A 72,089-nucleotide genomic window follows, 5' to 3' on the forward strand; every position below is an offset into this window, starting at 1 on the left:
ATAAAACAATACAAAAATCCCCTTCCATTGTCATTGTCAGTCAGACCTCTCATCTTATCCATGACAAATAAATAAATACAAACAATCATACCTTGTCTCCTATTACTGTAACTTTTATGTACTGTACTGTAATTTTGTGCCTAAAAAATCCACCCCTTTGGGATCAGGGTAATCCTGCCTTTTTGGATGAAATGTATCCCAATCCAACTCAAAAGTTTTGAACAACACAAAGTGAAGGTTTTATCCAGATCAAAACTATGATTAGATTATGTGATCCAATTCGACTTCAGTATCCTTTTTTCCCTTTGATCAACCCATTTTCAAGATTTGGTCCAATCCTACAGTTGGAATCCATTCAGATTACTTTGGAACAACTAACCCCAGGTGTGATCACCTCTCTCTAGTTTGTGATTTTGTTAGCAGCCAAATTGCATTATATTTCTCAATTTATTTCCAAATAGAGACATCAAAAATGAAAATGTTTGAAATATATTTAGTATTTTTTCACTGGGCAGTTTGATAAACTGTAATAGACCTCTGAAGCTAGCATACAAAAAAGCGGCCATCTTTGAGATCCGGTATCTTGTGATTTTTCCTATGGGAAAATAACATGGGGTTTTTAAATTATCGCACCTGTTAAACTCTCGCAGGGACTAAGAAGTATGAAATGCAGACATTTTGCTCAACACACTTTTGTCCTCTGCCTTCGTGTGGCTCCTGTGATCTACGGTTGACGATGTACGGTATGTTAAGACGGCAAACTTAGATTTTTGCTACCCCAGAGCTAACTTGCAATGCAACTTGCCATAGGTAGTTAGGTAGCTTCAATTAAGACCCTGATCTCCGTATATGGGCAAAGATGGCAGCTTTGGTTCTTTTTTGTAGGCGAACTTCAGAGGTCTGTGTCCTTTGGCAGCATTTGATAGGTAATGTTTTATGGACTTACCCAGAGACAGGACACCTGATGGAAAGGCAATGACACAACTGCCTTTTCTTATCAATGAGACACTGATTGTTCTAGGGGTTTTAATTTGACAAACATCAACAGCAGCTCTAGACATGCCCAGCCTGACCATGATCATTCACTTTTATTACTTAAAAAAAAAAACACAGACAATTTCTCTGCCATGTTCATAAATTTGGAAAAACATCAAGGAGTATAGAAGTTATAGAGTTAGTCTGTAATCCTGACTTGCAAAAGAACAGCATTTGAAATATTTTTAGAATAACAATTGGTTCACCCAACAGTTTTTCCCCACTAAAAATACTGAATAGAAAAGTTACACATAGCTGCAACTCTTTTCAACTTTCATTTTTATTCACATCAATATATATTTACCCTTTCTTGCAATATTTTTCTTTTCTCATGTGAATATATATATTATTTTTTCAATCAAATTGTAGACAGTTCATAACAGTAGTGTCTAGGAGAGGAGAGTGAGTTGTATGTAACTAATCTCAGGTATTCAGGCATATATTCCAATGTCAATCCTTCGCCTGTGTTTAATGAAACCCAACACTGAATTCCACTCCATCCAGGATAGAAATGCACAGAACTGAATGACTTTCTCCCCTTTCTGGTAACATTCCGAAGAAAGCCACAAGACTGACAGTGCTTGCTCACATCAGTACTCAATGGCTCCTCATTTTTCATTCCCTTTCACATCCATTCTTCTCATTCTGTCTCTTCCCTCAGTTTCTTCTGTAGCGGTTTTTCGGCTTTTCCCCACACCCTGTGGCCTCGCAGGAAGGAGGGAATATGGGGTTTTTGCCAGAGGTGATGCTGCTTAGGAGGCCCGGAAGGTCACCTGTGATGGCCCTCTCAATCTTTTCCAGCAGGCAGCCACCCATGTAGGAACATTGCGCTGTGAGTGGCTTGAAACTAGTCACTGGGTTGATGCCAAAGAAATCACGGTAGGCATCGCGGTTGGGCAAATCAAACTTGCTAACATTTGTTTTGGCCAGGATGGACTTAAAGATATAGAATTTGTCAGGGTCATCTACAATCTCTTTGAAAACAAGTTCAGGATCACTGAAAAAGCTCATCTTGTCTTTGAAGGTCTGGACATAGCGGTCTACTAGCAGGCCATGAATGCGCACACGGATACCATGCTGACGGATGAAGGCTATCTTGTTTTCTAGACGGTTCTCAATCACCTGGTTAAGGTCCTCCAGGAGAGATATCTCCTCACGCTTGAACAGTTCTCTACTTGTGTCAGGGGCATAGTCATAAGGCCAGAAAGAGCTGACGTAGACACGTGGTGGTTCAGTTACATTGATAAGGGGGGCTAAGCTCCAGAACAGGGCACCATAGACACGCATTAGGTCCTGGGTAGCCAAGTTGTCAGCTTTGTTAAGGATGATGCGTATTTGGGATTCACGCCCCTTCAGTTGGCGGAAGAGCATTTCCAGCTCCAGACCCACATCCAGCTTAGTTGGGTCGAATACCACGAAGATCAAGTCAGCACGGTCAATGAACCACTGGCACACATCATTGAAGGGGTAGCCTGTGGAGAGGTGAGACAAGGCAATAACATTACACACCAGTCAAATGATATGATATGATATATAACAGTAAATTTGATGTTTCTAACTTCTATATCATAGGAATAAATACTGTATTGCATAGTTCTAGAAAATACTACTGTTGTGATTCCTGTCCTGACCAAGGCCCACTTTTAGGTGTAATTCTAAAATGTTTTACTCATGTCAACAGGAAAACATTAAGATTAAACATATTTCTTGGAACCTTGTGTATTCCTGCTATGTGTTGAGCTTTTCTTTGGGTCTGATTTTAAGGAAAATATTCTACAATACAATCACCTCTCTCCTGCTGCTTGCGGTTTTCAATAATGCCAGGTGTGTCGACAAAGGTGACCCTCTCAAGTAGCTTGTGGGGCATCTCAATACCAATAAGTTTCTCCAGGAAGTTCTGTCCAAACTTCTCCAGGGGTGAGAAAGAGCGTGAACTGTCAGCAGCCATAACAATGCCCTCAACAGAGCGTATCTTCTCTCCATGCATTATCACTGTAAATTCTGAGGTAGTGGGTTCAGCACCTAAGATATAATACAAAGACAGAAAAAATACAAGATAAAGGAATGTATCATGTATCAGCACAAACTCTGATAAAACACTTGGCATCACACAAATGGCAACTATTTTTCAGTAAGATAATAATTTAAATTTTTATTAAATGCACAACACCCATCCCACTGCATCTTAGTATTCCTAATTTATCACCTACTACCAGCCCCAAAAATCTGCTAGTAGCCCGCTCTTGAAAGAAATGTTGACCAACGCATATTCTAAACTTTCAGGAGGAATCTGTAAAATGCATTCTCATGATTTGCCAAGAACATATTGCTGAGCTTTGAGAAAGAGGACAGTGTATGGAGTTAAATCAATGCCATTAATACTTTAAGCTTGTGGAAAGATATTTACGTGAATAATTCACTTTTGCAGCTCTGTAAAATACTTTGTACATGTGTGAAAAAGGAATATGCACAGACATAATTTATAGATTTGGCCTATAGGACACTGACTGGATCTGCTCCCTGCTATCTTAATTCAATGATCAAGATGTACATCCCCAACCGCTCACTGCGGTCTTTTGATGAGCGTCTGTTGTGTCAACCAACCATAAAAATTAGGTCAAATTCAAGACTCTTTTCCTCAGTGGTTCCATGTTGGTGAAATGAGTTGCCCAGTGCTCTCCGTTCCTGTGATAGTTTTGGGTCTTTCAAGAGGGGTCTAAAGGCATATCTGTTCAACATGCACTTAGTTTATTAAGTGTTTCTTATGTGTTATGGTTTGTATATTATAGTATTTGTTTATTTTCATTAGGCTATTGATTAAGTTGACCTTATTGTTTATTATTGCTATTCTCAACTTCCAAATTCTGAATACTGAAGTTACAAGCTTGCAAGGCCCTAGTCATGATGGAGGGGGGGGGGGGGGGTACCAAAACTATGGTGGACCCCCAAACAGATTTTCAATACATTTCCTGCCATGCAACATCATTACTAAAAACCACAAGTCATTAGTTAAGTTAGTCAATTAGGGTATTTCAAACTTTTGACAGACATAGGCATGGATGGATTAAGAACCCCTGGGCACAGATGCAAAAAGTCCCCCCAGGTAACATGTAATGGGGTCCGGGGGCATGAAAAAAAATTATAACTTCTGGTGAGTTTTGTGGAAAGAGAAGAGAAGGGTGGAGAAGAAGCAACTTCACACAGAGGCTTGGGCTTCAGGGCGCCCGGAGTTAAGTAAGTATAAGTATATATACTCTTTTGATCCCGTAAGGGAAATTTGGTCTCTACATTTATCCCAATCCGTGAATTAGTGAAACACACTCAGCACACAGTGAACACACAGTGAGGTGAAGCACACACTAATCCCGCTGCCTGCTACAGCAGCGCTCGGGGAGCAGTGAGGGGTTAGGTGCCTTGCTCAAGAGCACCAGCTGTTGCTACTGGTCAGGGTTCGAACAGGCAACCCTCCGGTTACAAGTCCGAAGTGCTAACCAGTAGGCCACGGCTGCCCCCTGAGTTCTTGGGCCCAGTAGGCCCATTCAGTAATCCATCCCTGGACATACTGTAGACCTGTGGTATGACTCCATTTGTCTCCAAAATGTATATTTTAAAATAAACTACAATCTTTGTTCACCTCTTTATTACACATAATGCAATGGCTCTTTGACTAATTACTTACTTTTTTTAAACTAAGGCTTAGACTCATAGGTTTGGACCTGTAGCCTGTAAGATTTGTATTTGTTTTTGATTTTATTGTGCTGGCGGCTAATCACACAATTTTAACGTAGTTTGAAAGGGACAGGATTCAGGAATAGGACAGGCCCCTCTTCTGTCTGACTCACCTCACGTTACCCCAGAAATTACGTTTTGTGGCAACATGTAGAAACACTACTACAACCTTTATTATGACCGCCGCGCAGCGAAGCGGCGGTCATATAGGCGGCGGTCATATAGGTTTAGTCAGATTTTTTTCTTTTTTTTTTTTCTTTTCTTTTTCGCATGCCCAAATTTCCGTCAATGAGTCCCGGGACACTGAAAGACCGGGGTACACGAAACTTGGTGGGCATGTAACCCCACATGGATAGCATGGAACCATCATTTTTCGTTTTGATCTGTGGCCCTCCCGCTGGACTGGACCCCCCGAAAGGAGGGTAGGGCAGACACAGTTTTCTGTGAATATCTCGAAAACCGTAGGGTTTAGGAGGACCATTTTTTTTGTATGTTGATCTCAAGGGGCCATGTCAACCCATTCCATAACCACTCATTTCATGCATAGCGCCACCTAGTTAAACACAAAAAAGTAAAAATGAGGTGTTGTAATTGAAGGTATCTGTGACCTAACATAGTCAAAACTGCACGAAATTGGAAGTGTAGGATCATTATGACACCATCTGTATGCACGCCTAGTTTTGTGGAATTCCGTTCATGGGGGGCCACACAATAAATTAATTTATGTTACTATACACCAACTGGCCTGTAGGTGGCCGGAGACAGTTTTCTGTGAATATCTCGAGAACCGTAGGGCCTAGGAGGTCCACCTTTTTTATGTATGTTGGTCTTAAGGGGGCATGTCAACCCATCCCATTACCACTTATTTCATGTATAGCGCCACCTAGTTAAAAATTAAAAAGCAAAAAATTTGGTGTTTTCATCACAATATCTCTGGCTGACAAGGTCAAAATTGCACGAAATTAAAAGTGTAGGATCATTATGACACCCTCCGAATGCATGCCAAGTTTTGTGTACTTTCGTTCATGGGGGGCCTTACAATAAAATAATTTATGTGTTCATTTAGTGACGTACACCAACAAGGATTCCCGGGACACTGAAAGACCGGGGTACACAAAACTTGGTGGGCATGTACCCCCACATGGATAGCATGGAACCGTCATTTTTCGTTTTGATCTGTAGCCCCCCCGCTGGACTGGACCCCCCGAAAGGAGGGTAGGGCAGACACAGTTCTCTGTGAATATCTTGAGAACTGTAGGGCCTAGGATGACCATTTTTTTCCGTATGTTTGCCTCCAGGGGTCATGTTAACCCATTTCATGTGCACACATGTGCACAAACAGATACACACACACACACACATACATTCACAGTAATCATACGTATGACACATACTCACACAGTAGACATATGTACGCTTGCATGCACAGGCACATACGCAGGCACACACACAAGCACGCACACACACACACACACACCCACACACACACACACACACACTCACACACACACACACCCACACACATAACATAAACATAACACAAACAATCAAGAATTTCTCAGAATTATGAACAGGCAAGATGGAGGTGGGGTTGTATAAAATTAATTTTACATGTGAAATCTATGAACTAATCATGTTTTGGTACTTGTTGTCTAGCAGATACCAAGAATTGAGTGTGGATAATGCAATTTAGTGAGACAGTTAGAATCATATAGGCCTTTCAGCGTGATTTCTTTTTGTGGAAAAAATGTGCTGGACTGGGCGGCAGTCATATTTTGTACCGCTCTGCGGTACATCTAGTTTGGTTATTGTCCACTATTCAAATTAAATGTAGGCTATCACCGCCAGTGCATTGTGAACGTTTTTTCCCCAAGTTGTGTGCCGTCGCCACATTTGAGTCCTACATTTTGCCTGCATGGATGCGTGATTGAGTGCACATCTAAATGTAACATGCAAGATGCAACAACCATTTCTCAGAGGCCTATAAACAGGTTAATTTCTGACATTATTACTAACATACGAATACATTATTTATGTTGTAAGACATGTGAAAGAAATGAATGACACATGCATACACAAATACATCATTTAAACTAAAAGGGCACAAAGTTTCACTTTCGCTATCATTCCAAGAATAGGCTACAATATGGAAAATACTTCAAAGTTCCCTTTGAGTCTGACCGGCTCCAAAAATTAATGGGGTTTCCTTAGCCTGTGCTATACCTTTCCAACAAGTTTTGTGAGAATTGTACCAGTAGCTTTTGCGATATTGTTGACAAGCCTACCGCACCGCAGTAGGCCTAGGTGCAGATGGAAGCTTTTGATAGCGCATGCCACTAACAAAAAATGCAAAACCACCAGGACAAACCCCTCAGGGGTGTACTCTCTGGCTACTAATTTGTGCATTATTTACATTTGATTACATTTCAGATGGTGGTGTTCACTGTTAGTCCTCTCAGTCACTGACAGGAATCTGAACATTCTTATAGTTATCCCTCACTGCAGCCTGGTCACAGGGGAAGTGTCACAATGATACCAGATACAGCCAGCCTATTCAGTGAATGAACTAGCCATGGTCACTTCTTTGAGATGACCTAGCAGTCTCTGGAAATGCAATTAAACCATGTCAGACTAGCTGGCTTACATGTTGAGACCCTGCAGATGGTGTTACTACAGTGTGGAGCTGAAATTCAAAGTGTAAATATGCTTCAGATGCATTGGCATAACAACCACAATTTGCATAGAAATGCATTGCAATGAATGAACTAGCCATGGTCACTACTTTTAGATGACCTGGCAATCTCTGGAAATGCATTTAAACCATGACTAGTGTTAAGACCCTGGAGATGTTATCACTACAGTGTGGAGTCAAAATTCTAATTGCAAATATGCTAATATGTTTTAGATGCATTAACATATCAACATATAAAAGTGATTTTGCAGACATGCATTGTAAATGAAGTTAGCAGTTAGCACTAGCCTTCAAAACTGGTGACACGACCTTGGGGCAATGATAATTATAAAGTTATCAATCTATGTTTAAATGTTGATATCCTCCAATGCAGTGGAAACAGAACAGTTAAATGGGCTGATTAGGTGACCACTCCTCCTGTTACGCTCTGATGTTAGAGCGAGATGGCCTTTGCTGAATAGGTCGATGTAAGCAATGTGCTGATTGGCTCTTCAAAAAGGGTGTAAAAACGGACCAAAATGCATAGAACTTGAGCCTTGAATCTTCAGTGTTGCAAGTTTATAACTTCTATTATATATACTATAGCGTCACACAGAAAAGTAAGAAAGGGATTAAATTGGCATGCATTTGCAAATTATATTGACATGAACAAAACTTTTTCACACATTTATTTCTACAGCTATAAAACTTATTTACACATGGGTAAGTCTGTGCACATTTTATTTTCACATATGCAAATATTTCTTTATTACACACATTATTTAGAACATCTTTCCACTAGCTCAAAAGATTAATGGCCTTGATTTAACTCCATACTAGTGGAAAACAAGGAAGAGAGTAGTACCTGTATAGAGCTGGTAAGGAAGGTCCTGTAGGCCCAGCAGGTAGTTGATCATAGAGGATTTGCCTACACTCCACGGACCCAGAAACAGCACCATGGGTTTGGAAGTGATTTCTCCATCTGTGGAAATAGGACATAAACTAAGTAATTATTATGTATCTGTCACTCTTGTAAATACAAATGCACAATGTTGGACTACTGAATGAGTCCTCTTCTGAAAAGCGTAATGTGTATTACTGTACAGTGCTTTGTCATCTATGTGTTCCTTCAAACCAATTATGCGACAACACATAAAGCTTTACATCCACATTATGTCTGTACGTTTTCTTAGATGATGCCAGGTAGGAAGACAATTCAAAGTATAGGTGTCATTCATTGAGATGTAATCATTAAAATAAATATATACTGACATATAAGAATACATCACTGCACATTTATTGCATGCACACAGTATAATTTTAAATGGATCTTGGTACTTTTACTGGTACAACTACATTTTACTTAACAAATTGCACCACCTTGCACTGATTTTTTCATAAAGCACATAACACAAGGCAACTCATAGCAACCACATATAGGCACAAGTACAGACACACTCAAACAAACACCAGGCATAGCTCAAATAATGGCAAAGGATTAGTAGCAGAGAAACAAGTTATAGATTATCTTCTCTTGTGATACATCTTTAAAGATAGGTCTGGCAAAGACAAACTCTGAAGAATGTCCCCCATATGTGTGCCAGAGCATCTCACACATGAACATTAATTTAAAGTAATGTGGAATTTTCTTGAAACGGCCATCAATTCTTCAACATTTAGGTTTTACTTTTAGTGTTTGAGGCCATGTAGTATACTGTAGTTCGCTTTATAAAGGGCTAGAAGAAGAAGATGTCAAGTTCTTTATTCCTGTAGTTGGCAAAACCAGCACAGATCTAACCACGGAGTAGATGCAAGTATGTTCTGCTAACTGTTCATAAATCAATATTTGCTGTCCCTTTGCACTAATGTATGTCATCATATTTTTTCTCTATTCTCATCACACACCACACACACATACACAGTAATAAAACAACACAACAAAAAACAACATAAACATAGTCACACACATACTGTACACCCTGCACATTTATTTGAACCCTGGTGAAGTTTTCATGATAAACACTTCTGAGTGTATAGTTTTGAGGAAAAGAGAAACGTTTTAGGGCTGTAATAAACTGCTGGAGTCTGACTTTATATATACTATAAATACTATACATACTTTATAAAGCCTCTCTTTGCCAATAAAACAGTTAGTCTTCTCCTATGACATTCCATAACGTTGGAGAATACAAAGCAAGGGATTTCAGAGCACTCTTTACATAATTTCTCCAGATCATACAGATTCCATGGTCCTTTGATATTGTCCTATAGCTCACCCCCCTGGATGTCTATGGAGTTCAAAACAGGGGACTGAGATTACCATGCAAAAACCTGATTTTGTGTTCAATAAACCATTTTTGTGTTGATCTGGACATATGTATTGCCTCAATGATCTCTTGGCAGAGACAGGCAGATTTCTATTTAAAATGCTCAGGTATTTCATGGAGTTCATGATACCATGCACCCCAGCAAGGTTCCCAGGGCCTTTGAAAAAACAACAACCCCACAACATCACAGCCTCTTCACCCTACTTATCGGTAGGCATGGAGTTCTTTTCAGTATAGTCATTCTTCTATGTACGTCCGACCCACTTCAGTGTTCCCCTTGGGGATCAATAAAGTATCTATCTATCTATCTATCTATCTATCTATCTATCTATCTATCTATTTGTTGCCAAAAAGCTCCATTTCATCTTACCATAAAGCACAATAGCATTTAGCATGATAGCATTTAGCAACCCTAGCCACTTACATTTGTAATTAAATGACAAAAAAGTTTTTTTACCAACACAGTTTTAAAATAACATTTCAGCATGAAGGTCACTTGCAGAGTTTTTCGAGACCTGGTAACCCCAAGATGCTACTTTTCTCTGGTGCTCTCCAAAAGATTTTTAGCCTCTCTTACCATCCTCCTCACTGTGCATGGGTGCATAGGCCCTTGTCCAGGTGTGTTTGTCACAGTTCCAGTTGATTGGAACTTCTTAAGTATTGTTTTTACTGTACATATTGGCATTTCCGGGCAAAAATAATTGGCAAAGATTGACATTCCATGATTTACAGAGGTCAGCACATGTTCCCTTTAATTGAATTGTGTATTCTTCTGTCTTTCCTATGTTGAAGAATGAGTAGAGCATTTGAAGGGAAAATGGTGCCAGGGGAGCCAAAATTATAGGGGTGCCAATTATTGTAACTGTGGCATTATGATTTTGTTAAATGAGGTATTTTTCACCCTGAAAATATATTTGCATCCCTTCAAGTTTCCTTGCCAAAAGATGTTTTTCATACCTCTTTTACTCAACTTTACAGGTGCCGATAAATGTACAAGGTAGTGTATACAAAGTTCCTCAGTAAAGAAATCATGTTTTTTAATCATTGAATAAGCACATGGATATGTGTTTGCTTTGTGTCTTCTCTTCTTATATTTGAATATAGTATTTAAACCATTTGCTAGCAGTAAACTAAACCAAAATGATGCACAAGTACAGGATAAGTGCTATATTGTGATTTTTGTTGTCACATATTTAAAGGATGAGAATGACACTAGGATAAAAGCGACTCCCAAATCAGACCAAAAGAACATCGAAAGGCTACATTTTCCCGAAATATTGATAGCTGTGTGTGAGATGGATAGTTGGAAGATGTTTTGGAAGGGTAGGAGGGTCCACAGACTCAGTGGGCAATGCCATGCAGTTGGCGCAGACCTTGGTGACAGATAGTGATTATTTTCCTTCGCTTTTAACTTTCCTGTGCTTGATACAGAGGAGTGGACAGCATGGAAAGGTCCCAGGACGGTTATGTCCAATCAAATATTTGAAAGGAAATAAATACTATCTGAAGCCAGGTTTGCATGCAATAGCCCTTTTATACCCACCTGTGCATGAGTCCCCTAGTGTTCGTCCGGGGTAGGCTGTTAGGGTTGGAGGGGAGATGTGAGGGAAGCAGATGAAGAGGATAACACAGAGAGAGTCAGATAACAAAGAAAGAGAATGATGATAGAATTAGAAGAATGAAAGGAAGAAAGATGAAAGAAAGAATGAAAGAACAGTTCTGTAAAGGACAAGAGGGTTGTCAGGAATTTGAATTATGAGATTGGAGTGTAGGAAAGCAGAGGATGAAGTAATGTGTCTTTCATGACCACCCATCTTATGATCATGCCATTATGCTACCAAACTCCCCTTCAAAAGTCAGAAATGCCAACAAATGTTGTAGATACTGAAAACTGCCTAATTTAAACAAATTGCTTAGTGAAATCATTTTATGAATATAGCTGAATGCTTACAAGATTTAAATAATCACAATGTTGTGAAGTAGTGTGTTTCAGTTGGATATATTTGATATAAGGGTTTTTTTTAGCCATAGAAGGGTAAAAGGGCCAGCCACAGGCCTGTGTATCAAGGTCAATTATCAGTTCTCCTTAAGCACGCGCACACACACACACACACATACACACACACACACACACACACACACACACACACACAAACACACAAACACACAGACAACATTACCAATAAGCAGAATAAGGGCAGGACATTTGAGAAATACTAAGGTTATGACTAATTCTTATGGCATGACACATATACTGTATACCTGCATACATACACATACACAAATCCATATACCTATACTTATATGGTTCTTAAAAACTGTGCCCCACTCTGCCTCTATAAAGAAAGACTCGCCTCCGCCTGCATCCTAAACACACAAACAGATATGTCCTTTGCCGAGGGCTCCTCTGTCACAATCATGTCCTTCTGCCTCACAAGAGATGATGTGGATGGTCACATTCGTAAACCTTTGTCCAACTACTTGTAATGCACATGAGTAAAAAAGTAGTATAATAAATAAAGGGGCACTCGTTTAGGGCTTGATGCCTACCTAAACTTTTGGTGGGAGTGTGCAGGTTTGGGGCTACGCATTGCAGTTTGCCAGCCTCCTTTTCAGATATTCTACCTACAAAACGATTTAGCCAGACCATCACATTCCTGTGCCAGGGAAAAGGTGAAGTAATACTCAAAGCACTGGCTATGAAAATCTACTCTGCATGCAGGTCCTTAAAACTGACAAACTGAAAGGGTTGTACAGCAGATATTTTATTGTGCAAAAAAAGGATGGAGATCTCAGACCTCAGGTCTCTGAAGGATCTTTAATTTAAAATGAAGTAGATTATCTGCACTGTACAGAGCAACAATTGCTGGTTGCAATTCAATGATTCAATTTAATTGTTTAATTCAATGAGCCTGATTCAACTGCGCACTCTGTGTTTCTCCCAATAATTATCATGCCGTCTTGAAATATAAATCAACTTAGATGATGAGGGGATAAAAAAAATCGCCATGTTTTGTTTGGTAGTGAAGATTCATGCTGTGTCCATAATGCAATGTAAAAAAGACATTGTGTTTCACTGTATGATGTGCATGAGAACATGGCAGAATAAAAAAAGATCATAATCTCATTAAATTGCATCTTGTTCAACTACTATTTAGAAACAAAAACAGTGAAAAGAATGTAATGAAATCGTCGGACAGCATTCAAGAGAAGAAATAGTGCTTGAATAGGTCACCCATATTAAAGTAGGCAATATCAGCTATAGAGAACATTCACAAAATGTGTGGAAGCAACGTTAACCCCTCTTCATCAGATGGGCATCTTTGAATTTTAATGTAGACAGTAGGATGTTCATCGAGAACTCAGCAGCGTTACTAGAGCACCTCACAGTGTTCACCCTAACTCAGAGGTTACGTTAGACTTTTTTTGACCGTACAAAATGTCTATAATATTGCAGAATACCCGAAATACAGCTACCGTATCGTACCATATCTACCGGACATATGTTTTTAAATAGCCATATAATTGCCTATACATTTAAACGGCAATTATTCACAAACTATATATTTCATCAATGCAGTTTATTATGCACAGTCAGCACCAGTAGTTTGTTTTGGATCAGCTTTGCACAAGCAGCGGAGTAGGCTACTTTCATTCTATGAAGTCGCACACTCTGTGTGCTGCACAAACATTGCAAACTGACATAGGCTGTAGCCAACATAATGCTACACACTAGCCTAGAAATCTAGATGCACCCTAGCGGCAGCAAATGTAATTTGCTGCCCGGGCTAGTCTAGCAACTCTCCATTGGCTTGCGAGCTGGAAAAAAATTAAACTTAGATAGGGCCAATCACATCGTGTATAGAGACGTTAGGCGGGCTTAACATAATGATTGATGGCAGAGTTGCAACGGTTTGGCTTGAATTCCCTGCTACTTGAAAACAAAGAAGATGGATGTTGCTGTTGGCGAAAAGCGTGACACGAGTTAAGCTTTTTTTAAGTTGGCAAAAGTTTGAACTAGCCAACTTGCTCAGGTGGGAAAACGCATGGGACTCATAACGCTGTCCTATTGCGTGCAGAGGGAATTTGAAAGACAACCGATTACCCCCCCCCCCCCCCTCGGACTGAGCACAGTGAGTGCCCAGACCCTACATTTTAATGTGGGTCTGGCTCGTCAGGCTAGGTCATTGGATTTTACTGTGTCTATCTCTCAATACTTTTTACAAAATCTAAGCAAGTAAAGGCCAAACAAATAAGATGAATATTTCAGCACGGCAGTCTATGAGGTTCACCATTCTGACTACCTTTTCTGTGGTGTTCGACACAGACACTGGCAACAAAGAACTTCGAAAGGTTCACACCTGCATCGAGGCAACAGCGTAGTCATTGCGTGGAGTCGACGCAGAAGCATAAATGAGCCTTAAGATGCTCTTAAAGGAGAATTCCGGTGTGATTTTGACCTAAAGTGTGTTGAAACATGATACCGAGTGTGAACGTATGTCTCATAGCTCACCTCGGCTTGTCCCCTGCACTCAGAAATCTGGCGCTAGTTAGCCAATGCTACCAACAGGTATGATAAGGGATCAGATTTCAAAAATAATTCTGTGGAAATGCATGGATTCCAGTTGCTGCTACTGGAAGCAACTGAATCCATGCATTTCCACTGAATTATTTTTGGAATCTGATCCCTTATCATACCTGTTCGTTCGTACTCGTCGCTCGACTTATCGTGACTAAATTCAAGATGGCGTCGAGCGGTAAAATTCCTTAAGGTAGTGTCTGTATAAATTGTCTTGTAAATAAACTACCAGTGCTTTTTCAAAGTTATTCTTACTTGTAATTTCACTGTATGTTCTGCTGGTGACCTCAATGAGAAGTAGCCTACCTGTTACGACGCTCTAGTCTAGCCATTAACGAATACTCTGGATCACTCGTAGATCTATGAGTGTTTTCACGACGTTCTTAAGCAACGATGGTCAGGACGGGCCCATGTCAGGACGAATGAAACAGCATGAGGGTCGAATGAAACAGGCCTACAGTTTCACCCAATTTTTGTTTGCCACATTTGACCACAGTCAGCTTACATTTTGAATCATACTTCTTTCTCTTTGCCGCCATAGTGGTAGGCTATCGAAAGAAGCCCATTTAGAAAAAAGAAGAACGTTTGTAAACTTTTATATGTGAACGATGTAGGAGATAGCATAGGCCTAGTCCATATAAAAAAAATCCAACAAATTTGGAAATCTGGCTTTTAGTGCCGCAGTCTTTATTAATGCATCTAATCAGAACTTTAACGTGCGCAATCTGCACCAGGCTGTGTTGATGATGTTTCACGATTGATTATGTTTCTTTGACAGATGTAAAACTTAACCATGATACTTTGAAGGCCTACTAAATGGTTTGGGCAACTGTAGCAAGATAACACGGTAGCCAGATACCATGATAAGCCGTGTTAACTTGCTACAATCATAATACCATATAGTAGCTGACTTGTTTTAATAGTAGGCCTATAAAAGTCAAGTAAATTTCACTGCACGCCGTCAGTTGGTTTGTGGCGCAAGCAGGTAGATGGTTATCATGCAATCAGTTTAATTTAGTAGGCCTAGTGGTTCGATACCCACATGGAGTTCATATTAGGGTATTTAGGTATTTATTTTTTTGGTGACATAGTCATGGTCCAGTGTATGTAGCAATTTTGACATTTAAATAAACATCATCAATCGTGAAACGTCATTAACGCAGCCAGTTAACATGGGAGGCAATTGACATGTAACATCCAAGGGGGTAAGCGAACGTCCGGAAAGCGTAGGCTACCACTTATGGGAGATTCTGAGGCTAACAAGCCATCACCTACTACTGCTAGCATTCCATTGAACCCCATTCATTTTGACGTCACTTTGACAGCGAATAACTTTACATCTGAAGCGTTTAAAGACTCTATTTGTCCATTGTTTATTTCTAAAGAAACACAACAATGTATGAATGACTCCATTACCTTGTATCTCACCTTATCTCAGGGCAGCCGTGGACCACTGGTTAGCACTCTGGACTTGTAACCGGAGGGTTGCCGGTTCGAGCCCCGACCAGTGGGCCGCGGCTGAAGTGCCCTTGAGCAAGGCACCTAACCCCTCACTGCTCCCCGAGCGCCGCCGTTGAAGCAGGCAGCTCACTGCGCCGGGATTAGTGTGTGCTTCACCTCACTGTGTGTTCACTGTGTGCTGTTTGTGTTTCACTAATTCACCGATTGGGTGAAATGCAGAGACCAAATTTCCCTCACGGGATCAAAAAAGTGTATATATTTATATACTTACTTATGGCCCCGTAGCAGCCGTTTTTGTAAAAATAGGCTAACAATGATGTCATGACCACAACACTTTCTGTCGCGCAGTAGGCTATAGAAATTACCATACATTTAGGAGAAGCTCGCAGGCAATCGTGGGTGGACGTGGAGGCGAACAATCAAGGGAGAAGCCCAAAGAGTGTCCATGAAAGCATCAGAACACAATATTTTAGCAACGTTTTGATGGATTGGCAGTAGCCTACTTCGGCACGTTCTGACAACAGATGCCTTACTTTATGGCAGGAGGGGCATTTACAAAGGCAATGTAGTGAGCAGTGTGTGGACAGGTACGCAGAGATGTCTCCACCTCACTGCACTGGAACTGCTTACAGTGTTTTTCACTTCTGAGTGGCTCGCACATTCAAGTAAGGATCTATAATATGGCCATGGTGACTTATTTCAACCATTAAAGGGGGCTGCACTTAGTCCATATGTGTTATCTGGCTTGGAGACTTTTGTGTGCTCAAAGCACACTTGCTTTTGTTACAGATGGGTCATCTGCCTGATAGAATTGGAGCGCTGATCTATCTCTCCAGGGGGCGCCCATTAGCCACAAACTGGTTGCTTACATCAGGAGGTGGTGGGACAGTTATGTAGCCTGTTTAAGACAGTACAGGTAGACATGCTTGCACAGAGAGAGCATGGACGTGCTGGTCCATGAATGGCTCACACTCCTCCAAATGATACTGGACAGAGTGCACCAGGAGAGGCTCTCAATGATTTCCTTGGGCCAAGCACAGGGGATGATATGGCATCTGACTCCTGAGCAGTGGCAGCAGACAGTCTAGCCCCTAAACAGGAACGTTTGTTGAGTGATAGTCTATCTATGTCAGTGATGGAGACTATTCAGAGTGCAAAAGTGCCAACGACCTGGCCACTCTACTCTTTGAAGTGGCAAGTATTCACTAACTGGTACGCTTTGCAATTGAGACCCACCTACATGCTACATTGAGTCTATCTTGATGTTGCAATACTCATTTTAGAAAGGACACTGCATCTATGCTGAAAGTATACCTGGTGGCTTCAAATACCTAGAGGGGATCACCCTGAAATTACTGTTGTTGAAAATGGCTAACCTCAATTTACTTGGTGATTCAAGGTGATTCAACTCCTTTGTCCAGCCCACTTGTGTGCACTTTGTAGTTTTGGCATTGTGAGCGCACCAGAGATACACTTATCCCATAATGTCTTGTGTTCGCCTTCGAGAAAACTGAGGATACATTCTTACACACCGGCTCAACCTTCATTCTAACCTATTTTATAATTTGGTGGTTCCATTACGGATTTGCACAGTATAGTAAAGGTTCCAGCATTCCCATTCCAACTTAACCTTACTTTGTGATGCAATAGTGTGAAAAAGACTGAGGGCTGGTAAATAGATTATCAGTTCAGAAAAAAAACATGCTCAACTATGACACTATAGCTATAGCTAGCAACTTTGAATCCTATAGACCATATTTCATTTCCTAAATTAGCCTATGTATGTGTGCTCCTGTGAGGATATTTATTTGTTAGGCATGGTACATGATTGTGCTGAATCATTTAGAAATTCTGCAGCAATCAATCGGCATGAATGAACATGGATGGGGATGGGGTTGGAGGGAACCATTCAGCACCAAAGATAAACCAAATTGCACGTGCATTTCACCCAATTAGATCATAGTGTACGACCAGGCAGCTCCCCTACCTGAAATTTCATGTTGTCTTAATTCATTGTACTTGTAGGCTTGCTCCATTGGCTTTATGGAGGAGTGATAGATCTTCCTCAGTTTCTGCAGAGCAGCTGAGAGAAGTAGACAAAGAGGGTAAGAGGTCAATTTCTGATATACATGAGTACAGTGAGATTTAAAATATATGTGTGTGTGTGTGTGTGTGTGTGTGTGGTGTGTGTGTGTGTGTGTGGTGTGTGTGTGTGTGTGTGTTGCAAATTGCTGTTGCTGCAAATTGGTCAATGAGCATGGGTATATATAAGTTGTAAGTGAGTGTAAGTGTATAGCCTACCTGCATAATCTCCAGAGTTTTCCTCAGAGGCCAGTCTCAGAGTCTCTTCAATGTGGGAGCGATCCCTCAGAATAGACGAGAGGACGTCCTCTTCTTCCTCTACAGAAAAGTTAACATGTCTGATAAACAATATATCTTTCTACTTCGGATATGAATAGGGGTCATAAACATATAGGTCTACATATGTGTATATTCTGCTATTACAACTAAATATAATTACAATATATATACATATACAGTACCCTCCAGAATTATTGGCACCTCTGCTAAAGTTAACTAAAAACCGGTATAAAAAATAATCTGTTGGTGATTTATTGTAATCTCACAATGGAAAAAAATAGGAAAAATCCAACCTTGAAGGAAAGCAAATTTATTTTGAGAAAAAGGAAAAATAAATATTTTTAACAAAAACACTTCACTCACAATTATTGGCACCCCTGCTTGTAATACCTTATTAAGCCTCCCTTTGCCAATAAAACAGCTTGTAATATCCTATCCTTGTAATTTATCCTATGCCACCCCAAAAGGTTGGAGAATACAAAGCAAGGGATTTAAGACTGTTCGTCTTTACAAAATCTCCCCAGATCGTCTAGATTCCTAGGTCCACACTTGTGCATTCTCCTCTTTGACTCACCCCACTGTTTTCAGTGAGGTCACTTTTGAAGATTTGGTAACACTTTACTTGACAGTATCCACATAAGAGTGACATGACACTGTCATGAACATATGACACTGTCATGATTTATTAACTCTAACCCTAATCCTAACCTCTAATCCTAACCCTAATCCTAAACCTAATCCTAACCCTAACAAAACCCTATGACAAAAACTGAATGTCACTTAATAACAGAAGCGTTATGTCATAAACGTTTATGACTTGTTTATGACACATACATGACAGTGTCATGTCACTCTTATGTCGTAAAGTGTAACCGAAGATTTTTTGGAGGACTTGGTGACCTCAAGATGATACCTTTGTCTGTAACTCCCCAACAGTGGTTCTTATGTAATTTTTGCCTATCTTACCATCCTCCATATTGTACATGGAGGCAAGATAACTATGGGTCTTTGTCTAAGCATGTTTGTCACATTTCCAGTTGATTAGAACCTGTTAATCATTGTTTTAACTGTAAATATAGGCGTTTTCAACATTCCCTGACTTACAAATACCAACACACTTTTTTAAAATTTAAATTTAGTGTATTCTCTTGTCTTTCCAATGTTGATAAATGACTAGGGGATTTAGCCTCTGTGTCACTTTATCTTCATACCTTAGTGAAAAAGAACTACTTCTGAAAGTTCACAGACACTCTGATTAACTTAAATAAGTTGAAATTAGATAGGGAAATGCTAGGGGTGCCAATAATTGTGAGCGTGTTGTTTCGTTAAAAATATTTATTTCTTTATGAGATTTTCCTTTTTCTCAGAATAAATGTGCTTCCTTTAAGGGTGGATTTTCCCCTCATTGTCTTCATTGTGAGAGTACAATAAATCACCAAAAGATTATTTTTTATACCTGTTTTTAGTCAACTTTACCAAAGGTGTAATTCTGGAGGGTACTGTATATATATTGCGCGCAGACATACACGTGCGCACACACACACACACACATACAGTACACACACACACACACACACACACACACACACACACACACACACACACACACACACATACACACACACACAGACACACTCCTATATTGCTGTTAAGGAATAGGAGTACAGTAAAGCCTCATCTTGTTCCTAGCCAGCACGTGTTTGCTTACCCTTTGTGACTGTATATTTAGCTCTGATGCTATGTCTAGCTAAGTTTAACAGCCCTGCTCCAATCCCCCAGACTGGCTGTAATCATCTACTCTTGGCATACATGAAGGGAAAGGGAACTCGGCTTGTTGGATACTGAGGTATATATCTGAGCCACTATTCATTACATTTCCCAACACTGAGAACAACAGTGTTGATGTACACACTTCATATGATCTTTTTAAAGACAGAGAGAAAAGAATGAGGGTTTACAAATGAGCTGAAAATATTTGACCTTAAGGCAGTGCTTACTGGTTCCTGCCCTGATTAATTTTATTTTAGTCATCTCCTATAAATAGGTAACCAAAGGGGGCTTCTGAAGATGCCATGGTTTTACAACACTGAGAATTGAATGAGTGTAGGGGGACTCCCCAGTTTCATAACAACCCTTGCAGAATCTCTACCCTCACCCACAACTACCACCAACACCCCCAAGCCTTAAGCCATCTAAATTTAGTCACTGATGAAGCTTATTGAGCCGCTCGGACTGTCCTTGTAGGCCAAAGAACAGGCATTACTTTAGGACCACCACAGAGATACAGAGCTCAGGTTGCACCATAGGGCTGGCCCTTCATCTAAAATTAGGCACAGCTGGGTGATTGCAATGGCTCACACTTTCAGACTAAGTGGACTACACAGCTCTTGTGGCACCGCAAAATCCATTGTGGCCTTTGTGCACTACTGTTGTGTATTTGCCAACTATAGTGCATTCAGAGAGTATTCTGTCACCTTTTCCACATTTCTTTATGCTGCAGCAGCCTTAAGCTGAAATCATTTCATTTAAGTCTTCCTTCATTAGTCTACTCTTAATACCCCAAAATCACAAAGTGAAACACAATTTTAGCAATATCAGCAAATGTATTGAAAAGGAAAAACTGAAATATCACTTCAGACTCTTTACTCAGTCCTGAGTGCACTATAGCTGTGTGATGTCTGGCTCAATGGAAATATATATTATACAGACATCAAACTTTACAGATATGATTTGGGCAGATCTTTGGCTAAGGCATGACACACTGTGCTGGTGACTACATACACTCAGAAAGCTAACTCTTAATAGCAAGACAAGGCATAGTTTGCTGTCTTCTACTACTTAATAAAATGTAGGTGCATACAGAATGCACATCAAAGCCGAAACACCGTGACACTGAACTTTAGTGAGTAGTTGGATAATGATTGTGCCACAACAAACATTTATCACAAACAAATGCACTTCAGTCTTCTATCTGACTATTCACAAAGCAGTATTTGTTGTAAAAAAGCAAGGACAAGGCCTTGAAGAAGTCAGAAGGGGAAGTTAGTGTGTAATATAGGATGCACCTTTTGGTGCTCTGAAGTCTTAAATGCTCAAAGCAAGATGTAATTAAATAGATGCATGGTGGCACTACTTCACTGCAGAGGCATACCGGTAGGCTATATTAGCTCTGCCTTCTAGAAAGGCGGGGAAAGAATAAAGGCCACTCCATTTGCCAGTACCCTGGAATGCAATGCAACACCCTCACCCCAGCTCACCCATACCTCAACTTCCCTTCCCCCACCTCCCACTGTTAACTGGGGTGGGGGAGCCTGGTGACCTCTGTCTGTTGAGGGGAAATCTACCTAAGAGCATTGCACAGTTGGTGTTTCCGGGTGGAAGAATATATAGAGGTTTCTGAATGTGCACATTGGAGACTGTCAATATCTTCTCCAGAAGGTACACCTTACTGTACCTCATTGTACAGCATTACAGCAAGGTTATTAAGATTTTGATTTATGCACCACTTCTTATGAGCGCTATCTCAAAAGTGCTAACAAGCCTAAATCTCTTAATTATTGTCCTGTGTAAGTTATTTGTCTGATTATTTGTATGATATGTTTCTGTAAACAAAGATTAGATTCTTTGTTTACAGAAACACATGAAATAGAAAAATGCTTTTAAGTTTTCATTTCTGTTTAGGTTTGAACTCTGTGGCAGTTAACTCCACTCTGCACTCCTTGGGATCCAGTAACACAGTGTACTGTTTACAGTATTATAGGCTGTTTTGTGGGAAACTTTTTGTTTAGTTTTTTACAGTCTCATGGTAATAATCTGCAGCATGATTACTGATATCATTGTAGGCAACCGCTGGCTACTGCTAGTTGATCCAAGGGTCCACTAGCAGTGGACAGCAGTCAGTTACATATAATGAATGAATCAGTCGCATCAAATGGAACAACATCTGAAGAAAAAATGTAGGTAACACTAAAATTGAGAATCTAAAAATGTTTGAAGGTGATCAATTCACATTATGATGATCTGAAACCAACAAAATCCTCCCAAGTCTACCTCAAGGTACATATATATTGCACCCTCCAACACATCCATTACTGACAGTTGAAAGACATCATATTATTTTGGATGAATACCCAGTGGAGCATGATATAAAAGCTCTAACATGGCCAAATACTGAAACTGTCTATCTAAAAATGTATGCACTAACTGCTTCAGACTACTTGCTTGCTATCACACCTTCAATCACTTGAATTTGTTTCTCTATTTGGATTGCACCTGGTGTTGTCAGTCAACTTGGTATCCTGAAATGAGAGATCATAGTAGGCCTATCTATTCTTTGGCATGCACAAGATTCAAAACAGGAATGGCCTGACAAAGCCAGGAGAACTAAAAAATTTATCAGGAAAGCTGCCTAGAGTAACTTAAACAAAAAAGAGAATTGTCTCTCACATTGTAAGAATCCTGTATTCATTTACCCTAAACGTTACACATGAAATGACAGTAGACTTTAGGGGAAAGATCTTCATATGCACTAAAGACCGGGCAATGTAATTACTTCTGTGATTTTATCATTTCATTTAACAACTGGTAGGCTATTATTATACTGTAGCTTGACTGACTTGCATAACCTTGCCTACTTGTTTCACTTTGAAGACTCATTGTCACCGTTAAAAACTCTCACCTTACTCTGAATCATCTGCAGTGGTCTGACTCTTTACTCAGTCCTGAGTGCACTATAGCTGTGTGATTACCCATGCAGATAGGGATATTAAAATTGCATTGCAATAGTTTAGACAGTTGAGCATCATCCATATAATAGTGATAGAGGAACCCATGGATGCCTAAGGAAGTGATATAAATTACAGGTAAAGTACAGATCCCTAAGGTACACCAAAGGAAATGTCATGAGATATTGACACTTCTCCCTGACAATACATGCTGAATGAATGTCCCTTGAGGTACAAACTGAGTGATGTACCCAAAATTCGTCTTCAAACACTGTAGGAAGGAGGATGTCATGGTCTATTGTGTCAGAGGCTGTTGATAAGTCTAAAAAATCAAAACTGAACAGAGATGTTTGCTTCTCTTAATGCTTCACAGATAATAAAGAAGTTTCAGTTGAATGAGCGGTGTACCCAGACTGCTTGTCTAGCAACTAATGGCAGCAATGTTATTGGCATGTCTGGATTTATGCCATTTTCTCCCAGCAAAGTTCCTATTATACTTTTTTTAGTATTATTAATTATTAGTAAGTCAATTAATAATATTAATTATCAGTAAGTCTAGGGCAACAGGGTTTTGAACTGTAAGTACTGTAGGTCTTGTGGATATAGTAAGCAAGATGTAAGTTATCCAGACAAGATTCAGTTCTCTCAAATTTATTATTTCATTGTAAAGCAAAAAGTGTCAGTAGCATTACTAAAATCACCCAGGATAAAAATCTGTTCTTTGTGGGGAATCTTAGTCTGAGAGGGGAATGGACAAAGGGCATAAGCACTGTTATGGCCGATAGGCCTTGATGAGGTCTGCATGTAATGGGTTGAGTGAGTGTTGAATACACATCTACTTGAGGGATGGCAAGGCTGTAAACAATCCCAACCTTTGAAATGTGATGCATATGTATTTGGGCTTAACAGCACAAAACAGGCAAAAGGCCTAAGGTAACGTGATAATGTAAAATCTTGCTAGGACAGTATGGAAGGATGGGAGTTCATGCTTTGTTTTATGGTATCCCATTGCATTCCAACCTACCATTCCATGACTGGAAGCTTTGTGGATTTAAATATTGTCATAATGTGCTGTCTCTGCTATTGCTGCTTTTGATCAGTCAAATTTAAAATCTCCCAGTGGTGGGTTGGACATAAGTAGGCATCAAAAACGCCCACCCAGCTTCCCCCATTCGCCTTGATGCTTTTACACTCATGACGGAGAGAAATGTTTCGACTCTGTGACTACCCTCCTTGTTGGTAAAATTGGTGGGCCACGTCGACCCCCTCCCCACCCCACCCCACCTGTTCTGCTTGGGTGTATCTAAAATCGACAGGCATTCCACAATAAAGGCCGGAATAAAGGAGTTACAGTACTACTATATCTGTCAATACTAGTACGGATAGGAGTGCTTACATATTAAGTACAAAGTATGGTAGGATAAGTGGTAGAAGAGGAGGTAGAGGAGAAAAGAGGGGGAAGTGGAGAGGAAAGAGGTAGAGGAGGGAAGAGCGTGGTAAGTGCGTATTAGTTGTGTGAGGTTGTCAGAAGCGCTAGGATAGGAGGATTTCTTGGAAGAGTTGTGTCTTTAAGACTTTTTTAAAGATAGACAGTGACACCCCTGCTCTCATGGGACTTGACATATTGTTCCACCATTGGGAGGGGGGGGGGGCACAGATGAAAAAATATATAATAAATAGAATTTCATTTATTTGATTAATATCTGTTTTAGCTGTTTAAGTGAGTTAGCTGACTGGAATCAGATCCGTGTCCAGAGTGGATAACCCTGGCCTAAACCAACCCCCACACAGATTATTCAGTTACTTAGACAAATCAATTTTGAAAGCTAGCTGTATTAAGCCATCTGTCATGTATTGTAATGCTGTGTGATATAGAATTTGATTTCCAAGAATGTGATGGGTCTTGTCATTCATTGATTATTACTTTATTTTCACCCATCATATCAGGCTCAGGCAATGTTCTTCTGGAACTTAATACATAATTGCAAACGTGTTTAACATCACAATTATAATACCCTGTTTCTCACACACAGACACATGTCTGCTCGGGTCATTCTTGCATTCCCACCACTAAATCATGGTCAGTGTCTAGTTACCATTAGCTCAATTGAGTTTACAACATGAACAATCAAGCCTCTCGTTTACAATATGTTAACAGTTGCACTTATAAACTAGTTGCCTGTATTCCATGTGTGTCTTTCACTAAAGTTACAATTCTTGTGTTTGTGTCTGAACTGACATGGAATTCCATTTTTTACCCAGATGTTTTGTTGGCTTTGTGACATTATACATCAAGTGTAATCTTATCTTTAACATACCCTAAAACTGGTTCAGTTTAAATTATGTTTTTTGTTACTATGGCAATCTGTCTATGTCTATCATTACTGAGAACAGAGCAGAAGTTGAGAGCTAGAATTGACAACTCTACATAGCAGTGTCACAGCACCCAGCAGAATGTTGTGTAGGCTGGAGTTGTAGCCCCGCAGGAGATAATGCATGGCCCTATAAGGCCAGCAATGGGGAATGGAGACCAATTGTGACAGTGCAGAGAGACAGCAGCTGTGGTGTGTGACTAAGGGGTGGGGTGTGGGGCACAGAGAGGAAGGGGATCTATAGAAGTTTGGTGTTTGGTTACATGACGCCTTCTAATCTTAGGCACCTGATGGCCACCTGGGCCAACATGGAAAAGGCTGTACAAGGACAAACAAGGGTAAAACCATCATTTGCTGTACCATGCTGGTCAGTAACTAACAGTAAAGTGAGCTTAAATGCCAGGGCTCAGGGTTCTTTGATATGTCAGCGTAGCTATGACATGAGTGATGAGTAAACATACATACTCAACAAACAAGATGGTATAATATTAATAATGACTACAATAATGAACACACTATTATTGATCAGGTAACTACAAAAGAGGCAGTGGGAGATGAGATGAGAGAAAGTGAGAGGGATTAAGAAGGAAAGAAAGCAAAGAACACAGGTACACAGTCCCTCTCTTCTCTATGAGCCATGAGTTTCCATCAGCTGGTGCCATGCTTCAGAACAGCTGACACACTGTCACAGCCAAAAGTACACACATCCATACAAGCCAGTGGATAACTCTACTGCTTGGTGTAAATGAAAATATGACCACGTACTGACAAACAATACAGGAAGTTCTGAATGTACTCCTTTGAAATATATGCCAGGAGAAAACAAAAAGATAAGTATGAGATACTGTCATGCGCCGAGAGTTGTCTTATTTTAAACTCATTTTTAAATAGACATGTCTGGAACTATGAAAGAAGACTCTATATCCTGCGCTGGATAGTATGACAGTTTAAAACAGTGTGTCACCACAGCCAGCCATACAAACTTACAGCTGTCAGTCAAAATGTCACTGTACATACAGGATTTAGGCGCTGTTACAGACATAAAAATTAAGAGCATGTTTTCCATTCAGCAATCAGTAGGCTACTTCCAGAGTTTTCCACAGCATGTTGCAGCATGAACATATGATACGTTGACCTTAACAGTGATCTCCCTGTTTAGCTGTTTGTATGTCTTCATTTTTTTCCCCCAATGTATTTCTAAAGGCACATATCAAATATTTCAGCTGATAGCAAGCACACATGGTGATAATGTTTTATACATTTACAATGCTATCTACTTCCCCATCCCTGGCCCAAACAAGAGCATCAAAAAAAAAACTAGAAGAAAGCATGATTTTACCTGCTGTGATGAGGAGCAGCAGAGAGAGCATGCAGCAGATGGAGACTGTGGGCTTCATGGTGGCTGCCAGGAGAATGCTCAAAGCATTTTGCTCTTTATATACTGTTGGAAAAGGTGAGAGGTATCAACAAGAAGGGGGCAGGGCTGAGCTGCAAGTAGGCGGGCAAGGTCTGTCACAAGGGCGTGTACCTCTGTTAGAATGTTTTGGAAACAAATAACTGCACAGAGGAAAATGTGTTTGTGAACGAATATCAAAGTGGATATCTGAGTAAGTATGTACAGTGGAGGAAGTATTGAACGGGTCAACATTTTTTCAGTAAGTATATTACCCATGAGGCTATTCACATACTGGGTCTGTGACTGTCTACACGTACGTGCCTCTGTGAGAAAGTTTTTGGAAACAAATAACTGCACAGAGGAAAATGTGTTTGTCAACGAATATCAAAGTGGATATCTGAGTAAGTAGTGGAGGAAGTATTGAACGGGTCAACATTTTTTTCAGTAAGTATATTACCAATGAGGCTATTCACATGGAATTTGCACCAGATATTAGTATTAACTCAGGAAATCCACACATATAAAGAAATACAAACATTAAAGTCCATAAGTAAAGTTATGTGTAAGAAAGGGAAATGAGACAGGAGAAAAAGTAATGAACACGCTAAGAAAAAGCAGTATGTCAAGGCTAGGAAATGCAAGAAAACAGCTGACATCTGTAAGTAGTTAGAAAGTAATTATACCTCCTATCTGTGCAAATAATGGGCTTAGTACATATTGAGGGGGGGGGGCAAATGGTGGGGTTTTCCCAAACAGAATTTCAATACATACAGAAATATTATTAAAAATCACAAACAAGTTATTAGTTAAGTTAGTCAATTAGGGTATTCCAAACTGTTGATGGACATAGGCATGGATGCATCCAATTCATATAGGGGAGTCCGGGGGCATGTTACCCCGGAAGATTTTTAAATAAATGACCCCTTAAATGATGGTTTTGGTGAGTTTTGTGGGAAGAGAAGAGAAGAGAAGGAGAAGAAGCATCTTCACACAGAGGATTGGGCTTCAGGGCCCCCTGAAGCCCCTGGCCCAGTAGGCCCATTCAGTAATCCATCCCTGGACATAGACTTGTGGTATGACTCCATTTGTCTCCCAAATTTATATTTTAAAATAAATTGCAATAAAAACTAGAGTAGCCTATCTTTGTTAACTTCTATATTACACAGAATACAATGGCTCTTTGATTATTACTTACACCTGAAGATTAGATTTTTTGGACCTAAAGCCTAATAAGATTTTTTGTTTTGATTTTGATATATTATGCTGGCGACTAATCACACAATTTTAACATAGTTTAAAAGGGACAGAATTCAGGAATAGGCTACTAAGACAGGCCCCTCTTCTGTCTGACTCACTTCACGTTACCCTAGCCTGTGCTACACTTTTCCAACAAGATTTGTGAGAATTGAACCGTTGATTGTTATCAATAGCTTTTTTTACCATGTGTTCCTATAGGTGTCTAGTAACACCTCCCAATTTATCCATGGCCAAATCCTCGGGGAAACACCTGGAGAGCCCATCAAGTTTGGGGTGCCCAGAGGGACTGGGCGAAAATAATGAAAACATTTTGTTGACCAATATTAGCTTTTGAGATGTCTAACTAGGGGTTTTTAGGGGTGCTGAATCTATCAGTCTATTAGTTTTGAGTAAAAATGACTCCAAGTCCATAAAAAATCCATAACAAGTGGATTTATTGAACAATTACAAAACAAAACTTTCTTAATCAGTTTAAAATTTAACAAACCTCATCCCTCAACTCCCCTGCACTTCCTCACTCCTGTTATCTTCTGGCTGGTTGATGTTCTGGCAAGAGTTACCATGACAGTTCCAACAAGCAGAAATACACTTGACTCCTTGCTTTTTACAGCAGCACCTGAGAGTGTCACAGACGCCTGCACAGTTGCAGCTGACAAACTTCAGAAGGTAGTCTGGTGCAGTGGGATCTGGTGTGACTGGTGCATAATCATGTTCTCCTTGTTTCTATCCACACTCAAGGACATCTAGTGATTTTGTAGCAGTAGCCAATCTCTGGTCTGGAGATATGCCCGCAGAGAGTGCTATGCTGCACCTCCTGTAGTCGGAGGTAGTTTCTAAGGCTTGACACTAGTTATGTTGTCCTCATGTTTTTAACAAATGAGTGCAGTGTGGTTATGATTCTAACCAGATTTTACACAATTTAGTACAACCAGGAAAATCATTGTGTGGTGGTCAATGTTGATATTGTGGTGGGCCGCCACAAATAAGTCAATGTATGGGAAACCCTGGACTCTCTCACAAACACATTCACACACACACACATCTATGCACATTGACTCTCTCACAAACACATTCACAACGACCCACCCACACAAACACATATGCACACACTTACAAATAAAGTTCACACCTTCACTGATACTGTCTCTCTCTGTCTCTGTCTCTCTCTCTCTCTCACACACACACACGCACAAATACACACACATGCAAAATGTCCTTTCTCACACACACCATGTTGAGACAAAACTGTCTGTGATTATAGTACCAGTGTGTTACACGCAAAGTGTGTGAGTGTGTGTGTGTGAGAGAGAGAGAGGGAGAGAGAGAGAGTCCAATGCGGAGAGTGGATGGTGATCAACAAAATGTAAAACTCATGAGGATTAACTGAGTTAATATTTTTGTAAATATGTTATATCTTTTCATGGGACAAAACTAAAGAGATGACGCTTTGCTAGAATGTAAAGTAGTCAGTGTACAGCTTGTATAACAGTGTAAATTTACTGTCCCCTCAAAATAACACAACAAGCAGCCATTAATGTCTAAACCGCTTGTGAGTACACCCCTGAAGTGAAAGTGAATTCCAAATTGGGCCCAATTAGCCATTTTCCCTACCCGGTGTCATGTGACTCGTTAGTGTTACAAGGTCTCAGGTGTGAATGGGGAGCAGGTGTGTTAAATGAGGTATTATCGCTCTAACACTCTCATACTGGTCACTGGAAATTCAACATGGCACCTCATGGCAAAGAACTCTCTGAGGTTCTGAAAAAAATAATTGTTGCTCTACATAAAGATGGCTAGGATATAAGAAGATTGCCAACACCCTGAAACTGAGCTGCAGCACGGTGGCCAAGACCATACAGCGGTTTAACAGGACAGGTTCCACTCAGAACAGGCCTTGCCATGGCCGACCAAAGAAGTTGAGTGCATATGCTCAGGGTGCTGAATTCAAATATTTTGTTTACCAAGCTCAATTTTGAGTTTTTAGCTTGATAATTAGCATAATTCACAAACTTTTTGGTTTTGCCATCAGATATCATAGGAATTGCAAAAAATAAGGCATTAATATACTCTTTATGTATCAGATATGTTGTAGGACAGGACAGGAATTACCCCAATGACCCTCAAGTAGTAAATTAGAATAAGCTAAAATTAAAATATAAATTGAAACTAGACTGCATTTCCGGCGGGAACTGCGAAAGTGTGCTTGCCCTGGTCCGGTCACCAACGTGAGCAGACAGTGACATACGCTATGCTGAACCTGGCTTGATCCAAGCATTCTAACAGTGCCTTTCAGTGTTGGAGCAGTGGCAATACCTCAAAAGCTCTATTCAACTATTGCCTTGCGGGGTGAATGCGGTTTGTTGGCTTTTACCTGTGGCCTGCCTTCAAATTTAGCTTCTATGACTAAAATCAAATCAATAAAATAAAACAACAGCAGTGATTGGCTGCAAAAATAAATAATGTCACGCGTCTTGCACCTCTCAAACTGGGCTATCAGGTAACCTAGAGAAAAATTTGAAATTATGAAATATGACTAAGGCATTAAAATGCTGCTTGTTTGTCAGGATACTTTTTCACTGATTTATTTTAGAAATATGAGCTATGAGTGTGAATGTTATATATTCCATCCCTTAATTCTGTTTTACTGGTTTATTTGACAAATAATCTATATGGATTTGCTCTATAAAGACCTTATGTCTGTTTGGGATTGTTTTGAGAGCCTATTGATGTATCTCAGAATAAAGGAATGTCCACAACATTAGTGATGGGGGTTTTTTTGTGTGTGAATGTATTTTACTTAACTCATTGAATGTAGCTGGATACTCATGAACGCATGTCTCTAATAGCCACAATAGGAGTAATTTTAGCAACACCTTATTTTGTGTGGCCCATAACGACCCAGTGGATCATGAAAATGTGCCAAAATTCACATTCCTTGCTTGTTGTTGGTACATTAATCCCATTCAGATTGCCACTTATCTGAGATGTAAGAGTTCAGTATAGGTTTAAAGGAGAATTCCGGTGTGATTTTGACCTAAAGTGTTTTGAAACATGATACCGAGTGTGAACGTATGTCTCATAGCCCATCTCGGCTTGTCCCCTGCACTCCGAAATCTGGCGCTAGTTAGCCGATGCTACCAACAAGGCGGTCAATGGTGGTGCCTCGGCATCGGCATAGCCATGCAAATAAATCACTGTTTTACACCATTTACGAGGCTCAATGTATCTCCACACTTCATTGGTAGACTTCCGAGGGCCCTGACATTTAAAACGAGACATTGAGAACTTTGAAAAAGCACTGGTAGTTTACTTACAAGACGATTTATACAGACAGTACCTTCACGAAGTTTAGCGTTTGCAGCCATCTTGAATTTAGTCAAGATAAGTTGAGCGACGAGTAAGAATGAACAGGTATGATAAGGGATCAGATTCCAAAAATAATTCTGTGGAAATGCATGGATTACAGTTTCTTCCAGTAGCAGCAACTGGAATCGGAATTATTTTTGGAATTTAATTGAATGCAATTTACTTTTACGATTAAATAAAATTAATTTATCCCTCTCACCCATAGTTTTCTATTTATTTACAAATGTACATAGGCCTACTGTAATTACATTTATACATAGTTATTCTACTGATCTTTATACTATTCATCCTGCACATAAACTTATTCTTACTACTCTTATAATGTTGTTTCTGCACTACAATGACACTGTTTCCACACTGCACATAGCTGTATGTTATGTACATATCTGTTATATATTTGTGATATTGAATATCCATATTTATTCTGTTTTATTATATTCTGTTAATACACTGCATATATCTATATTATTATTTCTACTATTATAATGTTACTGCTAAATCTACATACATTATTCTACTTATTGTATGAGATAACTGCTAATACACTGTACATATTTATATTTAATTCATATTACTCTAAACCACGTTCTGTAAATCAACTGTACTGTCTACACTGCACTATATTTCTTGACCTGTCTCTGTATGTTTCATCACCTTTCTATACTTTGCCTCACATTGCAACACAGTTCAGATCTTTGGTTGCTATGAAGGCCAGTCGTTCTAAATGGATGGTTGCTATGGCCAAAGGCCAGTTCTATCTCTGCCGTTGTCAAGCGGGCATATCGTAGAATTCTGATTAACCTTATCTTATTTAAAACATCTCTATTTTACTTAGCCCACTTCCATACAGTGGGTCCCATTAAGAAGTGGCCACTTCATTCACGCTTACCGTGATTCACACAGCAGCATTATTAAATTAATGTCACCTACGCCTATGCCTACGTTTGCAAAGAAAACATTTTAATTTGATTCACATGAAACGTTACATTTCATGTACATGTTGACAATGAGTAGGGTAGTTTTGGTTGCTGGTGGTGTTATTGCATCCCTTAGTTATGCCTACAATGCAAGTTCCCTCGCGATTGGAAGCTCCTGTAGACAATAGTAGACGCATTTCAAAACATCGCGTTAGGAGTCCTTGCCACTTCTTTTAAGCCAGGGGTCTCAAACTCAAATGAGCTGGGGGCCAATTCTGCCAACGTCATCTGATTGGAGGGCCGGCTATTTCTGAAAATGCAATGTTCTTTTTTTCAAATACCACACAAAACTGCAAACAGAAAGTGCAAGTGTTTTTATCTAGTTTTAGACACCTGTGCTAGCAACCTTAGCTTATAAATAAAAATATTTTAACATTTTTAAACCTGGCAAACTATAAGAAAGCAACACCATTGGATTTTTATATCAACATTTCAAAAGGCCATGGCTTGAAAGTGGTCAGAGATAAAGTCCTACTGTAAATGTAAAAATCTTTGAGTAAAACAAAAGTTTATGAAGGGGGTAAATTTACCCATCTAATTTGCCACTGGATGGCAAGCACCTCAAATTATGCACCTTTCAGTAAATACTGGATGAACATATTTGAGCAGGTTTACTTTCCTTTTTTCATATTACCCACATAACAAATTAACAGGAAAACATCTAAGATGTATACCAACACCTAAGATGTATATGGTTTCTAAACCACAAGGCCTACAATAAAGTATTCTGGTCAAATCAGTTCCTATCGCGGGTAATCTGAGTACCCAGAAGTTCGCATCATATTGCGGGTGACTTTGTAGTTTAGAGCCCTATTTCTACTAGCTACTACCACGTCTATTACGGACACTATCATCACGATTACCACTGCAACCTCCAAGCTATGTTGGGCAGAGGGTCGAAATAAGCATGGTAGGCTACACGCAGACGCACCTCCATTCAATAGACGATGGATCATAATCTCCAAAAGGATATTCTTCTTCAGATTTAGAATAGGTGAATAACATAGCTTACCTAAGACTTCATCACACGTAAAAGTTTTTCAACATTTGGTGTAGGCCTATTTCTGCTTAATTTCTGCTTCAATTTATGCAACACTATGACCTGCATCGCTTCCACGTCATTACAAATAGACAAGTTCTCAGCCATGGCAATAGACCAGTGTCATGAACAGAACCATGCTCTCATCAAAAGATCTGGTGGAGCAGGACTAACAGAGAATCCTGGGGCACTGCGATGCTGGATGGTGGCTGGCCCTGAAATTGCCAGAATAATTACTGAATTTGAAAATGTAATGTCACCACAATCTGAAAACCATCACCATTAGCAGCATTGAGCAGCACAGGAAGCATGTTAGGTCCCTGATAACAGTGAATCGATTGAGGAGATGGGGAACCCATTTCTTGAAGAGCCAAGATCTGCTAGTGCTTGATACCAAAGACATCAAACTGCATGGGAGACATGGAAATCTTTCACAGAAGCTTTCAATCAGCTCATGGAATTGAAGAATGATCAGAGTGAACTATCCATGTCACTGCTGGAGCGCTTTGTAGTACTAATGTATGATAGGACAAGTGACATCATGGAGGTGAATGAGGCCAGAAAACCTGATCACACAGAAATGTAGAGCTTTAGAGAACATCCCACCCACAAAGGCTGCACTTGAGCAACATATTAAGCGGGTCACTTATCAAGCCAGCTTCTGGTACCAAGCTTTAGTGCTTGATCCTGAGCAAAACCCTTCTGATTGGGGCTGGGTTATGGTTATGGTATTTAGCAGACGCTTTTGTCCAAAGCGACATACACATAACAACAATGCAAAGTAACAGTAAACAATTTAAGACTACATTAAGGGGAATAGCAATAATAAACAACAATGTCAATTCAATCAATAGCCTAATAAAAATAAATAAATACTATAATATACAAACCATAATGCATAAGAAAGCTTTAATAAATTAAGTGCATGTTGAACAGATATTATCTTTAGATCCCTCTTGAAAGACCCAAAACCATCACAGGAACGGAGAGCACTCATTCCACCAATGAGGAACCACTGAGGAAAAGAGTCTTGAATTTGACCTAGCATTTATGGCTGGTCGACACAACAGACGCTCATCAGAAGACCACATGCACTGTAAAAAATAATATGCCCATTTACCTTAAAAAGGTGTGTTACCCTGCGTTACGTTTTTGAGTTAATTTGACAATAACATTTATTTTAAATTAACTTCCCTTACTTAGTCAAGTCAACAAAAGTTTACCTAAAGTCTTGTCAAAAAAGGTATGAAAGTTAACTTGATTAATTTACATGTTGTTTCAAAATATGATCGTTAGTTGAAATAAATTTGTTGACTTGAACCAATTACCGGAATGTTGTTCCCAGAATGCCACAGCCCGAGTCTTAAAGAGATCACATATCAATCCTTAAATTTAATCTTAAAATAAAATACATAACTAAGAGATGTTAAAGGCTATACTGCTGTTGTTATGTTGTCGTGTAATTATTTGTTGGTGCCACAAACCATCAAGTAGATGACCATCCACAACAGCTTAATCCTGTGCATAGGGCATAAAGTACTGATTGTGCTAGTCAGGAACATAAATTTAATTGTGCAGTGTTGACATCATGAATATAAACTTTTTTCACATATCAATCCAGTTGCTACAGCTTTCATATCCATTACAAGCATAGTAAACAAGGTCCAAGAACCACCACCATATAAGATGAATATCAAATCCATCCCAGGAGGAAGTACACAGACACATAATGCAAGTAAGCATTGAGGCCAAAGTATGGGTGAAGGATGAGACAGGATGGCAGCATTCTAGACCACTCTTCTAGAGGCCTCCCATGGCTGTTATGAACTGATCCATTGTGGCTGCAAAAAAGGGTGTACTATGTGTTGCAGGTGCAAACAGGCTGCCCTCAAGTGCACTGATCTTTGCTCTTGCTCAGGAGACTGTTAGCCTGGACATACAGTACACAGCCAATAGGGACATGACATTAAAAAAGGAAAACATTGTTGAGAAAAATACTACTACAAATTCTTTTGAAAGGGGTTCCTTATTAAATTGCTCTTTATCATATTATTTACTATCTACCATTCCACTATGTATTTATCTATCTATAGGCATAGCAGTAATAGGCCTAAAGGTGAAAACAGAAATCACATTTGTATGTGATTAGAATGTTGTCAGTTAAAGGTTCCATTTCAAACTGTCATAATGAACTCAATCAACCAGTTTGAATGGCAGTTAATGTAAGTTCTAGATCTTCACAGTAGAATTCTGGAATGACTTGTAAAAATATTTTACTCCTCAAAGATGTGTATATTGTACAGCAAATATCTAGCCCCAGAGGTCAGATCTGAAGTGGCTCCACGTCTGAAATTAAACCTTAGGGGAGGAAGATTATATGGTGAAACATTCATGCTTTAGTCATAAAATGCACAATTGTTATGCTTATCAGCCTAACTACATGGCAGAGCAAGGATTTCATGATTGGGCAAGGTTGCCCGGAGATATTGTGGCTGCTCAGAGACATTGAGGATACTTGGAAGGCATTGTGATAGAAGGTGAATGGTGCAAAGGTGAATGGTGAGAGTTACCAAATACCTGTGGGTGGTTTGCCAAATGATGGAAACTTTTGGAATATGTCTTTTTTTTAGCTTATGCACCCTCATAGATATATACACTAGATGTCGCCTTCTGCTTCTCAGCATGCGTCAACACCGCCGCCATCTTTGTACAGGGATCTGAATCGCTAAACTAGTTCTCCTGTATTGTCAGCGTTACCTATTTAGCGACGTTTGGCCATCCCCAGCGATAGAAAACCTTTTTAGCGATTAGCGACAAATTTGGGAACTTCTCACAATGATGGCAGATCGGCTTCTTTGTTGTTGAAACGTAAGAAAATCACCTTTCTCATGGCTTTGTCATTTATGAATTCAGCTACATCTCGTTTGCCCATGGCACTGACCCATGATTATAAAAGTAACGACTGGCGTAGCCTATGTAGTAGCAGAGGTAAATGTTCTACAGATCTACAGCAACTTCTGGTGAGATTACAATTTACATGAGTAAACGAGACGAGGGGTATGTGGCCTCAACCAGAGCCTGTCTACGAAGAGCCTGTTTACTTTCATTGTATCGAACCTGGTTGCAGTTTACTCATTGTTCCTCTAGGGGCCGCCGCTAGCTAGTGCAGAATGAATGGGAGTCTATGGGGCTAGACGGGTAAAATGTATCTTTATTATCGTCTTAAGCTTAGTTTTCTGTAGACTCAACCATAAATACATGCCTGTCAGTTGGAACAACCCAAAAAATTAGATAATTGCTTGAGATTTTGACGATTTATAGTGATTTTATTTTCGCTAGATCTTTGCCCAGATTGACGCTAATGCATTATAGAGGAGTGGATCACTGAAGCAAGATGGCGTCTCGATTGACGCATTCGTTCCAATGAACAGCAGTAGTCAAGGCGACATCTAGTGTATATATCTATGATGCACCCTCACACTGGAGTCCCCAGTTCATATACAAAATTTGGTATCGATATGTGACAGTGTTCCTGAGATATGCACGACTTCCTGTTTCGGAGCTTCGCTGCCGATTTCGTTTGGCTGTGACGGGCAAACGCTTTCGAAAATCAAAAATCCTTCCGGTAACTTTTGTGAGGCTTGGTCCAAGGATAATGTACGTCAAGTTTCGTGGCGTTCGGACCAAATTTGTGACCTGTGAAAATTTAGTTTCGCTTTCTGTTCAATCCAATATGGCGGACGAACGACATGCCCACCTGACGTCATCTTCGCGACCAACTTACACCGGTACTGACCGGACGTTTTCAAGTTGGAACGGTGTCTCTGTCTCAAAGGGCCTAGGCGCTAGAGCTGACAAAAAATTAGGGAGACGGGAATAATAAAACTTAAGAAGAACTGCTTTCAGCAAGCACACTTAATAATAGCTAAAATTCAGTATGATGTTTAGAAGCAAAATAGATTCCTTGATAATAAATTGATAGAATAGTAGGTGACTGCTAATTTTTCTGTAAAAAGTACTTTGTCACTAACTATTATGAACAGTTGTCAGTCTTTACAGAGGATTTACACTGTATTTTTTTGTACTGTAAAGGCGACTGTGCTTGCCTAGGTAAAACATCTCACTGGTGCTCTTTCCTATCATTCAAATTCCAGCCATGCAAAATAATGGTGTGCATATTTGAGGGTTGCTGAAGAGTGCTATGGAGATTGCATTATTTGCCAAAAAATAGACAAGATATCCTTTATAGTGCAACAAAAAGAAACATTCTCCAGTACATCATTACTGCATATGATGCAGAAAGGGAAGTGGACCTAGGACAAATCCTCAGCTATGAACTGATTAATGTCCCTGTACTGTAGCTATTGCAGATAGCGATGGTTATTTGTGAAGTGGAAATAAGTCTATCCTCACTCAGGTGCTGTCTAGCAATGTGGAATGTCCAGTAGTGATCACTGCAAAAACTGCTCATTCAACACTGGTAATAGATGCTCATAATCTAGTTATGTCTTTAGGACACCCATCTGACTGCAGCACATTTAAGAAGTATGCAGGAAAGTTTGTAAGAAACTTTTGTATTGTTATTTGGTATTTGTTATGTGGTAGCAAATGATGTTGACTATCAAAGAAATAGACCTAATGTAGGAATGCACACAGATATTGCAACAAATACGCTCAGGCCAATCCAAACTTTTCTCATCTGTTGTTCCTCGTTGGTGGAACACACTGCCAGTTCCTACAAGGGCAGGGTCATCCCTCTCCATTTTCAAAAAACTCCAGCAGAAGACCCAGCTCTTTAGAGAACATCTCCTCTCATAGCACCACTTACAACAAGTCTTGCTGATCCTAGCACTTACCACCCGTCTTGAACTGACACTCAACTGTTTAAAAACAGCACTCACTGATGCACTTATTCTTACTATACTCTACCGTTTTTAAATTGTCCTAAAATTTTTGAGAGAATTGCTTTAAAACTTAACTGTTACCATGTTGTTAGTCGCTTTGGTTAAAAATGCGTCAGCCAAATGTAATGTAATGTAATGTAATAATGGTGTAGGCCTATCTGATTAAGACCCAAAGAGTGGTTGAAACGTACTTATTAAATTACACTGGGAGCAAAGAAGACTATCTTCACTTTTTTCCCTTTGCAACTGTCAAAGAAATCCCATAAACACAGGAAGGCCTAGGGTAGCCTACATCAGATGGCCTAAAGATTAGGCTCTTCTGCATAGCATTAAGTGATTTGCATGCAGTAATTTGAACACTGACCTTGATCTAGCCTACTTTGGCTATTTAAAGGTAATTTATTGCCAAAACATCACAATATAAATGAGCTAACAAAGAATAAAGGACTTAATCACACACAATTATGTAGGAAGTTTAGAAGTTTAAAACCCAGAATTGACCAAAAGTGCACCAAATTCAACACAAATGAGTCAATACACTTGGAGGAGGCCTGCGTCCTTTCTTTTCCAGATATTTTAGGATTTGGATATCGTTTCAGTATCGAGTATCAAGATATTTATGGCGGGTATTGTATCAAAGTCATAATTTTGGTATCGTGACAACACTATGCCAGAGCCACTCTGTTTTCTAGATGTCGAGGATCGGAGGCTCTACCACCAACAAGTGATGCTGCTCAATGGCATATTAGAAGAGCACATTATCAAGCTCTAGTATGGAGGCAAGCACACATACCAAATCCAGTGTTACTAGAAGTAAAATGTTTTTTACTTGTCGGTTGTTGCTGACGGTAGATGCAGTACTGCATTAGGCTTATTCCCGCTATTTAAATTCATATGTACTGTAGGATATATTCTGAGTTGAAGGTTATCTGTGCAATTTGTTATTGTGATGAAATGCATTAAACACCACGAGTGACTCACTATGTTAGCAATAAAAATATGGTTGTGTTTTGATTAGAATTTCCGAGTTTATTACATGTTCCCATTAAATACGTTAATAAACTATAGTATGCCTTCTTTAATGCTCAAACATGTATTTAGACTTTTATTTGGTTTAATAACCAATAGTGAAAATAAGCAAAAATAATCGCTATTTTATGTTACAATGCTGATTATGCAGCTTAGAACTCAGAATTGAGCTTGGTAAACAAAATATTCAGAATCAGCACCCTCAAATTAGGTAAGAAGGGTGGTTTACCAACTTTTCCTCAAATTGGCCGTCAGAAGTTCTCTTCTGTGAAGCTGCTCTCCCTCTATCAGGAAGGATAAGGACACCACCGAAGAGGAGAACGACTCGCCTAAATAGTCCCCCCATTTTTTGTGATTATATTGGAATTGCTGATACCAATGTTTCGTCAACAGACTGCCACAAAACCTTTTTGTTTTCGAGTTAGCTTACCGAGGGACCCCACCTAGTGGCCGCCCCCTCCCCTTTGCTAAAGGTGATATGTCACCTTTTTTGTTGGAAGCTCTGTTCAATGACTTGTATTATAGTTCCTAGTTTCCTCTTTTCTTTTTCTTCTTGTCTGAGGTCTTGGAGTGTACAATCACAGGATACCAATGGTAAAGTTAATGCATTATCAATACTATAATATATTGTCATGGAATGTAAATGGCCTTAACAACCCTATAAAACGCAGTAAGATGATAGCCAAGGTTAAAAGGGATATGATAAATATAGTGTTTTTGCAGGACATGTCAGGAGATGAACATGAAAAATTAAACAAGCTGGGTTTTAGAAATACTTTTTTCTCATCATACAAAAACAGCAGAAAAAGGGGGGTAGGAATACTCATTTCAAACTCAACTCCATTTGAATTTATATCTGAAATAAGGGATAAAGAGGGTAGGTTCGTTCTTGTTAAGGGCAAAATAGACTAGAGAGAGGCGACTCCATTTAACATCTATGCCCCCCCAGGTCCTGGACATGATTGGAGAGAAGTGTAACACTTTCATATATACCCATTTGTTTAGACCTCGCAAAATTAATACATGTATTTGAGGAATCCAAACTGAACCTACAATTAACAACAACAGACTGTAAAAAAACAAAGTACAAACTTTATTATTATGTCTTTACAAAGGCACACGCCTCTTTCCCCAGTTAAAAAGAGAATAATCAAAACAAAAAGTAAAACACATATTTTGACGTCAATGAAAGATACTGTCCAACAAATGGTAAGAAAAGGTAACAGGAAAAATGAGTGAGAGTGGGTGATTGAGAGATGAGAAGAAGATATGAGATGTCTCGCACCTCCCACAGAGACATACAGGTGTGACATGTAAGACAGAAGAGACAGTGCCGCAGGTCAGTGGTCTCTGTTCAGAATAAAATAAGTTTTGAAGGTATATCTCTAAAAAGGCAAGACTCTTCTCTGTAGGCTTCAGTAAGTGCTTCATGATTCCTCTCCGAACAGACATTTACACATCTGATATGTCCTCTGGGTTCATAACAGATTTAGAACAGAGGCCACAAATATAGATCATAAGAAATTGTTAGCGCTTCTTATTCAACGCTGTATGTGGAAACAGTCTAAAGAGATAAAAAGTTCACCAATTGAAGCTTTAAAGATGCTCGCAATAAAAGCTGTGAAATGCAAGCTTAATCGCCCAATATTAATTTTAAATCATAATATTTCATCTTTGACATCGTAAGATTGAACTGCAGGTTCTGGTTTTTCCACATCACAAACAGGCAGGGCCTACAAAACTTCTTTGTAAACTTCCTGTGGGTCTCAAGGCCACTGATGACATCAGAGGGCTCAGGGACCACAGAGAGCATGATCAGGAGGTCCAATTCCTCCAACTGCTTACAGCTAGACACATGCAGATCAGTTGCAAGCCAAACTCAATACATACACACCAATGTAAAAGGAGGAGATGCTGAAATTCCAATAGTTATGTGGAATGTTGGATATGGGTAGGAATGTCCCTTGCCCACCATTTGTAAAAATGCACTGAATTTAATCAAGGTCTGAGTCAGTCTGAAATCATCTGAGTATCACAACAGGACATTCCATCAGGAACTCTTCAGTGTCCCCAACTTGATGAAAGGAATAATCTGAAAGTTGCTGCGATTCATCACATAGATTGACTAAGTGCCCAACTGAAGTTAAAAATGAAACCTCAGAGTTCATCAACAAAGGCATCTCCCTTTCCCAATGACACCCACTCCAGGGCTGTACCAACACCTCAGCACCTTCACCCACACTCACACACACATAATGTCTGCTAGTGTCTTCCCACCAGGGGCTGGTTCTGCTGCAGTAGGCATGATTTCAGTCGGGTCACCACTGACAACCTCTCAGGGCACAGACTAGCCCTCATGTCATAACACACTGATCTTGAGGGAGTCATGTGCAAAAGAATGGACTCAAGGAACATTAACACTGAGAAACATTCATACAAGAGAGCAGAACATAGAGTGCATAGAGCGAAGTGCGCTGGTATAATGCTGCTCTACCCTCTTTAGCACGTGTAAACAATACTACAGAGGACACAGGTAGTCCTCCTTCAGACAGAATGCACACATACACAAAATATAAATCAAATCATAACATATGCCCAAGAGAAAAATCAAAAAAGTATATAAAGGGCAACTGATGGCCTAGAATTCACATACAGTAATGTGAAAGCAAAAGTAGTGCTAACCTAAACTTTTACAGATCCATGGTAGCTTGTGTCTCTATAGTTGTGTATGCATGAGTGAGTGCCTTGTCAAAAGGCAGGAAACACACACATTCGATAATACAAAAGGCCTTACAGGTAGAACCCCCCTGCTTGTTAGCTTATTCAATTGAACATAATGGTAATGAATGGGAAACATACAAGTTCAATTTGAAACAAAATGTGTGTCATCTTCTCTGAGGATGCCAGGTGGTGCCTGAACCATTAGAGTGAACACTAGGAACCCAGCCCAGTGCAGCATTCATTCACAAAATAGTGTGAACATCACTGTATGTGACAGAATTTAAAAGAAGTGCACATTCCTGCTGCATCCATCTGCTGTTTGATCAACAGGAGCCCTCTGAAAGCTAGTCATGCTCTTGAACACTGATGATATTTTCAAAAACAACAAATACATGACCATACTTTAGTGATCAGTCCAGTACAATGGAAATGGCTAAAAAAAAACATTTTCCCTGCTTTTGGAAGCAAATGATATTCTAAAAGTAATGAGCTCACAGTGTCATGCTGAACATAACCTCTTACTGATAAGAGACTATGAAAATGAGCATAGCACGGCCAAGAGAAGAAAATACAAGATCTCTGCCCATGGACTATGGGTCAGTAAACTCTGTGCACCACAAACCATTTTGAGTGTTCACAGGTTCTAGGAGTGCTGGGGTTGAATGTTCAGTGAACGATCACATTTAATGAGTCCATTTAGCATCCTGAAGTAGAGGAAATATGGACTTCCATAAACTCAGAAAGCTATGCAACTCCTATATCTTACCATGGGAAACTGGGTAATTATATGCATGTTAGTCTTCACCTAACATGCAAGGACCACAGTAGTAGAACTTTGTGGTCATGTGTTCACTTTGCCGTACCCAGTTGTATGTGTCCAAGTGTATTTGTCTATTGATGGGTGGCATGTGAAGTCATCACCCATTATTTATTTTGAGTGGATCAAGGCAGTAAGCTGTCCTCTAGCTCGTCAGTGTCAGAAGTTGTCTCAGAATCTGCTGGATCAGAGAGGGGACGCGCAGGCGTTACAATCACTGCTTTCCTCTGTTCCGCCTCGGTTATGGTCCGTTCTTGTGTGCCCTCAATGTGCTGGATGGCCTGGATGAGAGCAAAAACATGACTTGGAGTTATGACCTGGTGCCTGGTGAAACTGGTGCCTTGTCAAATAAAATGTTTAATGAGATCATTAACAGATATCATAAAATCATAAAAAGGATATCATAAAAATATGAACAATGTTTTTGAACTGTGCGCCCTGCAGTTTCTGTTCTGCAAGAGCCCAAGTTCAATTTAAGTTCAACTTAAGATCTCAAAATTCTTCTCAATCTAGTCCTATCTATGCCTTATTTCTCCTATGGGTCATTTTTAGGCCACAGGAAGTTCTGAAAGGGTTGTGAGTAGAGGTGTATTAGTTCACAAAAATCTGGTTTGGTACGTACCTTGGTTCAGTTCATTTTTAGTACAGTAATGGGAGAAATGCATTAAATAATATTTCTGGTTGCTTATTATAAACTTTTGTAAACATAAATGAAACAAACACAGCTATATATGGGGGTGTGTACACGCCGAATTGTATGAGTGATATAATTTCTCCTGATGTTGTGATGGCAGGCCAGATGGTTTGGCGCCAGGTAAGGTGAAATACCAACGATCATAGAATGGGTTTTGGGAGTAAGGTGTTCAAATAACATTATGTATGGTCGTTCTAAATTACGTAGTACAATGGGAAATTTCAACGAAGCAGTGGAATAATGCCAACTATTTAACTAGTTACACTGATGATGCAAAGATTGCTAGCAAGTAAGCTAATATGGAAAGTTCGCTAGCAAGTTAGCTAAGATGAAAAGTTTGGGGAATGTGTTGCGTTTGGGCGCATATTGCCATCTAGCGTGGCGGAGTAAAACATTAATACTTGGGTCTACGACAGCGTTTCTCCAAGTTTTTCAGACAAAGGACCACTTAACCAATGAAAAAGAAACGCACGGACCACCTAGCTGCCAAAAAAAAAAAAAAAAAAAAAAAGACTTCAACAGTATATAGTATATTAGCTTAAACAATAGGCCTACTCACTGAACCACCTTGCTTAATGTCTTTGCACTTATTGTGTCAGAGGATTCATATGATTTAAACGGGCATATCTTACATAGACAGTGTTGCAGAACTGTTTGGATTTACATACAAGTTGGTTCAATATTGCAAACTCATCTATATTATATTTTACCACGTCTGGTCGCGGACCACTTGGGATAGCTCACACTTGGAGAAACACTGGTCTACGAAGATCATGACAGTGGTCCAGTCAAATCTTTTACTGTCTATGGTCAAATCCTAGCCGAGCTATAACTGTAGCTCGACTTAGCTGTGCATGTAAACATACTGACTGACAAAAAATCAGAATGAGTAATTATAACAGACGTGTAGCCCTGTGGACACACAATATTGTTGGAAAATTGAGTTGTGTGAAACACCATTTGACTAAAATTTTGACTAAAACTAGACTAAAATGACGAGACTTTTAGTCGACTAAAACTTGACTAACAAAAATGATATTTAAATGACTAAATATGACAAAGACTAAAAAGGACATTTCGTCACAAGACTAAGACTAAGGCTAAATTAAAAATAGGTGACAAAATTAACACTAAATAAAACCATGCCAATCTCGAGGTATGGTGAAAGGTATGTCAGGATGCAAAGTATCCTGGATCCATGAAATAACTGGCCCTTGAAAATAAAAATATGCCTGCCTCTATGGGAATTTAACATAGGGGTATGTATATGGCCCGTTTTTTTGAGGAAGAACATTTATTTATTTACGATACATTATTCATTCAAAAAGAAAATTGGTGTCCTTAAAGGTTGGATTTTTCCTCATTTTGTTAATTAAGGCATTAAGATCAATTTCCAAAAGATTTTTTTTTTTTTTATTCCTCTTTTTAGTCAACTTTAGCATGTGTATGTACAGGGTAGGTAAACTTCTGGTTTCAACTGTATTTCACTCTTGCTGGAGTGAACGCAGAACATGGGCTATTGCGCAAACAAATGGATTAGGGGGATAATCTGCATCTCCGTTCATCAAAAGCTATGGCTTAGCTAACATATTGGCACAAAACATAAGTTCTAAAAGATTCCCTCCATTGTAAACAAGTGACATTTCTCCATGTGGGGTAGTGTCAGGCAGTGAAGTGATAACGTATAGCAGGTAGGCAATGTTCACGTCACGCGAGTCAGACAGAAGATGGGGGCCGTTTTCTCTGTTGGCATTTCATATTTCATTTTGTCCCTCTGCTAAAACACCATTTTAACGCTGTTTTCAAACCCCCGGAACCTCCTGACATCATCCGCACCCCACTCAGAAAATACTTCCAACGTCCCTGCTTTTTGTGAATAAATCCAATTTTTGTTGAACGCGCAATCCAGTGTAATCCAGTTATTTAGAACACTACTAAACAGTCAACCAATCAAATAAGGGTTATTCCATATAAATTCAATACAAAATATTGAATTTGACACCATGGTCTCAGATTTTTGCAATTTTTTCCCATGTCTTATGACTATCATACGGAAATTTCAGCCTGATATCTTATTTTGTTGCTCAAATATGCTAGCCGGGGTGAACGCAGAGCAAATTCGTTAACAGGTTTCTCTGGGTTCATACTGGCTACAAATATGCCTTTTCAATTATGGAGGATGTTAGGATAGGTTAGGCACAGTAAGGAAAGCACTGACTTACTGGCGGGGCTTCAGTGTTGTCACTACCTGTCGCTAATTGATTAAATGAACACCTGTCCTGACTCCCGGGCTCACAATTAGATCAAGCCTGGGTAATCTCACATTTGAATTATTGTCCTGCCCACCACTAATGTCCTATTGATCGAAACAAACCCGGCTCAATTTTTTGGCAATTGAAAAAAAAAGAAGCATATTTTTGTTTTCAAGTGATTTTGAATGTGTTGCACTAACAATCTTGAAACTTTGCAAAACCCAGCTTTGCATAATCGCATAAGCCAGTGGTTCCCAAACTTTTCTTCCCGCGGACCACCTTCTACATCCTGACTCGGCTCGCGTACCCCCACCATCCGACACATAAATATTGACGCATTCCAGGCTAATCATGTTTAATTAGCCACCCTACATGATAACAAATAACAAAATCAAAATGTGCAACTGGTCTATGAGCCCTCACGCTAAAAAAAAAAAATAGACTGGTAAGATAGCACCTGACTGCAAACCACACACTGTGGCTTTGGGCAGTGTCTCCCAATCCACGTGAAGCCCAGGCCTATATGCCTCATCATACTTTTTTTCATTGTTTTCTTCGCAGTCTTTCCTGTCCCATTCTTTTATCCCCCTGCACTCCACCTCCACCTTCATTATTCTGCCTCCCATTCCATTGTTACCCGTCTCCTGCCGTTTCTCTCACTTCTCCTCTTCGATCGCTTTAATTGGGCCTTTTGGACAGTGTCCCAGTTTTCCATGTTTGCGTAGCCTTCTATCCAGCCTACTTCCACAAAACTAACGCACCAGATATTCTGGCTGACTGCTGGAAATCATGTGCATTGTAGCCTACTATAGTTTACAAATGATTTCCTTTAATTTCACATTTCCATATCATTATTACCCGATTCGAAATGATTTATTATTTATGAATTAATTTGATTATTAATTGATTAATCATTTTTAACACCTTTCCGACATTGCCCTTTTTATCTTGTGTACCCCCTAGTGGTAGCTCGCATATGCGTACCACATTTTGGGAATCCCTGGCATAAGCTAATTAAAAACACATCCCAGAAATCTCAAGAGCAAATACAGACTTATGCTGAAGTACCTTACCAGCAACTGCAAGGCTCACACAGCTAATAGGGAAAAGAGTCAGTATGACCCATAGTAAACCTTGAAGACTTACTTGCACAATGGTGTCCAGATTCTGCCGTGATGTAGATGCTGTGTTTATAACAGAAGCCGGTCCCATTGTTACCACGGTAGCATGGTGAGAGGAAGAGGACAGAACAGGGGCAGGGACTATAACTGTCGGGTGACTGGTAGGTGTAGGAGGGGTGGATGGAGCCAAAACCTGAAAATTACGAGCAATTTTAGCAGTTGTCGTCTCTAACACAAAGTGAGCTCATACTTTTTTCAATATAATGTCAGGAAATATTCAAATAAGAGGTTCACTGAAATCCAAATTATTATGTTCATATAGGTTGACAGTTTTTTCCCCCTGAAATGGAACTGGAATTGTGATTTCATCCGGCCCTGCCTACTCTACACTAGGGATGCACTTTGTAATGCGTTACCCCCAACACTGCACCTAATGACAAACACCAAAAATTACAGTGGCAGTAAATGGCTAGTTGCACACTGTGTGCACACCACAGCTCAGTCCAAGAAATTGATGTAAATGGATCGGCCCATGGATCTGCTAAATTTTCCGATCCCCGATCCAGCTATTTTGTGAATATCGGGGCCGATATCCTATCTAAATATCTGATCGGTGCACCCCTACTCTACACACTGTTAACCTGCTACTGGTTGCTGCACCTGACATTACCTAGCTTGTTTGCATCTTTATGAACAATTGTCCCACCCCCAAGAACTCAAGATTGGTTCTGTGCACTAATGGACTAATGCCTGAAATGGCCCACCAGTGGGGTATACTACGAAGCGCGCTGAACATACCCAGGCTTTGTTTGGATAACCTGGATCGACAAATACGAAACTCACAATGGTACCACGAATCTCACTTATGAGTCAATTTGTCAAGCCAGGTTTTCCTCTTTAGTTTCAATCCACGAACCCATAAAAAGGGCTTTCGCTCATGATATGTCAATGATACATAGAAGACATCATACGGCAGGGCTCCAGACTAACTTTTTGCACTGGTTGCACTGGTGCGCCTAACTTTTTTTCTTAGGTGCACCAGCACAAAAGTTAGGTGCACCCAAATTTTCAACCACATCGCATTTAACACTGCAGCAGGTTCACTTTTTTTCCTTAATTACTGTCCTATATAGGTTGTCCTATGACTTATGATTTACAATTCTACAAGAAAAGTAACTTAATGAAGTGTTGGTGCTTTAAGTGCTTCACTGAGCTAAAATTTAAACTTAAAACATCTCAAGATGTATTAAATAAAAATAACAGTGAGTAAATTAACAGTGCATGTCTTTAAGGGCTTCAAACTGCACATCTCATGGCTCAATGTTTTACATACTATCCTTCATGATCTTTAGGCCTTGGCTAAACCAGCTCGCCATAGCATCTTCCATAGAAATGTATTTGAGCACAATTTAAAGAGATGTTCCAAGTAGCCTGGGGGATTTTTATGTGATTTTGCAATGATGATTGCAATAATCATTTGACAGCCCCACAATGCAATTTACTTTTTAATTTTAGTATTTTTAAATTTTCAATAAGAATATGGTTAATGCAGTAACGAAATGGTAGGCCTATTATAGGCTATTGCAATGACTTGTCATGCTCGATCTAAATGTGTCCATTCAATTCACCGTACACAATGACCACTGTATACATGCATGGAATATTCGGGCTTTAAATGTAGCAGCGATGTTTGGTTTGCGCCAAATACCGGATTAAATTGATTGATGCCATCAGAATGAGTTTACACAACTCGCGCGCAAAACAAATATTGCTGTTGAAAACCGGGTTACTCCCTGCATGTAACTGCGGTCAATGACGCACTCCTTTTCGGCGATATCTGTATCTCTGTCGTTCGCGAAGGCCTTGTATGCATTGTTCGCAATTTTAAGACGTCTTTTCATCTGCAACGACTCCTATAAATTTGGCGCAAGTGGCATTCATGTACATCGGGTTTACGTTCAAACTATATTTCTGGTGAATAATTATTTCGGACTGAACTTGGTGAAGGGAAGTTTCACTAGGCCTATCGTAGGCAACGATAAACTTGATCATCTCGGGCTCGTCTGATCGGTTTGCTGCTGCCAGCTGCTGAAAGGCAGTGGGGAGAGGGGACATTTATCTCGACCTATGTGACCACACTGTAATGCAACTACATCCTCTGTTTATCTGACGGGTCTCTGACCTCCCTCTCTCTCTCTCTCTCTGCAGCACACGCATTTTCAAATTTACACACAGGCACTGGGCCACGGCCAATCAGAGGGGAGGTCCCGCCCTTCACTGTCTGTGATTTGTTTAAATCACGATATTGGCCAAATATGTGTCTGTTATTGAACCAAAGGTAGAGTTTCAATGCGGACACTTATTCCTCTCTCGAATAGCTGGTTGCACCGGTGCGACCTCCGATTTTTTTTAGTCACACTTTTGAAAAATTAGGTCGCATATGCGACCAAATTGGTCGCACTCTGGAGCCCTGTACGGACATGTTAGCAAGGTTAAAATCTCGATTTCCACCGGAGGTCTTTAAACAAAATCAAATTCTCAGTCATTTCCAACTTTTGAACTGTATATACCTGTGGACTGCTGACCATGTGACTTTCTCTCTCTGTCGTTTCCTGTTGTTGCTGCAGTCGTAGGAGAGTCCGAGTCTGCTCTTGCTGCTCCTGAACCTGCTGAGCTATGGCCTTGAGCTTCTCAGGATAGAGGTGAGCATCTAGTGAGCGGATCTACACACGCACAAGTGTTCAGTATAACTGAAATGCCATCAAATAAGGCATTTGAATACATGGAAATTACTACTAAAATGTATTCACACCTTATAGGGCCTACTAAACCAATGCGGTGTACACATAAACTGATATTCAAGTGTGAGGCAGTATAACAAAATTGCAAATATATCTGAAAGGTTCTTATACAGCTTTTAACATGGTTACTAAATTGTTGGTTTGTTGAGGATACGTCTAAACGTAGAGAAAATCATGTGCATGCACACACCCACACACACACCTGTTCTTCTAGTATCATACGGACTGATCTCTCTTTGTCCAACTGCTGTCGAAGTTCAATCATCTCTCTGCGGAGGTCCTCCATCTTCTCCTCTTCCAAGGCATCTGGAGAGCCAATACCTTCATCCTTTTCCTCTGCACGCCTCCTTTTTGGGGAGGAGCCAGTAAACTCCTTGAAAATATGAACAAATTAATTGAGTAGACAAAATCAAGAGTGATAAAATCAAACAATTGCCATAGACAATTTCTTATTAGATAAAAGGCTCAATATTATGTCAGAAAAGCACATTATGAGTAAATTAATGATCAAACCCCACACATGCTCCCTCTGTCTCAGGCTAAGTCCTGTCTGAATCAGTTTTAATACAGATTTCCGGAACAAATCCGATCCGTGTCCACAAACGCCCTATCAGTTTTGCAGTAGATAAGATGTGCGTCCACACTCCATTGATACGCAAATCAATGCCAATTTTTACCCGCCAAAAACTTACTAGCCAGTTTGGCCAGTGATGCATGAGGCATTACATGCCTGATACATAAGGCTCTGTTCGCGGTCATATATCCCCCTGGCAGTACTTCCTAAATTTTCCATGACCACTGTGCCGTAATGCTACGTGATGACGTTTCATACGCCCATTGGCTGCGCACAGTTTGCAGTGAAACCAGCGCGAGAGACCATGGAAACGAACTACCACAGCCAGTCTACCAAAAAACACAAGGAATTAGAAGAACGAACGGAGCCAGAGCAGTGACCATAGACTGAAAGAGGAGGGGGTAAGCCAGTAAAGTAAAGTAAAAAGTACATAATGTACATAACACAAATACATAACGTGTTACGAAATATTAACGCATTGTGTTTACCTATTTCCTTTGTGGGGGGCTGATGTCATGTAACGGAGGCCGCAAAACCTGAAGCAGCCAGATCGTTTATTTTATTGTCTATGGAGTTAGCTGAAGATGGAACGTGAGGAGCTTGTAGGGGAAAATGTTCAGTTTTAAGAAGTTGCCTGATCAGTGATCACCACCACCACACGCATCACGCACTGTGCGTAGGGCACCAAGAGACAGAGGAGGGACCAACTTTAGCCAATAAATAGTAGCTGTACTGCAAACTGTTTTTCACTCTTGTTAGAGAAAGTATACAATTTCAACATGCACCAACAGCATGTTACATAAAGATAATACTTTTCGGGTCCTCTCTATAAAGATCCAACTTGAATGTAGGCCCTGGTCGAGTAGCGCCGTCAGAAACGAATGACTTTCTGCAGGCGTAATGGAACCTACTTTTATCTCGTAAATTACCCCACTAATAATGCCCTGAATGGTATGAAACTTCTACAGTAGTACAGCTATGTTCTTTACTCATAAAACGAGGCATTGAAAAGTTTGTAAGTACACCAGGAGTTTATTTAAATAACACTTGCCTGATGGATGCTACTATCTGCTACTATACGGCTGCGTCGACGTTACTTCCGTGATTTGGGAAAAGCCCGTAAAAGTCCTGGCAGGAAGCATGCATAAGTATGTAGATCCAGGAATGCACTAATCTTTTGTTCGTAGTACCAGTTTGCAACAATTATTAGTTAACACTAAGTTGTAAACAAAAAAAATGGATATACCAAAAAACGTTGATGTAATCGCTTCCTGCCAGGACTTTTACGGGCTTTTCCCAAATCACGGAAGTAACGTCGACGCAGCGGTATAGTAGAGATGTTCCTTTCTTCAAAGCACATCTCAAGACCTTTCTGTTTAATGATGACTTCTCCTCCACACCCAACACAAAGCTCCAGATAACTTCTCTTTGTTGTATTGTTTTGTTTGTTTGTTATTGTGTTTCCTTGCCTTCCTACTGTGTAAAGCGACCTTGGGTTTGAGAAAGGCGCTATATAAAATAAACGTATTATTATTGTAATTATTGAATTTGACCTAGCGTTTATGGCTGGTCGACACAACAGACGCTCATCAGAAGACCACAGTGGGCGGTTGGGGATATATCTTGATCATTGAATTGAGATAGCAGCGAGCAGATCCAGTCAGTGTCATATAGGCCAAAGTGAGAGGTTTAAATTTAAACTCCACTAAAGGGAACCAGTGGAGTGTAACTAGGAGAGGAGTTACATGTGTCCTCTTTTGCTGATTGAAGACCAGGCGTGCTGCAGTATTCTGAATCAGTTGTAACAATCTTACTACACAAGCAGGTATGCCAGCTAATAGTGATTAAATTACAATAGTCTAACTTGGAGATAACCATGGCCTGTACAAGAAGTTGTGTGGAATGTTGTGTCAGATAAGATTTGATCATTATTATTTTGTAAAGGATAAACCGACATGATTTTGCAATTGAGGCTACATGCTCAGAGAAGTTAAGTCGCTCATCAATTACGACGCCCAGGTTATGTGCCGATCTAGTTGGGGTCAGTGAAGAGGAGTCAAGCTGGATGTTAATCTGTTAGGGAATAGCTGTTATATGCTATATTGCTTAACATAAAGCATACGTTAAGACTTTTAGATGTGTCAAAGGCACTTAAATATAAGCAAATGATTCATATCGATTCCCATGCATGCTGCTCCATCTCGAATACAGAAACATACACACACCTGTATAAACCGCTTAAGCTGGTTATTCTGCTGAAGGAGTCGTGTCTTCTCTTGCTCCAAAGAAAATATATACTCAGTTGTTTGCTGTAGAATGGCTGCCTGAAAGAGGGATGCAAATCAAGAAAGGGGGAATCTAAACCACTGCATGAAACTGGGTTTTCATTCACTGCAGTGTTGTTTTACATTCTTGATGACTACAGGTTCCCCAATCCAAACAAAATGTTCTGTTCCTCTCTACCCTTTTGATTTGCCATACCAACATGAGTGCCCATGGAACCTTGGCAATTTTTTGATATTTTTATTCAGACTTTCATATCATACTAACTCAATGCTTAGTTTAAATACAACTGTAAACTTTTCTGAAAAATGGATTACCATATCAATGGAATATCAATACATCAACATAAAAATATCACTACACTATGAACTAGCAATACCTGTTTAAGAGTAATGCAGGTAAACTCTAGATTTTGGGCTTGGCAGTGACTCAAACTCCTTAACTCTTAAACTAGATATGTTTTTCTAGTTAAAGGAGAATTCCGGTGTGATATTGACCTAAAGTGTTTTGAAACATGATACCGAGTGTGAACGTATGTCTCATAGCCCATCTCGGCTTGTCCCCTGCACTCCAAAATCTGGCGCTAGTTAGCCGATGCTACCAACAGCTTTTTCAATGGTGTTGCTTCGGCATCAGGCTAGCCATGCAAATAAATCACTGTTTTACACCATTTACGAGGCTCAATGTATCTCCACACTTCATTGGTAGACTTCCGAGGGCCCTGACATTTAAAACGAGACATTAAGAACTTTGAAAAAGCACTGGTAGTTTACTTACAAGATGATTTATACAGACAGTATCTTCACGAAGTTTAGCGTTTGCAGCCATCTTGAATTTAGTCACGATAAGTCGAGCGACGAGTAAGAATGAACAGGTATAATAAGGGATCAGATTCCAAAAATAATTCCGTGGAAATGCATGGATTCCAGTTGCTGCTACTGGAAGAAACTGGAATCCATGCATTTCCACTGAATTATTTTTTAATTATTTTCGTGAAGATACTGTCTGCATAAATCGTCTTGTAAGTAAACTACCAGTGCTTTTTCAAAGTTCTCAATGTCTCGTTTTAAATGTCAGGGCCCTCGGAAGTCTACCAAAGACGTGTGGAGATACATTGAGCCTCGTAAATGGTGTAAAACAGTGATTTATTTGCATGGCTAGCCCGATGCCGAAGCACCACCATTGAAAAAGCTGTTGGTAGCATTGGCTAACTAGCGCCAGATTTTGGAGTGCAGGGGACAAGCCGAGATGGGCTATGAGACATACGTTCACACTCGGTATCATGTTTCAACACACTTTAGGTCAATATTACACCGGAATTCTCCTTTGATGTTTTTCAAATGTACTCTCTTCTGCTTACCTTACTAAGTTTCTCTCCATCACTGTGAGGGATGAGTGTTTTGAGTGATTGGAAGCCAGAATTGATGCTCTGCATACGCCTGCGCTCATTACTGTTGGCAATTTCACGTCGGATACGCCGCTCCTGATCCCGCGCTGTCTCCGGGGTCAGGGGGATGTTTGCTAAACTAAAGCCAAACATTGAGTCACACCATTACACAGGAAATCAAGATACAATCAATATCAATATATTTCAGGCATTAATAAAGAAAAAGACAATCTCAAATACCATTTCCTCTAGGGGGAAAAAACAGTAACAATGATCGAGGCCCAAAAGCTATAATATCCTGAAGACATGTTTATTTGGTATTGAGAATCATACAATACATAATGCAGACTGAACTGCAAGAGGCAGTACTGGTTCACTGAGCCTAAATATGGCAACTTATGCACTTGGTCTAACCTGGTTCTAGACATAATAAACCGGAGGTAAAGCCATTCGACCTGTCGCTAAGCTCCGCCCCCAATTGTTACGTGTGAAAACTCGGACAAACAAACCAGAATTGATTAGAAATACATTGTGGACAATGGCAGCTGACAGTATATGAAAGTAGGCTTTGAGGACGTTTTGGTTGATAACGGATTTACTTTCCTCCAGAAGCTATCAAAAGGGACTTAATTATGCTATGGAGGGGTGTATTCAAAACTTCAGAATACATACAAGGTGACAAGCAGTTGTGGCGAGTAGCCGTGCAAATCACCGTGCAACCAATCAAGGTGACCTGTCGCTAAGCGCCACCCTTAGAACGCTAACCTGGTTCTAGACATAATAAACCGGAGATAAAGCCTGTTACGAAATGATGAATCGTAGTGTTCAATGTACATTATAAGAGTCGTAATAACACCATTTTTAGGATTTTTTATTTTAGAAAAATGGCATACTCCATTGCTTCCTTTTATAATTGAAATATCCAGTGTCTTACACTATACAACCCCATTTGCAAATAAGTTGGGATGCTGTGGAAAATGTAAACTGTAAACATAATTTGATAAACTGGAAATTTAATCACTAATATTTAGTTGCAAAAAAGAGAGACAACGTATCAAATGTTGAAAACGACAAATCTGGCATGATCCAGAAATGCCTCCATCTTTTCTGAGCCAAGCTCAGTCCCGGCGTCATGGGGGAGCTTTGGGGGGCCAGGCCCGTCCTGGAAGTCATCTGTGCCCGCCCTGGACGAGCTTGGCTGCACCAACCAACCCCAATCCCATAGATTGATTTTGAACACTTATTAAATGTAGGCCTATATTATATGTTTGTCAATCTAGCAAGTAGCAAATAAAACTTGTAAAATCTGTATTATTCCGTAGCTAATCAATCAGTTACATTAGGTAAGCCCATCACCTAAATGGAGAGGTTACGTGCTGGCGCAGTCTACTTCACTTCTGCACTAACCCCCGTCATCCGATGACAAATATGGCTTATCGGCTCGCAGGTAGGCTATATCTCATATCGTAGTTAGTAGAAGTAGGCCTAGTAGTTTCTGGGTTTGTTTTTTACTGTTTTTTCTTCTGACCTAGTCGGAGAACAGGGAGCTTGTTACCACTCCAGGGCCGAAGTTATCCGTAACTTCGGGGCTAACTCCCTAACACTATCTGAAAGTGGTTAGCAAATGAACGAGGATTTTGGTTTTATCTGCGGATTTATTTTTGCATTATTTTGAATATGACTAGCTCCAGTCTCAACAGCACGTCTACTTTTTTTCCAAACGCATCTCAGTTCTAACACACATATCCCCTCTCGCTTTCTCTCTCTCCATCCCTGCGCACGGGGGTCTCTTAAATGAGCTGCACCATTTTACAACAATTGCATCTATATTTTCATATTAGAATGTTTTGTCAAGTGTAAGCTTAAACTACCGTGATCAATTTCAGTTCCCGTGCCCCCCCTGGAAAGGTGTAATGCCCGTCCGTGAATGTGTGTCTGCAAGCTCATTTAAAGGTTCAGTCAGCGATTGCGCAGGAAGATTTGTTTGTGTTTTATGTTTATATTAAAATGTATTAGCAGACACTTTTGTCCTAAACACCGTACAATATATTTAAACCAAGGACCAAATGAAACACACCAGAAAGGTATTTTCCTCTATCAGAGGTCAGAATTTCCGAATATCCGATGTGGCATGAAGGCCCTATTAGTCTGGATGCCAGACGAACTTAGCCCCGCCCACAACTTTTGAGGTCAGGAAGTTCGGTCTGGACTTGTTCCATTGTGGAGCAACTATGCCCGAACCAGAGCTGTTCGGAGTCACGGTTCGAACCAGAACTCCTCAACGGTTTTGTTCAGAGCTGAAAATGCAACTGTGTTTGACAGAGGACAGATATAAGTTGCTAGTGACAAAATTTTAGCTTTCATTATTGTACAAGGTCTTTGTAAGTGACATTTAAATAAAAAAAGTGTTTCATTCATCTGTTGTACAAGATATTGATTATAAGTAAGTATATTGACAGCGCAATAACCAGAAAACAATGTTAAGGAATTTGTGAAGAATTAAGGCATTTGTGGAGAAGAACCCCTGTATCGGCTGAAAAGCGCACCATAATCACATCCCAATGGAGCTTTAGGTAAAAGTGTCGGCTATGAACTATAACATAAATAGAGTAGCATACAAATATCAAAAAATAGCCTGTGTGACAAAGAAGTAGACCCAATGCAGCCAGGGAATGTTAGTAAACATGTGATTTGTGTGCTGATGCAAACAAACGATACCAGGCATTGCTGTTTAAAGGCAGTCATTATGGCAACAAAACCTATAACTAGATACACATTATCAAGACAGGCTGTAACAAGACATTCTAGAATAATTAAAAACAATCATATTAGCGTAACACAATTAAGATAATCCCTCCCTCAAACACCTGCTGCATTTATGCCTGTTAAATAAACCATAGTAGCTGTATCTGAACATTCAATGTCAAGTGGTAGGCTACCATGTCCAGTAAATGAATTCCATGTTTCCCTTTAAAATTCTCCAGTGCAGTTACATTACTTAAACAATTCAATGAAACATTTAGTGTTATAGTTTTATTCAGTTTCAAGTTGCAGCAGTCCACAGTTTTTCCATTTGTAGCTGCCAACCTAAATCCTATTGTCTAACTTTGGTTACATTGCCTGTGTAAACATATAGTAATTGGCATCATTCTAAATCTCTTTTCACCCTCATTCTATTTCGGCCATTGCTGAGGCAAACTTCATATCCCGGCATGCTCTGTGCCCAAGTTGTTTCCTCCGCCCCCTACAAGAGTACAGACGCAGTGACGGGCCCGAACTACATAGGCTACACACCCCCTCATTACATGAATTGTTAAATTTCCCTCACATTGTCTCAAATTCAGCTGTAATGTTGTACATATTTGACATCGTCAAAATAGGAACACATCTAATGAGTAAATCTGTACTGATTCACCGCTTTCCAAAACGGCAAATCCAACCCTCCGCCATTACAACAACTCTATTCAGCTTCCTCCACGTCTTTCCATGAGGCAGCGTGTCTGGAATAGAGAGGACAATCGTTCGCTCATTCGACTACGAATGCACCTATGATAACCTACAACAACTACAACAACAACAACAAAATTCACAAAATTGGACATGAATGAGTCCAAAAGACACACAGGCACATTTTCGTTCTAAGGAACATTCTACACGAAATGGGTAGCACGAGACGCAAGCATGGCCGCACTGCCTCCAACTTCTACCCGCTCTCGCAGTTTGGATGAGACTGGGAAACGAAATGGGAAAATACCCATACCCTATTCACTAATCGTAGTTGCTTACAATCAACTGATACGAGGGACACCTTTTCTACTAAAAGTCGTTTAAAGATAACAGCCACGCTACGGAAAGGAGCTTGGTGTAGGCTATATGACACCACGTGGTTAGTGTTTGTTGCACACAAAACGACTAACGTTATTGATTTCGCCTAAATAAATTACAAATGTGAGAATTGACGGTTATTATGTTGCCATTTTACAGGCGATTGCGCAGTTATTGTTATGGTTCCACAGATTTTGGTCGACAATGGCCTGCTCAATGGGTTCACCTCGTGTACATAATAATATCCGTTCCAAGCCAAGGATGTTGCCATTGCTACATTTCACAGGTGCTATGGCGAAAATGTTACCGTTACAAATCAGAAAATAATGCTAAGTGGGGTGAAAGTGCAGGGCAGGAATGAACCATCATACACACCTGCACAATCCTCCGATCACCTCTTTCTCAGTCTTTCTAAAATGTTGCAAGGAGGGCACCTTCTGAGCTGGTACCATGAAATACTCCATGCTTTCCTCTCCAGTTTTGAATCACCGATACCTCGTCCTAATCAACTGTATGAATCCTGATGCGTCCAGATATTGGAGCAGGTCCAAGCACCCTTTTGAAACTTAACAGGCTCTTACTACGTTTTAAAACTGCAAATTATCTTGACCTCACAATTGATTTTGGCTTAGTGGTTGGAGTTGTAATATTACTCGACTTCCAGCTGATGGGGTTCCCTCGCTCGTTGTGTGTGGCGCTCACTTATCCCTCCCCTACTCTCCCCCTCCCCTCTGCATAAGGTTACGTGAATGTGTTTTTGCAGCTGATGGAATATCTGTCAAGGCGGGAAACAGCTGGCTGGAGGCAAAATTATCGACCGCATTAGAAAAGGATAATGCTACTTCAGTGAGATATTATATTGGTAGAAGACAGGGGGAGTAGCCTATACCATGTGCCATATCAAGCGCGTTATGAAATAAAGCAGATGTAGGCTATAGATTCTAACATATGCTAATACATCAATCACTAGAATATAGACCCAGGCTACTATCAAAACAGCTCTCCTAGGGTGTCGTGTGAACCGTGAATGGGTTTAGGTCGAATGTCAACTGCGCAGGATCAGCTGGCAAGTTGGCAACGCCTCTCAAAACAGCAACCGGGGAGGAGTAAAAAGGTTAAGCTGCGCAACTGACACTGGCTGAAGTATTAGAAAATGGTCACCATTTTGGGTCGAAAACTAAAACCTGCTTAAAACAGACCTGACATTCTGGCTAGCAGGAGAGACCATATCTGACATAGGATAGGACTATGCCTAAGCTCTCCCACTTTTGTTTCAGCCTATTGCCACAATGTGCCACAATTCATTCAAACAAACCAACAAACAAGGCTATATCCTATATATATATATATATATATATATATATATATATATATATATATATATATATATATATATAGATCATTTATAGTAGCCTAGGCTATATTTAGGAGATGTTTGTTTTTATCCAAAGTGACTTCAATATAAAAAACTAAATCCTAAGCCTAAGTAGCCTAAATTCATGTAATTTGTTAAGTAGCCGCATGCCTCAAACAATTGACTGATAAATTAAACCTAGATGTAGGCCTACAGCTAGCAATACATGTTCTGACCACCGCATGGTGTTGCCACCTGTATGTAAATGAAATAAAGGGTCTCTCTCGCTCTCTTTCAGGACAAGCCTCCCCATCCCTATCCCCTCAAGTGGTATATTTAGGTCTTGTGAATCAGAGGACATCTCTAATCACACAGAAATTCCACAGAGCACCATTATCCTCGTATAAATCTGTGGTTGGATATGGAACTGCAGTGAGCCTTAATTGTGGAAATAAAAAGTTCTCATATAAAGTAAAGTAAGTAGCCTAAAGTTTATTTTTAGAGCACATTTAAGCACAGCTTGCACTGACCAAAGTGCTGTACATAGTGCATTTGCTAAGAATAATAAAATAAGATACAATAAAATAGATAAGTAAATACACATACAGATCAATGATTTAAGACGACATCAACAGACAACACTTAATTACAGACATAATAGGGTAAGACAATTAAAACACAGGGAAGGTGTTAAGTTAACTGACTTGTGCAGGCTTAACTTGATGTGCAGGTAAGCGGAGCGTTTTTATATACTTATTTATTCACACTTGTGCACGGCTCTATTCATCCGTCTCCAACATTGCATAGCATACAACTGAACTGGCATACATGCCATAGATGCAGGTACGAGAAACCATAATACCCCAGCTATAACAACCAACACACAATTTACCGTAATGTATCGATAAGAGCGTTACTCAAAAACTATATTTAACACCCCCACTCGCTCTTATCTCATTGCTTTACATGAAAATATAACATAACAGAATGAGGATTACTCATTGTCATAAAGTAACAAACAATCATTGCACCCCTAAATGCTAAACATGTCTGGTGCAAATCTTTTCAACTTCAGCTTAGTAGCTGGCTTTGTCAGAACATCAGCAACCATTTTCTCAGTAGGACAATATTCCAAAATAAACTTCCCATTCTTCACATTTTCCCTAATAAAATGATACTTAATGTCAATGTGTTTGCATCGCTGTCTGTGAACTGGGTTTTTAGCTAGTGCTATGGTGCCTTGATTGTCTTCATACACCCTTTGTGCATAGTATGTGTCTATACCCCTGAGCAGTTGGTAAATGCATTCCAGCTACTGTCGGCTGTTTTCTTGACTTCCAGTATATCAAGGAGCTTCCTTCATTTAGACTGACACAGTACCCTGATATACTTCGTCTATCTGCTGCATCTGATGCCCAGTCAGCATCACTGTAGACCCTTAAACCTAGTTTTTCTGTGTAATTTCTCTTGAAGTATAATCCCTGTTCTGTTGTACCTTTGAGGTATCTGAACCACAAAACTTATGTCTGGTCGGGTACATGTGGACAAGTAAATTAAACTTCCTACTGCCTCTCTGTATTCCTTGGTTCATTCATTTTTTCAGCATCTTCTGTATATTCAAGTTTTGGTTCACATGGAGTTTCTCTAGACTTGCAATCCTGCATCTCAAATCTATCTAGAATTTTTCTCACTATCTCTCCTGCGACATTTTGACTACACCATCTGATTGTTCAAAATCTATCCCCAAGAAATGTCTCAACTTTCCCATGTCTTTCATCTTGAACCTTTTGCTAAGCATCCTCTTCACAATTTTCATTATTAGGATTACTTTCTCATTGTGCTTTTCTCTTGTGTACACACAGGTATCAGCTGGGTTCTGTACAAAATCATTCTCAATGAAACATGTTTCAAACCATAGAGAGATTTGTGTAGCTTGCACATAGTTTTTCACCTGTGTTTGACTTTTTCTCATAACCCTCAGGTTGCTCCATATAAATTTCAGTCTATTGGAGCATGCAAATAAGCAGTTTTAACGTCCATCTGGTGTAAGACTATCCTGCACTGCCTTTTGCATGACTACTCTCACTCTTGTCATATCAGCTGTGGGTGAGAAAGTCTCCTCATAATCAATGCCCTGTTTCTTTATGGCCTTTTGCTACGAATCTCGCCTTGTTTTTGTCAGATCCATCCATTTCTGTCTTAAGGCGAGACACGGCAGGTGAAAACATCGTTTTTTCATGCACTGGTCAATTTCGAGATTTTGAGCTAGTATGTTACCTTAGCATGTATTCTATCACACTACTACAACAAAAAAGTCCGATTTACACATTTAGGTGTTTATTTCATTATATTGTGTCTACTCGCGCCTGTATATTTCTCCTAAATTCAGCAAAAGTTAGCATTCTAACCTTGCATGCACTCCCGCGACCGTGGTCCAAAACATAACATGTGTACTACCGTTGGAAAGCTCTGTTTTTCCTGTATCACGCTATGTGATCCATATATGGACACTTCCTTTGTATCAGCAACCAATCGCGAAAGTTCAAAGGCGAGTCTAGGCTGAGAACGGAATCTCATTGGCTGTCTTTCAAGGCTGTTTTCTCAAAATGAGTTTCCGCTCACACTCTGAGCTCAAAAACTCCACTTCAGAAGCACGTACATACACCAAACTTTCTAGACTTATGCCTAACTATATGTCGAAGATTTCTACAGAGGGGTTTGTTGATATATTATTCCTAGCCTGACTTACATGACATTTTATGCCTAAAAACATGGAAAAAAGCGATTTTTTAGGGCTAGTGACATAATTTTCTGATTTACAGGATAACAAAAGTAGATATTCATAAATCCCTCTGTAGATGTTTTCCCATCTAATATCTGAACACAATGAAAACATAATTTTGAACCTGGCTGTATCCAATGCTCAGGTTTCGTGCCTTAAAATGTATGCAAATTAGCGCATATTTAATTAGATAATGCCTAATTTGCATATGTAAACATTAAATTACAGCAAACTTGTAATACATTTTTTTCTCATATTAATGTAAGTAATCAACTGGGCAAGTTTCATAGTGATATCTGCTTGTTAAAAATTTTACCCTATTCACCTGTAGTGTCTCGCCTTAAGTACATACACCCATCTGCCCCCCACTGTCTGTTTGCCTGGTGGCAACTGAGTAAGGCTGAAGGTCTCATTCTCCTCCAGAGATCGCATCTCCTCTTTCATGGCGTTCCTCCATTGCGTTGCTTTGGTTGATGCAATGGCATCCTGGTAAGTTTTTGTTGTTTTTTTTCCTATTTACATTGACCCAATATTTCATGCCACGTCTGTATATTATGACATATTTTACATTGATCAACATTCTCTTCAACAGTTGGTGTAATACAAATTTCCATCCTCATGAATGTCAAACCTGCTACCATCCTTGGTGACCATGCGACCGTCCCCCTTTTTGAAAGTGATTGTCGCTCCTCCATTTGTTGCTCTTGCCACCGAGAAGATGTCGTGTGGGTAAGATCAGTGTTTCCCAAACTTTTTTTCTGGGGACCCACTTTTTAAAAATGACAGACCATCGCGACCCATTTCACTTCAAATCTACCCTGCAACCACCGATATTGTTTTAGGCCACAGGTTCTCCAACTTTTCTATGCATTCCCCAACCATACATTGCTATAGGATCTCTATAGATAGATCCTGCTTGGAACACGGTTGTGTTGCATTTTGAGCACCATCAGCGTGAAAAGTTGGAAATGACTACTAAAAAGATACGTTTTAATGCGCATCCGAGAGTTTGGGAAAATTCTCGCATGTTGCGCATTCGTCAGCATAGCAGGCCTAAGCTGTTCCTGTATTTCTAAAAAAAAATTATGTAGGCCACGTTGCTTTGCAGACAAATGGGTCCATAACACTGTGGAAGTCAATTCCGATGTAAACAGCAAATAACTCAAGTCGTTATATTGTATTGTTGTAATATAATTTATTTGTATAGCCTAGTCGTTATATCAGAAGAGGCTTTTGCACAATAGCTGGAAGAACGCGCCTTTACTTTGGAGATAGCGAGGTAGAAAACGAGAGGAATAGTGTTTAAAATCCATGAGCGGTGCAGCACTTCACTGTCTGGTCGAGGGGATCTCTCGGGACAGCTGGACCTAGGCTACTCTGTGAAAGATCTGCCGTGGCCGCCGAGCTGTTGCTGACCTGCGAGCTGCCATGCCAACTGCAGACTAACTGGGCCTCTGACATCCTTCCATCCATCCGTGAACAGTGCACTTCACTGTCTGGTTGAGGGGATCTCTCGGGACAGCCGGACCTAGGCTCTACTCTGCGAAAGATCTACCGTGGCCGCCGAGCTGTTGCTGACCTGCGAGCTGCCTTGCCAACTGCAGACTAACGTTAACGGTGAAGAGCTGCATTCTCACGGAGCAACAAACGGTCGCTATTAAGTCCACCGAATTGCGGATCTACACGATCGCTCAGTACTTTGGACTGTACTTCCATCATCTCCAGACTGCAGTCTAGCAGGCCTAGCTTCTAACATTAACGTTATCTCCAGACTGCCAGTGAATTCACCGGGCTGGTCAGTTGCTAAAGAACTTTGTTGGCATTGCATCGGTTGTGAAGACAGCTCTGTGCGCAGTTTTCACGGATCATCATTGCCCTTGGACATTTTCAGCTGGTTTGGAAATTGGACTAATTTTAACATCACTTTTTCCCCTTTTAAAATATATTTTCTTTTTTTTATTTGTTTATTTGTTTTGTTGTATGTCTTGGTGTCACGGGTACGCTGGCGACTACGCCGCTCCGTCCGGCATTTTTTGTATTTGTTATTTTTTAATAATTTGTTATTTTTTAAATATTTGTCTTCTTTGATGTCATGGGTACGCTGGCGACTACGCCGCTCCATCCGGCATCTTTTGTCTTGTTGTTATGTGTCTTGTTTGTGGAGCGCTTTGGATTGCACTATGTGCATGTTAAATGCGCTTTAAAAATAAATCTGACTTGACTTGACTAAAATGTCCATTTAAATTTTAGCCTAATATAATGCACTGTTGTGCATTTTAAATCAGAAATAAGAATGTGAGGAGGTACTATTTACTTTAAAGATTGCATCTACAATCGAAACTATCTACATGCAAATTGAATGGCCGGTCTATGGATGTCTGCTTTAGTTGACAGCACGGTCACTAGATTTTAATTGGTAAAGTTGAGGAGCTGGTATCTGTTAATGGTAGTGCAAATAGGCGGATTCATGTCCCTTGTGGTTTGCAACTGCGAGGTATATGGCAGGCGCCCCACAGAACGGTTTCATTTTGAGAGGTAGATATCCATGCTCTGGCACCCCCTCTGAGATGCGTTCTTCCGCCAGTTTCATGCGCCAGTTTCATGAGCTTTTATGACAAAACTGTGACTGTGGTAGTTAGCAAACTACATCCTAATAGAAAACTGTTAGCTTTCCTGGTATCAAATGACAAATGGTATATAATAGCCTATAACACAACATAAATTGTGCTGGCGACCCAAATAAAATCTCCTACGACCCACCTGTGGGTCGCGACCCAGACTTTGGGAAACACTGGCAACAAGATGGCATGTAGAGCGTATCTCATAGCTGCGCTGTGTGCTGTCGTCCAGTGTTGTCTAGAAGATGTATCACCGCCGTTCCTCTCTGTTGTGCTATTCCACTGCACTTGCTTCCATCAGCTAATTCCACTGAGTGGGTCTCTGGCTGGAAAGAGCTGTCGAAATTTTCAAACTTGTTGATGTCATTCACAATGTGGGAAGTTGCCCCAGCGTCCACCATGATGCCTTTCATTTTCACGTTATCTGGTGGTCTTTCACTTTCGACGTATTTGGCCTTGAAGAGGTGGTTTTGGTCGCCATCTTGTTCCTCTGCAACTTTTCTGACACTGTCTTGTCCCCCCTTTTTCTTACATAGTGACTCTGCATGCGTATTGTTATTGTTGGTACAGTAATTACACCAAAATTTTCGGAAACACTTTCTCGCTCTGTGTCCCTTTATTCCACACTTGTAGCAAGTAATGTTGGCATCGTCTTCTTTTCTGTTACTGCGTGGCTTGCTGTAATCTCCGCCTTGTCTTGTATGCGTCTTCATCACATTATTTGTAGTCGATTCTGTCATTTTCATTTTCTCTGATTCTTCATAGACCCGTAGTCTTCTTTTGAAGTCTGCAAACGTAACGTTATCTTCATTTTGCGTTACATGAACGGCTAGTGGCTTGAACGATTCTGGTAGACTGCCTAGTACCATGGCTACGATTAGGTCTCTCCAGCATCTCTTAATGCTGTAATGATGTTCTCTGCCCTTATTAAATAGTCTGTAACAGTCTCATTGTCTGCCATACGTAACCTTGTCAATGAAGTGTACATATTTATAATCCGCGGCTTGCTTTTTCACAAATAATGTTCTTTAAGTATACGCAGGGCTTTCCTGCCATCATCAGGGGCTTCGTGTCTAATTAACGATAGACTCTTGTCGTCTATTAGCCTTACCAGCTCGGCATAGCAGTTAGCATTCTACCGTCTGATTTCAGCTAGCCGCTCTTCGTTTGCATCAGTGGGCTCTTTTAAGATTCTATCCTTTAACTTCAGAATGTGTAAGCAGCCTAGAAACCGTGTTACCCAAAGGTCATATTTCTCCTCAGACCCGTCGAATAAAAGCTGCGGTGCTGGAACTCCTGTTGCTCGATGGGCCATCTTGTCACCCCGCCAATTTCCGAGCTTCTTCTCCAGCTAGTTAGTTATCACGTTATACGTCGCGTCAAACTTTCACGCTCGCTTATCTTCAACCCTGGCCCATAACCTGTTGAGTTAACTGACTTGCGCAGGCTTAACTTGACGTGAAAGTATAAGCAGAGCGTCTGTTTTTATATACTTATTTATTCACACTTGTGCACGGCTCTATTCATCCGTCTCCAACATTGCATAGCATACAACTGAACTGGCATACATGGCATAGATGCAGGTACGAGAAACCGTAAAAACCCAGCTATAACAACCAACACACAATTTACCGTAATGTATCGATAAGAGCGTTACTCAAAAACTATATTTAACAGAAGGCCAATGTAAAAAGGTGCGTTTTAAGCTTGATTTGGAATAATGTGATTGAAGGGGCATTTCTGATGTCAAGTGGCAGTTGGTTCCACAGCTGGGATGTATAGTTGGGAGTCATCTGCATAGAAATGGAATGAAATGTTGAATTTTCTGATGATGTTACCTAGGGGGAGCATGTACAGGCAGAAAAGTACTGGACCCAAGATGGATCCCTGGGGGACACCATTCGACACAGGGGCAGAGGATGAGGAGTACTGGCCTATAGATACAGAGAAAGATCTTTGGTGGAGGTAGGTGTAAAACCAATTTAGAGCTGTACCCTTAATGCCAACCCACTGTTCAAGACGCTCTAGTAGTGTACCATGGTCTACAGTGTCAAATGCAGCACTAAGATCCAACAGGACTAGAATTGCATTATCACCTGAGTCAAGGGTGAGCAACCGGTAATTTGTCACCTTTAACAGGGCTGTCTCAGTGTCTTATTACTTAATTGCAATTGTTTATCCACATGTAAGGCACAAACTTTACTTACTTCACCTATTACATTGCATTTTTTTTGTTATCATATCTAAGGCAACAGAAAAGTGACAATCTCTGTTGAGTTGAGGTATGGAAGCAGCTGTGTTAACACCACCCTCTCCAACATTTTTGAGAAAAATGGCAGTTTAGAGATAGGCCGGAAGTTATTAGGACATTTTGCATCCAGATTATGTTTCTCAAGCATAGGCTGGACAATCGCATGCTTGAAACATAAAGGAACGGTGCCGGTGGCAAGGCAGGAGTTAAGAATAAGTTATATGGAGGGACCTATGGGATCAAAAGCATCTTTGATGATCTGTGAAGGGATAGGATCGTGGGGCTGTTGATGGTTTCATGTGCTTTACAATGTCCCATAGATAAGTGTAGGACACTGCTTGGAATTTGTCAAAAGTAGCTGTAGCAATGGGGAAATATGGTGGAGTGTCAGATACAACGGGAGTGAACTATGCTCTGATGTGGTTCATTTTCTCAGTAAAAAACTTCAAGAACTCTTCACAGCTATTGGTAGATGCCTCGACCTCTGGAGAGACTTGAGGGTTAACAATTGAGTTTATGGTATTAAATAAGATTCTAGGGTGGTGGGGATGTTTGATAAAGGCTTAAAATGCTACCGATGTGTTAATTGATGTCAAAGTGACACCAAAAAGTGACGGGGGGTCAATGGAATGCTAACTCCATGCCCAGCAGGGACTAGGAACCTATTCCCTACTTCCCCCAATTACACACACTATCAATATCAAACTATTATAGGCAGTTTAGTCGTTTGCTGTAAGGTCCATGACTAGCCTGACGAGCCAGACCCACATCAAGATGTAGGGTCTGGGAACTCACCATTGGCAGTGCTCAATCTCAGGGGCGGGATAAACGGTTGTCTTTAAAAAAAATTCCCTCTGACGCAATAGGATAGCGCTACAACTCATGAGTCCCATGCACTTTCCCACCAGCGGAGTTGGCTAGTTGATCAAACTTTTGCCAACTTAAAAAAAGCTTAAAGTGTAATTCCAGCGAAAATTGACCCAAGGGTGTTTTTCTGCATTAAAACACATCATATAAGCCGTGGAGACCGTATTTTTCGTTGATCAATCACTACAGAGCTTGCTCCGGCATACACTATAGCCCCAAATAGTAAACAGTGGATTAGCAAAGGGCCATGAGCGAAACGCTTCCCAAATAGAATTGTTTTAACCAGTAATATTGTTCAAAACAGCATCAAACCTCGTCAGTAGCTTGCTCAGGGTCCCTACACATAAAATGAAGCAACAACGTAGTTAGTGAACCCAGAGTTTATTACAGAAGACTAAAAGATAACTTTTGCACATGAAATGAAACGTTACTGTACAGTAAAGTGGAGGTGAGCAACAAGATCTCTGCAAGAAAGGCAAACTTTTGTTTACTTTGAAACATAAAAGTATTAAATTCTTCTCTCAAAGGAGCATCATCTCATCATTGCATTTCTCCATCAGATACAGTAGGCATGTTTTTATTATTGGATATTAAATGTTTAAATATTTTACAGATATTTGTAATTATTTCTAAAGACAAAGAGCCCTATTTTAGCAGTCTCAGCGCAAAATCTGAAGCGTGATGTGCATGAATGTTTAGGGCGTGTCTGAATCAAAATATGTTATAATGACAATGGTAAAAACTGTTTCTCCACCAGACGCATAGTTCAAAATGGTTGTTCTTATATATCTTAATTGGTAATTTGGCCGTGAAACAGCATGTTTGGTATTTTGACGAGGAGTGAGCACATCTCTCCAGGAGGAATCTGCTTGCAAGCGAGACTGTGTAGGAAACAGCAGGATTCCACTAAAGCTTTGCTTGTGTGTGTGTGTGTGTGTGTGTGTGTGTGTGTGTGTGTGTGTGTGTGTGTGTGTGTGTGTGTGTGTGTGTGTCAAGCAGAGTACACACATCTGCACTTGCCTAGTATTTGAACTTGAGGCAATGACAAAACAGTGTTACACTGAGGGAAGCGTAAAGATGGACAAAACAAAGACTGAACTATTTGGCCACAATTCTCAAGAACTGGAAGAACTCAGCTGGACTGATGTTTGTCCTTTACACTTCTCTCATCTTCTCAAAGGAACTCTAGATCTCATTCATAGTGACCACTGAGACCTTATATAATGAGATGTGTGCCTCTTCTAATAATATCCAGTGAATTAATTTAGGCACAGGTGGGCTTGGTGTAAGGTGTGAATACTTGTAAATGGGATATTTCATTCTTTTATTTTTTATACATTTACAAAACACTCCAAACACTAGCTTTTTTTGTGGGATGTTGGAGTATTGTGTGTAGATCGAGAAAAAATAAATAATTGAATCCATTAAGATGAGTCTGAAACATAACAAAATGTGAAAAAAAGTGAAGCACTGTGAAGAGATATGGGAATTGAGTTGGCATTAAAGAGCTGTTGTTTGTCTTGCGTGGTTGAAGCAGAGTAAATTAAGCAGGCCTAAAACCGCGGCCAAGCAGAGGGCCAGAGATAGGGAATACGCTGGATGGAAGCCGAGGACTGCCCACGAAGGATGGGCGGAGCGGCAAGCATGCGCTGAGCTGGCAAACTCGGCGAATCCTCTCACTGAAGAACGGGGAGACGGACTGATTCGGGGTCCGGGTGCTGTCAGCGTTGAAACGAGGCAGGAGACCACCATACCACACACGCCTAACGTCCCCCCAAAGGGCAAAGTTACACTGAAGTCTAAGAGGGCGGGCATGGAAAATAACGTGGCACAGCTGAGAGGAAGAAAAATAAGTGTTAGACAGCATCAGGATAAGTGTGGGATCTCCTCGCAACACCTCTTCACCCTATCACCCTGCGCTCCACCGCTTTATAGAACACAGACACCTCATGGGGGGAAAAAATTGACTGGCTTTGCCATAGCCTAAAACAAAAATGCAGCAGAAAACCAAGTCAGTGTGAAATAGCGTAACAATTCGGCTTTCTGCGACCAAGAGCTCTATTTTGTTCAGTCTATCAAAGGGGTTCAGGGCTGAGTAGAACAATCAGACTTATAGCCTAGTTATGCCGAAAGTAGCATAACATAGGCTAATTTCAGTCCGTTTTTGTTTTTGCTTCCATTGCCTTTTTCTTGAAATTGTGCCGCCTGCTACAGCCAGCTTTGTTGTTTAATTTATCGCGACAACAGTCTTTGACTGCAACTCGAGAGCCTCTATCTCATAATTTCCCTATGTGACATCTAGACTATCTGGGCAAGGCTACCTCAACGTGAATTCCAAAATAAGGAGAATTCGCCATTAAGGCATATTTTGTAGCCTATACACAATAAGTTGGAGTCGAGAGGATTGCTTGAGAGAATCGGCCATAGCTACCCTGGGGACTTCGCTAGAGGTAAGACTATCTGTCACTTTAACGCATTGCATCCGGTTTTTTGTAAACCAGTGATAATGATTTGGGCATTTGCTATTTGTATTTCATTTGGGGTTAGCAAAACGCACAGTTCTAGTGACCTTTTATTTTACAAACTGGAGCTGTTTGACCTGCAGATGGCTGCCAGTCACTTTGGATAAAAGCCTCTGCTAAATAGGCTATACAGTTATGAGTCTATAGAATATTTTATTGAGAGAAGCAAGCTACATCGACGTCGTGTAGTCTAATGATTGGTTGTCAAGGAATAAGTCCAAACATCTGGGACTGAGGACATGTCAGGTGTATCCTGACCTGAAATCTAGTTATCATCCTTAACATATCAGAACTAATGGGATTTTATATGGTTTAGGCAGCCTATCGAATTAAACTGATTGTTTCTCTGTTGCTCTCCTCCAATTTCCACCAAGTGGGTGGCCTAAGATTTGTGTCCCAATCTATTTTATAGGCTACAGTCTATGGTACCAATGCCTAATGGGGTAATCCTGGTAAAATAAAGGTTTAAATAAAAATAAAAATAGTGAACAGGGTCTGGAGCCCTAGCTGTTCTCATTCGTTGAGTCTGGGTCTATTGACACAGAAAGTGGCAGCTAGTTGCCCAGCCAGGGCAGAGACCAGAGATATATTCACTATCATTATCATTATTGATATACTGGTAAAATTCCTCCCCATTATAAAAATGTGTCATATTGCAATAATGACATAGGAGATGATTAGACCTGCCTATATGTGCTGCAAGGTGGGCATCATCAGTTTGAACAAGCATGACTGAAATTGTTCAAACTGATGATGAAGTAGGGTTCATTACAGATGATCCAGCTTGCACGGTTCTAATATTCACAACACATGCTATCTTGCCCTCATGCATTCTCACAAATATTGATGAGAGCCCCCATAGAGGGAGCAGGGTCATCTTTTTATGTGTTTTCATTCTTGAATGAGTGGTGTGTGTGATTTTTTTAGATCTTCCATCCCCCACACAAACATACACACACACATTTTGTGAGAACAAATTTTTTAACAAGTGCTTTAACAGAAGTTTAAGTTGTGTCATGTGTTAAGGCATTGCTATTAACATAGTTTCCTTAATTCATTGTACATTTATTCTCAGATCCTGATCCTGATGGCACATTTCAGTTGATACTGACACAAGGCAAGATTTGCCGTTCTCATGCTGTGGCTTCATGCCATAAACAAATACGACTTTTGACTAGGCCTATGTGTATTATGGGGTGTTTGCAATGGTGTTGTATGTGTGTTCTTGTCTAGTGATATCGAGACAGTGCTGTGTTGTTATACAACAGTTAGGCTAGGTCCGGTCAAACTATTTACTAATTTCTGATTGAAGGAGGGTCATTTGAGTCTTGATGAGTGGCGATATCTCAGGACTCCACATTTTGCATTGAATTATCTGATGCGAATGTTCCATTCATTCAAAGAGAGAGCAAACATATCGTTATGTCACATTTGCTGAGTCAGATAATTGAGTAAATGAATAAGGGAAATGTTTAGATACGCTTTTGTGCACATAGCCTCTTTCACTCAACTTGTCTATTGGTTGGAAATATTTTTGGGGGGGCGGAGGATGAATAAACTAAAATCTAAATCAACAATAGGAAACACAAATTGATGTCTTCAAACTTGTAAGTGGAACTGTTTTATAAAATCAATATGACAATCATCATCGTTGGTTGGTAATGCCACCATCATGCCATATTGCTTAATTCTTAGTGTGTCGTGCTCAGCTGTCTCCATCCAAGCTGTAAGCAGACATACCCTTTTATCATAGGCAATACACAACAACACCCCCATCAGAAATGTGCTATCATGGCACTATTAGATACTCTACTTGTCACTATCAGATACACTATAAAGAGGGGTAGATGTACACTGTAAGAAATAATGCTGTAAAATTACAGTAACATACTGGCAGCAACTTCGCCAGCAATATACTGTATTATTATGACCGCCGCGCAGCGAAGCGGGGGTCATATAGGTTTAGTCAGATTTTTTTTTTGATTTTTTTCGC

General features: G+C 40.1%; 2 protein-coding genes across 4 annotated transcripts; both read right to left on the reverse strand.

Annotated features, from left to right (window-relative positions):
• Positions 1 to 1,012: 1,012 nt before the first annotated feature.
• Positions 1,013 to 26,674, reverse strand: srl (sarcalumenin). Of its 2 annotated transcripts, XM_076264891.1 has the most exons (7): positions 26,599 to 26,674; positions 18,104 to 18,202; positions 17,790 to 17,885; positions 11,306 to 11,341; positions 8,301 to 8,417; positions 2,824 to 3,057; positions 1,013 to 2,507 (listed from the first exon to the last, which is right to left on the reverse strand). In XM_076264891.1, exons 1-7 carry the CDS (start codon positions 26,654 to 26,656, stop codon positions 1,693 to 1,695), a joined length of 1,455 nt encoding a protein of 484 aa, XP_076121006.1. In that variant the 5' UTR covers positions 26,657 to 26,674; the 3' UTR covers positions 1,013 to 1,692. The 2 variants fall into 2 exon arrangements, with proteins under 2 accessions (XP_076121006.1, XP_076121007.1); XM_076264892.1 differs by lacking the exon at positions 11,306 to 11,341.
• Positions 26,675 to 40,297: 13,623 nt separating this feature from the next.
• Positions 40,298 to 58,712, reverse strand: tfap4 (transcription factor AP-4 (activating enhancer binding protein 4)). Of its 2 annotated transcripts, none has more exons than XM_076264895.1 (7): positions 58,078 to 58,712; positions 53,851 to 54,016; positions 52,433 to 52,531; positions 49,836 to 50,006; positions 49,403 to 49,519; positions 46,858 to 47,025; positions 40,298 to 43,046 (listed from the first exon to the last, which is right to left on the reverse strand). In XM_076264895.1, exons 1-7 carry the CDS (start codon positions 58,164 to 58,166, stop codon positions 42,891 to 42,893), a joined length of 966 nt encoding a protein of 321 aa, XP_076121010.1. In that variant the 5' UTR covers positions 58,167 to 58,712; the 3' UTR covers positions 40,298 to 42,890. The 2 variants fall into 2 exon arrangements, with proteins under 2 accessions (XP_076121010.1, XP_076121008.1); XM_076264893.1 differs by having other exon boundaries at positions 49,403 to 49,555; positions 58,078 to 58,709.
• Positions 58,713 to 72,089: the final 13,377 nt, after the last annotated feature.

The sequence above is a fragment of the Alosa pseudoharengus genome, unplaced genomic scaffold (genome assembly GCF_046254945.1).
Source record: "Alosa pseudoharengus isolate Yale_2024_CS ecotype anadromous, Long Island Sound unplaced genomic scaffold, YU_APseudo_1.1 YU_APseudo_1.1_scf_4, whole genome shotgun sequence".
NCBI classification, from domain to species: domain Eukaryota; kingdom Metazoa; phylum Chordata; class Actinopteri; order Clupeiformes; family Clupeidae; genus Alosa; species Alosa pseudoharengus.

Excerpts from the sequence above, each read along its gene's own strand:
- srl (XM_076264891.1), bottom strand. The coding sequence starts at position 26,656 with ATGAAGCCCACAGTCTCCATCTGCTGCATGCTCTCTCTGCTGCTCCTC. Across the intron at positions 18,203-26,598 it reads GCTGCTCCTCATCACAGCAG|AGGAAGAAGAGGACGTCCTC; the intron begins GTAAAATCATGC and ends ACTTTTCTGTAG. Across the intron at positions 3,058-8,300 it reads TCCTTACCAGCTCTATACAG|GTGCTGAACCCACTACCTCA; the intron begins GTACTACTCTCT and ends ATTATATCTTAG.
- tfap4 (XM_076264893.1), bottom strand. The coding sequence starts at position 58,166 with ATGGAGTATTTCATGGTACCAGCTCAGAAGGTGCCCTCCTTGCAACAT. Across the intron at positions 54,017-58,077 it reads GTGATCGGAGGATTGTGCAG|TTTAGCAAACATCCCCCTGA; the intron begins GTGTGTATGATG and ends GTTTGGCTTTAG. Across the intron at positions 52,532-53,850 it reads ATGGAGAGAAACTTAGTAAG|GCAGCCATTCTACAGCAAAC; the intron begins GTAAGCAGAAGA and ends TCCCTCTTTCAG.